The sequence below is a fragment of the Pinus tabuliformis genome, chromosome 2_1 (genome assembly GCF_031772625.1).
Source record: "Pinus tabuliformis cultivar Carrire ecotype Pingquan chromosome 2_1, CPIR1, whole genome shotgun sequence".
NCBI classification, from domain to species: Eukaryota; Viridiplantae; Streptophyta; class Pinopsida; order Pinales; family Pinaceae; genus Pinus; species Pinus tabuliformis.
Genome location: NC_142299.1, coordinates 280848180 through 280920268, shown reverse-complemented (window position 1 = coordinate 280920268; position 72089 = coordinate 280848180).

Sequence of the window (72089 nt, the reverse complement as noted above, 5' to 3'; positions counted from 1 at the left end):
TCATTCATGTGTTTTGCTTTGACATCCCTTTTGTGCCATGTTGGCAGTATGTGCACCATGCATGTTTTTGTGTCATATTGATAGGAGTCTTTTGATTGAGAGTTCTAGTTGTGGAACATCTCTTAAATCCACTCCTGCGTGAGGGCATTCTTCCTTGTATGATCGAGACATCATGTCTTGTGTACATCACCATTATTGATAGCACTTAATGTAGCGGCCTACACCATCTTGACACCGGGGCCCGGAGACGTAATCCCTTCTAGATGAACTCCGTTATCAATGACTTTTGTTTTCATGTGTTGTTGTTCCTCTTCTTTTCAGCATGTAGATGTATTCATTAATGTTATTTTAAAATGCAATTTTAACACATCATGAAAGTAAAAGGTCTTGGAAGGGTCCTTCTTCACACCCGGACCTGGATCAAGTGGTATCAGAGTGGTCTTTACGTTGATGTGAATTGCAGTGTGAACAATGACAGAGGATGAAAGAGAAATGTACGAGACCATGCTTAACATTTCCAAGAAGGTGGAAATTATGTATAAAACTCTACAGAAAGAAACAAGGGAAAAGGAGCGATTGCAACTTTAGTTGCAAGCCACGGAAGAGGCCATGGAAGAACTGAAGCAAGACAGACATAATCTTCAAATAGAGAATGGTGAATTGAAGATGTGTCTACATGAAGAGAAAGAGGAGAAGCAGAGTTTGCTACTACAACTGCAAGCAAAGGACGAGGCCTTGGAAAAGCTGCAGCGAGACCCATGTGAGGTAAAAAGTAGTTCTCCATCTTCACGTATATTTCCTGATGATGATTTCGATGTGTTTGAAAATCATACCACAGGAATTGGCTCCAAACTATTGAAGAGAATGGGATATGAAGGAAAAGGATTAGGCATTAATGGCCAAGGCATTGTCAATCCCATCAAAGTAGAGGAATTACCCCGTCAGGTAGGACTTGGGTATGTCAGGAAAGAAGTTTGGGAAGGCGCTGAGACAGTTAGCGATCCATCAACAACGAATGATGAGCAACCCTCATCAGTTCTTTCCAAATCTAAAGAGAAGGTAAAAGATGTTTATTTCCTTTCGATTTCATCTTCTCATAGTATGATGTCTGTTGGAGATTTGGAAATCCCCATTACAGGGACGGACATGAGGCTCCTTACAAAGACGAGGCACGAGGAGATAGAACTTGGTGCTATGAACTAAGGCATAACTCAAACTTTGGAGGTTGTGCATGAACCTTGATTTGCAGGCTCAAGGTACACTAAAGGAGAGTGATCAAAGGTGTCAGAGTCATCCAGTACATCGTCGAGGAAAGAGAATAATGGGAAAACATCCCCATCATCCCATGACAGTTTCCATTGCAGGGAGAGGGCTGAGGCAAGCTCTCATCGCCATACTGACATCAAAGATAGCAAAGGAAGGTATAATTAGTTTCGATCTTCGAATGTTCATTATGATCATGTTGTTAATGATGAACGAAGATTAAGGCATCGGAAAACATGCACCTTTTGTGGTTTACCTAACCATACCTTTTCTAAGTGTTGGAAAAGAATGACATCACTCATGAGGCGTGAAAGACCCTCTCAACAGCATGAAAAGAAATAGGTTAAGTAGATATGGAGTAGGAAAGCCTACTGCAGTCATTTTGACATAAATGGCCATCAAAAGAGCCACTTGCTGGCTCCATCTAGAGTAGCGCCTTAAAGACAAAGCATCAATATGTGAACCAGGAAGAGTAGTTGTTCGACAAGCAAAACCACCTCAGGGAGGTAACCCATTCACATTGATAAGTGAAAAATGGTTTTTTTGACATGATGTCGTTTCATGTTCATTATTTTGTAAATTATTTGTTGCATTTTAAAGTGTAAAAGTGATGATGTTTTTCCATCACTTGGTCAGCAATGATGATGTCTAGTCATGTTTTGAGTCGTATGTTACACTCTAAAAGTGATGTTATGTTTCCATCGCTTGTCAAAACAATAATGTTTGGCCTTATGAATGTAAATCATGTGTTGCAGTGATGATGTTTTTTCCATCACTTTTTGAAGCAACCATGATAGGTTGGCCTTATTGTAATATCTGGGGCATTATGTCCATGTTGTTGTAAACTTTATGACCGAGTATGAGTTATAAACTCGTGGCAAGTATGGGACGTTTGGGTCTTTGGTTTGGTCATGTTGTTCAAAGCATGTAATTTGCAAACAATGTACTATAGGTTGCAGAAGTAGCAGGTGTCAGCTCGTCGCTTAAGGCTCCGAATAATAAAGGTGAAGGAGATGGAAGTGAGACCTCTTTAGGACGCTTGTGATGTAGATAGGTTATAGAGAGAAAGTGCAGATTATTTTTCATGCTTTTGGAGGAACAAAAGCTCCTCAATGGGGAGGATTGATCTAGGTGGATCCAGAGACACAAGACAAAGATGGCTCAAAAATCAAAGTGTTTGGATTATGCTCAAACCAGAACTAGATCGAAGACCTCGTCATCTTGATCGTGGTGGTGTGAACGGTTCGTCAAACCGAGCTCGTATCAAAAGATAGAACTCTTCAAAGTTTGACATAACAGGAGAAAGTGGGGCCCACATTGTGGCACATGGCACCCTAGTAAGTAGGTGGGACCCACATGGCAGCCCATCAACCATTGACACTTGGCATTTTCTCATTTGTCTCCTAAAACTGGCATAAGAGACAAAAATCATGGGAAATGGTTAAATAAATAACCATATAATGAAATGTTTCAATAACAATTAAAATAACTATATCAAACCATCCAAACGCATGGTTTCAAGATCGGCGGCAACAATCCTGGCCAAACCCTTTGAACAACCTTATTGCAACAATAAACATTTCTATATGGGATCGAGATCGGCCACAATAACCTCTGGCGAACCCTCCTCCACATAACCCGCATATATGCCATAAACATTATATATATATATATATATATATATATATATATATATATATATATATATATATATATATATATATATATATATATATATATATATATATATATAATGGGATCAACGGCCACAACCTCTGTCGAACCCTCCACAACTATCGCACCCATATATATATCTATATATATATATATATATATATATATATATATATATATATATATATATATATTAACGAAGCTTTGTATTAAGGGGAGGGCGTGGGCCATCGGCGGTGGACCCGAATCACACCCCGAAGCCATATATCATATTGCCAAAATCCATGGAATCGTATTGATAAATACGATCAACGCCAAGTTAATCACCGACACACCTATATATTATAACGAAGCTCTGTATTAAGGGGAGGGTGTAGGTCATCGGTGGTGGATCCCGCCCACACCCTGAAGCCATATATCATATTGCCGAAATCCTTGGAATCACACTGATAAATGCGATCAGCGCCAAGTTAATCGCCGACACACCCCGATCGCCTATATGCATCACCCGAAACCTGTAAATGCGCTGATATTTTCAATGACGATCGCCGACATATATATCGGTGATACTCCGAGGATCATGCAATATATATGCTGACGACCTTGCCAATCGTCGATACCAACTGCCAACCGCTGATATTTGGGAAATGTGTCGATTCTTATGCACTGTTAAGGTGTTAAATGCAGGGTTTAAGGGGTAGGCCACCCTATTTCAAATATATTATGGTTAAAAGGTTTATAAATGGAAGAGGTAGGATTTGATCCCCTGACCTCTCCTTAACCATATTTCTCCTTTTGCGATCACGTTAGCTACTTTCGTTGGGAAATCCACCGATGACTTTCTTTATAAATTCAGAGTTTTTACCTCTACACATAGTTTGAGGAGGAGAGAGATTGCAAGCATGGATTTCGAGGTAGAATGCAGGAACAGATTTCGAGGAAGTGGATCTGTTAGCCTCCTGTTGCAATAGGTGTTCATATTTCATGATTGACATTTTACATGCCAAATATGTCATACTTTGCATGCTTCAATATTCCATATTTCCAGAAGAGACCAAAGAAGAAGCCATGAAGTGTGCTAGTCCAAATGCCACTGCTGAATTCCAATTTTGATGACTTAACCATTTTTAAAGAATGTTCTATAAAAGGGAGGGCAAAACAGCTTAACCTTGGTCTCCCTAGTTTCAATTTCCTGTTTTAAAATATAGAGAATGATATCTGTCCAAACAGCTTAATCTTAGCAGATTTGTAGATAGGTAGAGAATCAAAGGAGCCCAACTGCTTAATCTGGGTCCTTGGCAGAAATAAGTGTAGGCTTAGATAGGAGAACACAAAGAAGAAAAAATTGTAAAGCTGGGTCTACAAGTCTAAGTGCACCCAATCCAAAAAGAAGAAAGAATGCTAGGAGAGTAGGCTGGGTAGGTAGTTTTTGAGATTGCAGAATGTTCATGCATGATCAATTTTGTATTTCTAAAGTGTTATATCTTTTCAGATCATAGTCATGATGCAGTTTTTCATCTGGAGGAACTCAAACTGGACATAACTAACTCCCCCTTCCTCTTATTCCCCAAATCACTCACTAACTTCCTAGGAGAGATCAAGATATGCTTGAGCCTCTTAGTTTCATCATCTTCTATAACATTGGCCTTGATGAAGATCTTCCTCGCTCAAGGATTTCCATTCTTCTGTTACAAAGTTCTATTCCCCCAAAATAGCCCAACGTTCCTTACCTTAGCGCTTTCTCATCATCTCCATATTGACTACTAATTCTATTATCTAACTCCCTAGATTCTTCCCCTTCCCCTACTAAAACTACGTATAAAAATCCCCAAAAAATATATTAAATATCCCCTCCCTGGCACTATAGCCCTATTCTCCTAAGTCTTGGAGAAAGCAGTCCATCTGGGGCCATTTTTAACCCATCCGTGTCCTAGCAGGAGTTAGTGTGACAACTGGTCATGCTAACAACCTTTTCCCCTAACCCTAAACCTACAAAACCCACTTCTTCACCCTTATCCTAAAGTTTTGTTCATATACATTCAACCCCCACTCGTTTAAAACCCCCAAAACCCACAAAACCAAAGTTTTTACCCTCCCCACCGCGCTATATCAAAATCCGAATATTCACGCGCCCGTCCATTATTCCCCCGCCGATTCACCTGTTCCGTCCACCGTCGGATCGAGCCCTCCCCATCCGACAGCTCTCGGCAATTTCGGAGGCGCCCCGCTGCTCGGCCGTTAGCTTCCGATGGCGAGGTGGTTTCTCTGCCGTACCAAAGACACCTGTCTGCCTTCTATTGCATCGGAAGGGCTCTGACGGATACCGCTCCTGTACAGAAAGCGGTCCGATGAAACCGCTTTCCGCCTTCTGTGCGCGTGCCCCATGTCACTTGTCCTGTTCTACGTGTATGCCTCGTCACCGCGCCATGTCGTCTGCACAGCCTCGGCCTCTTGTCGAGTCACCCTTGCCACGTCACTACCACCGTGTCACTACCACGTCACACGCCGTACATGCTGGCGTCATCCTGTTGACGTCATCATGCTGACGTAATCTGCCATACTAGGTCCCACCCGCTGACGTCATGCTGACGTCATCATCAATTTTTGGAGCGAAAGGAGAAAATCGTGCTTAGGAATCCCGGATTCAAATTCCAAGGCAGTTTTTCATGCACGCGGGAAAAGGGCCGAAATGGAAAACCCCTCATTAAGCAGCCCCCAGCACGCCCAAAAGGCGCCGAATGACCCGTTTTTCTTCGCGAGGCATGCAACAAGGATCAAAAGACAGTTCTAAGGGAATCAGAGGGCCGAACAGCAGCCATTAAATTTTGATTTGACCCATAGCAAAGGAGGGAACTGGCCCGATTCATTTTTCAAAGAGTATCAGAGGAAAGATGAAGCGACAAAGAGTATCAGTTAAATTTTTTAATAGAAATCTTCAATTCCCAAAGCAGGATAGCATTGAATGGCCTCCAACAAAGTCAAATCAGATGGTATAAGCCCATCCCAGCTCTCAAATCACAATTAAAGCACTTAAAGCCACTGAACTACAATGGAGTAGAAGTCCATGCACAGTTATTGAAGAGGCACTGCACCAAGCCAGCGAGGACAATGCATTTAATTCAGTTTTGATACGGCTGCCCTCAGTGCAGCCCATAGATATTTTCTTGCATTTATTCCTGATAGGTTTAGGTTAAAGTAATCTTTTACTTTCAGACCTGTTTAGTTCACAGCTGTAATAATCAATTTTGGAGAATTTTTCCTATATATACCACCCTCTACATTGTTTCAAGGGTTGGTCGATTGATAACTTTTCATTAGAGACTCGCACTTTATGTCTGATACTTTTTCTTTAATCAAAGATTGCTGAAGAGATTGGAGGAATGATTGTCTGATGTGTTGTTAATGGTCTCTGGAGACTGAATGATGGAATTATTGTGCTGCAACATGAATCAATAAGTGCCTCTTACCTCTGTTTTCATTTTTCACCCTCTAAATAACAGAAAGAATGATTAGCTTAGAATTTGTTTAATTGCACTCTAGGTTCAATTTCTGTTGTTTCTTTATATTTTCATCTGAAATGAATTGGACATGAATATGAATTCCCCTTGGCTCATATTTACCCTAATTCACATGTGTTTGACAGTTATCTAGGGATTCTTTACTGCCCTTAGATAGAGATCATCCACCCTTCTCTGTTAAGCTGGCTGAGAGATTCTTAATTGCCTCTCCTCCCTTAGCATTCTTTCCATCCTTTAAAGTTGAAAAATTGTTCCATGTGTAGCTACCTTGCTCCTTATTCCTCCCATGACCAAGAAAACGCACCAGCAGTCTTACTCCTTGACTCCATGCCCAATGGTTTGAAACTTACCAGAATATGCATTGCCTCTTTACCTGAAAACATTAATCTTCTCACCAAAACACAAACAAAACCCCTGAATTCAATAGCTAGCCTAAAATCATCATCAACAAAGCTAAATCAGAAAGAGAGAGCCCTCTCTGGATGTAGGTGGGCTAGAACCTGCAGTTCAAAGTTGGTTTGTGGTTACCTTGGCCGTATCCCTTTACTCCAACCTGAGGGACAACCTGAGTGATAACAGGATTAATTAATATTTTAATGTAGGGACCATGAATTTTGCAGTAGGGCAGAATTTTAACTTTGTTAGAAATTGACAAGTTTTATATGGTTCTTACACCTCTCATTGCCACGAACACAATGGTGCTGTTTGTGTCTTCATCAGAGGTCTAGATTTTCAAGTCATTTCTAGAATGTACGTGGAACCATGATTTCAGCGAAAATAGGGAGCTGAACCATGAGCCATGAAAATTTCCCAACGAGGTAAAATTTTGACATTTCAGAATATAGTCAATTTTATATTTGTTTTTCATGGTTTTTCGCAGGGATCAGAATGGCAAGATCAGTTTCGCCATCTAAGTTGCAGATTTACAGTCCATCCATGGAGTAGAATCTTTGAGGAGTCTCGGGGGAATCTAGAAGATTCCTTGAGACCAGAATTCTCAACTTCTCAGAATTTAGATTTGGATAGTCGATTCAGCACTACTTGACGCCACAAAGCTGATGGTGGCTTCAGATTTCTTATTCTCTCATTTCTTCTTCTAGTCACTTTTCTAGGTGCCAGTGTAGATGTCCACATTCATGTGCTAGCAGCCATTTTCATGAGATCGATGCCTTGAGAGCAATGGTCCAAGCATCTTCAGCAGTGTGACATCCACTTCTTTAGATGGCCCTTGGTTGTGAGGTATATGATGTGTTCATGTACTTCTTCTTTCTGCATTATGTTGTATAGATCCATGATTGATGCGGATGCAGCATCTTGTTTATTTCATGTTGTCATGATTCCTTGCTTCATGTTATGCGTAATCTTTCATATGATGTACTTGCTGTCATAACTCTTTATGTTATGCTTTGAGATCCCTTGTTGTATGTTGCTAGGATACTCTTGTTGTCATCATGCATGTGTTTTGCTTTGACATCCCTTTTGTGCCATGTTGGCGGGATGTGCACCATGCATGTTTTTGTGTCATATTGATAGGAGTCATTTGATTGAGAGTTCTAGTTGTGGAACATCTCTAGAGCCACTCCCGTGTGAGGGCATTCTTCCTTGTATGATCGAGACATCATCTCTTGTGTACATCACCATTAATGACAACACTTAATGCAGTGGCCTACACCATCTTGACACCGGGGCCAGGAGACGTAGTCCCTTTTGGACGAACTTCGTTATCAACGACTTTTGTTTTCATGTGTTGATGATTGATATGTTCCTCTTCTTTACAACGTTTAGATGTATTCATTAATGTTATTTTAAAATGCAATTTTAACACATCACGAAAGTAAAAGGTCTTGGAAGGGTACTTCTTCACACCTAGACCTAGATCAAGTGGTATCAGAGCGGTCTTTACGTTGATGTGAATTGCAGTGTGAACAATGGTAGAGGAAGAAAGAGCAATGTATGAGACCATGCTTAACATTTCCAAGAAGGTGGAAATTATGTATAAAACTCTATAGAAAGAAACAGGGAAAAAGGAGCGATTGCAACTTCAGTTGCAAGCCATAGAAGAGGCCATGGAAGAACTAAAGCAAGACATACATAATCTTCAAACAGAGAATGGTGAATTGAAGATGCGTCTACATGAAGAGAAAGAGGAGAAGCAAAGTTTGCTACTATAGCTGCAAGCAAAGGACGAGGCCTTGGAAAAGCTATAGAGAGACCCATGTGAGGTAAAAAGTAGTTCTCCATCTTCATGTATGTTTCCTGATGATGATTTCGCTGTGTTTGAAAATCATACCATGGGAATTGGGTCCAAATTGCTGAGGAGAATGGGATATTAAGGAAAAGGCTTGGGCATTAATGGCCAAGGCATTGTCAATCCCATTAAAGTAGAGGAATTACCCCGTCATGCAGGACTTGGGTGTGTCAGGAAAGAAGTTGGAGAATGTGCTGAGACGGTTAGTGATCCATAAATAATGAATGATGAGAAGCCCTCATCAGTTCTTTCCAAATCGAAAGAGAAGCTAAAAGATGTTGATTTCGTTTTGATTTCATCTCGTTATAGTATGATGTATGTTGGAGATTTGGATGTCCCTATTACAGCGACAAACATGAGGCTCCTTACAAAGATGAGGCACGAGGAGAAAGAACTTGGTGCTACGAACCAAGGTATAACTCAACCTTTGGAGGTTGTGCACGAACCTTGATTTGCAGGCTCGAGGTACACTAAAGGAGAGTGCTCAAAGGTGTTAGAGCCATCCAAGACATCATCGAGGAAAGAGAATGATGGGAAAACATCCCCATCATCCTATGGCAGTTTCCATTGCAGGGAGAGAGCTGAGGCAAGCTCTCATCGCCATACTGACATCAAAGATAGCAAAGGAAGGTATAATCACTTTCGATTTTCGAATGTTCATTATGATCATGTTGTTAATGATGAATGAAGATTAAGGCAACAGAAAACATGCACCTTTTGTGGTTTACCTAACCATACCTTTTCTAAGTGTTGGAAAAGAATGACAGCACTCATGAGGCGTGAAAGACCCTCTCAACAGCATGAAAAGAAACAAGTTAAGCAGATATGGAGGAAGAAAGCCTACTGCGGTCATTGTGATAGAAATGGCCATCAAAGAGCCACTTGATGGAAGCTCCATCCAGAGCAGCGCCTTAAAGATAAAGCGTTGGTGCGTGAACCAGGAAGAGCAGTTGTTCGACAAGAAAAACCACCTCAGGGAGGTGACCCATTCACATTGATAAGTGAAAAATGGTTTTTTTGACATGATGTCGTTTCATGGTCATTCTTCTGTAAATCATTTGTTGCATTTTAAAGTGTAAAAGTGATGATGTTTTTCCATCACTTGGTTAGCAACAATGATGTATAGTCATGTTTTGAGTCGTATGTTACGCTCTGAAAGTGATGTTATGTTTCCATTGCTTGTCAAAACAATAATGTTTGGCCTCATGAATGTAAATCATGTGTTGCAGTGATGATGTGTTTTCCATCACTTTTTGAAGCAACCATGATAGGTTGGCCTTGTTGTCATAGCTGGGGTATTACATCCATCTTGTTGTAAACTTGATGACCGAATATGAGTTATAAACTTGTGGCAAATATGGGACGTTTGGGTCTTTGGTTTGGTCATGTCATTCAAAGCATGTAATTTTCAAACAATGTACTATAGGTTGCAGAAGTAGTACGTGTTGGCTCATCGCTTAAGGCTTTGAAGAACAACGGTGAAGGAGATGGAAGCGAGACTTCTTCAGGATGCTTGTGATGTAGAGCAGGTACAGAGAGAAAGTGCAAATTATTTTTCATGCTTTAGTGGGGAGGATTGATCCAGGTGGCTCCAGATACACATAGGACAAAGATGGCTCAAAAATCAAAGTGTTTCTATTATGCTCGAACTAAGACTAGATCAAAGACCTTGTCGTCTTGATCATGGTGGTGCAAACAGTTCGTCAAACCGAGCTCGTATGCGAAAGATAGATCTCTTCAAAGTTTGACATAACAGGAGAAAGTGGGGCCCACAGTGTGGCACATGGCATCCCAGTAAGCAGGTGGGACCCACATGGCAGCCGATCAGCCATTGACACTTGGCATTTTCTCATTTGTCTCCTAAAACTGGCATAAGAGACAAAAATTGTGGGAAATGGTTAAATAAATAACCATATAACGAAATGTTTCAATAGTTATTAAAATAACTATATCAAACCATCCAAACACATGGTTTCAGGATCGGCATAAACAAACCCAACCGAACCCTTTGAACAAGCTTATCGCAACAATAAACATTTCTATATGGGATCGGGATCAGCAGCAATAACCTTCGTTGAACCCTCCTCCACATAACCACATATATGCCATAAACATTTTATATATATAATGGGATTGGCGGCCACGACCTCCACCGAACCCTCCACAACTATCACACCCATATATATATATATATATATATATATATATAATAACAAAGCTTTGTATTAAGGAGCGGGTGTGGGCCATCGGTCGTGGACCTGGCCCACACCCCGAAGCCATATATCATATCATCGAAATCCCTGGAATCGCGCCGATAAATGCGATTAGCACTAAGTTAATCGTTACACACCTCGATCGCCAATATGCATTGCCCCGACACCTGTAAACGCGCTGATATTCTCAGCACCGATCACCAAAATATATATCAGCAATACTCTGAGGAACGCGTTGATATATATGCCGACGACCCCGCCAATCGCCGATACGAGCTGCCAACTGCCGATATTGGGGAAATGCATCCATTCTTATGTGATAATAAGGTGTTAAATGCGTCGTTTAAGGGCAAGCCACACTATTTCAAATATATTATGGTTAAAAGACTTATATATGGAAGAGATGGGATTTGATCACCCAACCTCTCCTTAATCATATGCCTCCTTTTTCCATTGTGCCAACTAATTTCGTTGGGAAATCCGTCATTGAGTTTCTTTATAAACTCAAAGTTTTTACCTCTACACATAGTTTGAGGAAGAGAGAGACTACAGGCATGGATTTCGAGGCAGAATTGTTATAGAAATTTTTGGGCACTACAACCCCAAGCATGAAATGTCCATAAACCAAGGGCTCCTAAGTCCCTAAAAGTGTTGTTCTAATCCCTAAAGGAACAAGGTCAACATATTACAGCTTCTCCCAGAAGTTCTCCATGAAAAACTGCTCGGAATTGGTCAAAACAGGATCATTTCAGCTGCTCCACTGGCCAAGTGCGTTGCATCTCACCTAAGTACACTATGTGGGTGCGTTGCATTTAAAAAATCCCTTCTATGGGGTGCAATGGGCGAGAAATGACAAATGGCAGTGTCATTCCGTGAGGTGGAGAGGCAATGGAAGCTTCCAGAAACTTCTCCTGTGACACTTGCCTCTCTAAATTCGACCAAGGATGAGTAAGAGATCATCAATCGCCAAGTGGAAGCAAGAACTATTAGAGGGAAGACACTAATCAAATCATAAGCTGACTCATCTCCATTACAGATATCTATATATGGATCCCTCATCCCAGAGATCTAGAGGCTAGAATTTTGCATATTGTAAGGAATTGCTGTTGGTTTCTTGAGACAAACATCAGATTGTTGGGTGATCTAAGCTTTGTATGAGGTGAAGAGGGGCTTCCTTGCTGAGAGGTTGATGCTGGGTCAGAACAACTGGTTGTAACTCCTCTTGGCTCTTTCTTGTTTATCAATAAAAGCTATTCAAGTTTTCCTCCATACTCTGGTGTCATTGATGCTTGCTACATTTGTATGGTCAATTTACATCTGATCCTAGATTGTTTATGATTATAGATCCATGTCTTTGTATAGTGCTATGCTACTGTGATCTTACAGGTACTTTGTGAAGCTGGGCGAGCAAGGGAACAAGTAACGAAAGACTATCAAGGAAGAGAGGAATCAAATCAGGAGATTAGCGCAAGACAGAGGTTGGTCTTTTTGTTCCTCTCTATCTATAATTCATAAAGGAAAAAAGAAAGTAGCTTTACTCTGTTTGTTTCTAAGGCAGCTGTCACACCTTAGTGGGATAAGCAGTTATGAGTAGACACTTTTCCCTGTAACAAAATGGCGACTCCACTGGGGACGAATTAGTTTGTTTGTTTATCTTCCTTGTTGTCTATTTCATAAACTTATAGGTAGCATTCGAACTGCATTTGCCATAGCAAATGCAAAGTAGATAAATGCTTCTTCAGTCCATCTATGGGATCTGTTTATGATTTAAACAACTGATTCACAAACTCTCTGATTGCCCTTGTGATAGCTTTTAGATCCTCCTTAGATCTACCCCTGATTGTTGCATTACTGACTACCTTTTGTTCGGCCAAAACCCATGAACTGAACTGCAAACTATGACTCGAAATCCAAGCAAAGTCTCGTTTCTGGCCCAATGCAGGTACTGTTCAGAGAATCTGAAATTCAGCGCACTTCCCGAGTGTAGAAGGTGCACTGCATTTCAAATTCCCTATGTTACAGGTGCGCTGATTAGGCTAGGATTTGTGCAGTTTTGATTTCTGTGATTCATTCTTTCCAATTCTATTCCTAAATTTTGCTGCCTGTGATCAGTATATGTCTGTTTGAAACCCCTTTTCCTTGCTGTTATTCCGCCTCCTTTGTACAAAGGAACTGCAAATGTTTTTGTGTGTTTGTTGAGTCATTTTCAGTTCTCCTTTGCAAAAGTAGCATAATTGTACTGTCGTCCTTTGATTTGAAACTGTCGCAAGTGTCGATTTCGATCATAGGAAAGAGTTTGATTACTGTTGATAGTCGATTATCCTGTTACTATTGTTTTTGGTCTGAATTTATAATTTTTCTAGTGTCAAAATAAGTATTCATTTCAAAATCGTAAGGTGTTGTGATCGTCTCCATTTTGATTTCAAAAATAAACTTGTTGATATTTGTCGCTTGGAAAGAAATTCAGATTTGTGCATCAACTTTCTTCTTATCATTCATATACTAAGAGAGTCGAAAACAAATACATGCATGTGAATTTGCATCTAGACAGTATGATTGGTTTGATTTAGGAAAGTGCATTTAGAGTGTGCTCTTTGCTCTTTGTGAAAGGATTCTGTCTTTCTTTCCTTAGTAGCTAGGATTTTCATTGCACAAAGAAGATAAAAAGATTGTTTATCATCTTAGATTGAATTTTAGGAATTACATCTACATCTCGCGGTGAACCTGAAAGGCAAAATTCATAAACAATATCAACTATAAAATAAATTCAATGAATCTAACAACGCTTTGGAACCTAACGCACAACATTTAGAAGTCTAGGCTAGAGACATATTCCAGCGTCGTAAAGCCTGGTAACTGTTGTTCTCACTGATGGTTGGGTGATTCCTCCACTTTGAGACGATAAGAGACAGTACGGACTTGTGCTTCCACGTATAGGCTCTAGTGCCTCCTTCCTTCTCCTATTGTGTCATATTTGTAAATCCTTCAATCCTATCCCAAGTTGTTCTTAAGGGGGGATGTTAGGATATTCCGACACATAGGATATAGTTAAGTTCAACTTGGTCTAGTGTAGAGTTAGGTATAGAGTTAGGTAAAGTGTGTTTCTTTACCGTTGTACATTTTGTAACTTACAATCCGACGGTCACGATATGTAGTGATCCGACGGTTCACTCTCTCCTCGGTATTACCGACACTTGATCCGTGGCTTGACACCTGATTGGTCCATGAGTTCTATTTAAAGCGCATGGAGGGTCATTGTTCGGGTAATCCGTGCATGAGAGAAGCTTATGTAAATTTTCATTCTTTGATTAATAAATTTCCTGTAGTAGCCATGTTGGCGCAGGCCGTGGACTGTTTCCCTCTTTGAGGGTTTTAACCACGTCAACAATACTGTTGTATTGATCTGTGATCTGGTTGTGAGCGGTGTCCTTTTGGTGTTATTTCTGAGGAACTTACCCCGTAAATTCCTACATGGTATCAGAGCTATTTAAGGGCCGCGTCCGTTGGTGATCCAAATCTGAAGCCGGTAGAACTGCATGCGGCTGTCGTTTCCTAGATCTGCTTTTTCTGACTGCTTTCGGGCCGAGAGGACTGCTTTGTTGCGTTCGGAGCATCTGTTCCAGTGAGGAACCCCTTTTGTTTCACGTGAAAAGGTTTCCGGTAGCCCTAGCTGCGTCATTTTTCAGATCGGGAGGTATACAGTGTTTTTGCAGTTTACTGTTATTTTCTCTCTGCTTATTTCGGTTTTGGTTTATATAGCACTTTTTTTTAACCGGATCTATACCTTTCATCTCTGCGTATGCTCTTTGCCCTGCGACTCTGTGCGATCTGGGCAAATCAGAAACAGAAAGGAAGGATTTTTCTCATGCGTATGCTCTTTTCCCTGCACCTTAGTGTGATCTCGGAAAATCAGAAACATTGAGAAAAATATTTAGTTTTTCGGCTAAAGCTAACTTTGAGATTTTTTTAAAAATATCTAGTTTTTTGGCTAAAGCTAACTTCGAGCCGCAAGGTTCGTTTTTCTTTGCATATTCGTGTTGGGTTTTGTGTTTTGTGTTTTGTAGGGAAAAAGATCTTTCTCAAGGCAAGCACGCAAACCAAGGCCCCCCCCGCTCTCTCTCTCTCTCTCTCTCTCTCTCTCTCAAATTTTTTGTATAGATCAATTGGTTCAAAGCTATTTTAAGTGAGTAGAGGTCTTGGGTTCAAGTCTCCATTTTGTGGGGGCGGATTTTTTCATTCCTGCACATTCGCGCACTTTCCCGACAACTTCAACAATTTTTTTTTTCAAAAAGCCATAACTTCTTCATCCGGAAGCCTTTTTCAGAGCCGTTTTTTTAAAACAGCCTAATTTTTCGAGATCTATCCATTGTAACACTTACTTTCAGCATCTTCAGCTTCAGTTTTTAAAAAAAATGGAAAGTCCATGCCAAGTCGTTCTTGACAGCACTAACTACTTCCAATGGATAGCCTACATGGAAGATTTACTTAGAAGTAAAGGTCTCTACAGAATAGCCACAGACCAAGAGAAGAAACCAAAAGATGAAGACAAGGCTGAAAAATGGGAAAATAGACAAGATCAAGCACGTGGTTTGATAGGGATGTCTATTTCTCCTGATCTTAGGTTCCATATTGCAGAACTTGAGACTCCTCATGAAGCATTGGAAAAACTCACTAAAGTTTTTGGGATTAAAAATGAAATTAGAGCCCATCAACTTGATGTATTATGTGTTCCAACCTTATCCTGCAACCTTCTATCTGTATATCAGATAACTCATTCAGGTGAAGGTAAAATTGTTGAATTTTCACCTCATGATGTTGTAATCAAGGATCTAAGAGATCCTAAACAGATTCTAGCTACTGGTATTGCTGATGATTCCACAAGGTTGTATAAGTTTCACAACTTTGGGTTATCAAATCTTCCCTCAGTATTTGTTGCTCATAATGATGAAGTGAGAAAACTTTGGCATGAGCGATTTGGTCACTTAAACTATCGCTCCCTTCAGCATCTATGTAAAGAAAATATGGTGACAGGTCTTCCTATGGTATCTTGTAGAGATGGTGTTTGTTCCGGATGTGTACTCGGAAAACATCATCGGGACAGTTTTGACAAACGTGCCTCTTGGCACGCCTCAGCACCTTTACAGCTTGTGCACAGTGATTTATGTGGTCCACTTCATGTTGCTTCATTCTCTGGCTGCAAGTATTTCTTAACTTTCATTGATGATTTCTCCAGACGCACTTGGGTATACTTCTTAAAACTCAAGAGCGAAGTATTTAACACTTTTTTGGCCTTCAAAGCCTTTGTTGAAAAACAATCTGGACATCAAATTCTTAAGCTAAGAACTGATAATGGTGGAGAATATGTTAAAAACACATTCATCAACTTTTGCACCGAAAATGGAATTCAAATGCAACATACTGTTCCATACACTCCACAACAAAATGGTGTAGCTGAAAGAAAAAATCGCACCTTAAAGGAAATGGCTAATTGTATGCTGCAATCTAAAGGACTCAGTCTTAGTTTTTGGGCCGAAGCAATTAATTGTGCAAATAATATAATCAATCGCACTCCTACTAAGGTTCTAGAGAATATCACTCCAGAAGAAGCTTGGAGTTCCATTAAACCAGATGTAAGTCACTTTCGTGTTTTTGGAAGTGAAGCATGGGCCCATATTCCAGATGAAAAGCATAAAGCTTTAGAACCTAAGAGTGAGAAATGTACTTTTGTTGGATATTCTGAAGATGTAAAAGGTTATAGACTTATTCCATTTAAGTCCAAAAATGTTATCATTAGAAGAGATGTAAAATTTGATGAAAATAAATCGGCCTGCGAGCCTAGTCCGGCAGATGTGCCACCTCTTCCTATCTCTTCTACTTTTGAAAACATTTCTTCTTCAGATGATGAAAGTGAGGATGATAATCCTCCCCCACCTTCTCAGGATCCTCAACTTCCAAGATGGGTCCGTGCTACTCGGGATGCAGCAGGTGATCTTGCCGGTGATCCTACAGATCAGCGACGTACACGTTCTCAGTTTGAAAGAGCCTCTTCTTTACTGGCTCAAGCTCCAGTAAATCATGATCCTGACACTTTTGCAGAAGCTTGAGGCCATCCACATTGGGAAGCAGCTATGAATGAAGAATATCATTCATTGTTGGCAAATGATACATGGGATCTTGTTCCTCTACCAAAGGGACGCAAACTTGTTAGATGTAAATGGGTTTACAGAACCAAGTATGGACCAGATGGGAAAGTTGATAAACATAAAGCTCATCTTGTTGCTAAGGGCTTTTCACAGGTTGAAGGCATTGACTACACTGAAACCTTCTCCCCTGTTTCCAAAATGAACTCTATCCGCCTTGTTCTTTCCCTTTCTGCCTCTTTAAAATGGGAAGTCCATCAGATGGATGTTAAATCTGCCTTCTTGCATGGGGACTTGCAGGAAGAAATATATATGGAACAACCCATTGGCTTCATACAAACAGACTCCAACCTTGTTTGTGGACTTAAGAAATCCCTTTATGGTCTCAAGCAAGCTCCTCGGGCTTGGTATGCCAAAATGGATAGCTTTCTTTTAGAATCTGGCTTTTCTAGGTGTTATTCTGACAATACTGTCTACACCAAGAAAGTGGGCAACTCTCTTATCATCCTTGTTCTTTATGTTGATGATCTTATTCTTACTGGTAGTGATCCCAACCTTATAAACCATGTGAAGTCCAGCCTTAAAAAGAAATTTGAAATGACAGACTTAGGACACTTACACTATTTTCTCGGTCTTCAAGTCTTGCAATCCAAGGAGGGTATTTTCCTTTCCCAGTCCAAGTATGCTTGTGATATTCTTCGTCATTTTCACATGGAAGACTGTAAGCCAACCCCTTCTCCCTTTCAGTCTGGAGTCAAACTTTCAGTCTCTTGTACTTCTCCTGAGGTTGATGCTACCTTATACCGTCAACTTGTAGGAAAACTCTTGTATTTAACCCATACTCGTCCTGACCTTTCCTTTGTTGTTGGCCTTGTTGCTCGTTTTATGCAAAACCCCCGTGAAAGTCATTAGAAAGCAGCTAAAAGAATACTTCGTTATGTTCGAGGTATAGTACAGTTTGGGATTCATTACAGTGCCAAAGCAGCTCCTCTATTAGTTGGTTTCACTGATTCTGATTGGGCTGGTGACCCTGATGATCGGAAGTCTACTGCCGGTTATGTCTTCACTCTTGGTTCAGGACCTATTACATGGGCTTGTAATAAACAGGCTGCCATTTCTCTTTCTTCAGCAGAAGCAGAGTATCGTGGTGCCGTGGAAGCTAGTAAGGACGCCTTGTGGCTTCGTCAGATCCTATCAGAGTTTGGCTTTGAGCAGCAGCATCCAACCACACTTTGGTGTGATAATCAAAGTGCCATTCAGCTATGCAAAGATACAGTCCAGCATCAGCGCAGCAAACACATTGAACTACACATGCACTTCATCAGAAAGCTCATTCATGACCATGTTCTTGAAGTGAAATATTGTTCAACAGATGATCAGGTTGCAGACATCTTCACAAAGGCTCTCACAGAGGCGAAGTTCACTAAACTTCGATATATGCTTGGAGTTCAGGAAGTTGTCACTAAGGGGGGATAGGCTCTAGTGCCTCCTTCCTTCTCCTATTGTGTCATATTTGTAAATCCTTCAATCCTATCCCAAGTTGTTCTTAAGGGGGGATGTTAGGATATTCTGACACATAGGATATAGTTAAGTTCAACTTGGTCTAGTGTAGAGTTAGGTATAGAGTTAGGTAAAGTGTGTTTCTTTACCGTTGTACATTTTGTAACTTACAATCCGACGGTCACGATATGTAGTGATCCGACGGTTCACTCTCTCCTCGGTATTACCGACACTTGATCCGTGGCTTGACACCTGATTGGTCCATGAGTTCTATTTAAAGCGCATGGAGGGTCATTGTTCGGGTAATCCGTGCATGAGAGAAGCTTATGTAAATTTTCATTCTTTGATTAATAAATTGCCTGTAGTAGCCATGTTGGCGCAGGCCGTGGACTGTTTCCCTCTTTGAGGGTTTTAACCACGTCAACAATACTGTTGTATTGATCTGTGATATGGTTGTGAGCGGTGTCCTTTTGGTGTTATTTCTGAGGAACTTACCCCGTTATTTCTGATGTTGACTGCCATACTGTAAAAAGTATTCTGCAGTTTTACGACTGGTTTGGTAATCCCTCTACCTAGATTTCCAGAGCAGTCCCTTTCATTCCTTTTCAGACTCTTTAACAGAAAAGGTCCATCTAATCACTTGTCACTTCAGGCTCATTAAAAATTGAAAGAGACTAGAGTCATCTTTTGTTTTTTCTTGACTCTTAAAAACTAGAAAAACAAGTTGTGTCAAAGCGTCTAAAATTTATTTTAAACAGAATATTCATTACCCTTTCCTACGTTGATCTTGGGTTGAGAAAATGGAATCCACTAACCAAGGAATTCCCTTTGGAGGAAATCCTAGTCCCTTCTCCTCTTGGGTAGATGTTGGTGCACCCCATATGGCCACATTGTCGCTTCTAGGACTAACAATTAGCTTGCCTGTATGGCTCTTCTCAACCTCTGTCGTTCAGAACACCGCAATTCCTGAACAATCGAATCAGCAACTAGACGTGTCCAGAGTTACCCACCAACCTTCTACTTCCTCTAATTCTTCCTCTCCTCCTTCCTCTTCGCTTGATGGGGGTGGTAAATCTAAAAGTCAAGTACCTGAGAAGAAGAAGGAAAAGAAGAAGAAAGAGAAGAAGAAGAAGGAGCCAAAAGCGAATGGGAGCAAACGAGCGTCGTCTAGCGAAAATCCACACACTGCACCGACCATGCCTAAATTGCCATGTGTCATTTGCAAAGGAGACCACTATCATAGAGATTTTCCTTGCATCCCTCGGATCTTAAGGGACTGGTCTCCTCGTTTGCACAACCCGGTGTCATCAACCTCTGATGATCATGTTGAAAACACACCACCGACTAGTGAAAGTGAAGCCCTAGGACAAAAAGGAAAATATAGATTTCCTTGTAAATTGTGCGAAGGCGATCATGCCGTCCACCGTTGTCCCTTCTTAGACGAGGCTAAAAGAGTTTTGGACGATCGTCCGGTTTCACTGTTACGACTTCCTCCTGGATATAAAAACTCTTGCCGAGTCCGTCACTAGTTGAAAATCCGGCTGGCCCGCTCAGGTGGTCGGCTGAAGCATCTATCATTGAAGACAAACCATCTGAACCCATACCAGACGAAATTCAAAAGGTCGAGGCGGAAATTGACCCGGTCTTGCCTTCAGAGGTTCCATCTTCAGATGATACAGTCACCGAAGAGAACAAAGATGACACCATCCAAATTCTTTTCGTAAGCACAGACTCTAATGAACATGGGAACGATTTACCCGTTCCTTTACTGTAGGAAGGAAGTTCGTCAGAGTCGTACCCGGCCGTCTATTCAGTCCCACCTCCAAGCAACCTAGTTGTCTCCTTTGATTGGAATCAACTAGGCAGACCCCGTTTACCAGCTAGTATACCATTCTGAATCATTGTTCAAATATATAGAATGGTTATAGCCGGTACCATCATAGATGAAGGGGCTTCTGTGAGTATCCTTTCCTCGACTGCTTGGAAAGCGCTTGGTTCGCCATCACTTTTTCCTGAGATAAGAAATCTAACAGGCTTTGATAAAGGAAACAGTCGACCATTAGGGATCCTTCCCGATGTGCCAATAACATTGAGAAGGAAAACCGTTCAAATGAACGTAATGGTAGTTCAAGGACCCCTGGATTATAATCTACTCCTTGGATGAGACTATATTTATTGCATGGGAGCGATTGTCTCCTCACTCTTTAGAGTAATGTGTTTTCCGCATGAAGGAAGAGTGGTCAAGCTCGTAGACCAACTTTCATTCCCCGGCTCACGCATAGCAAATATTCATATACCATCCCTGAATGGTCTTTTCACGCAAGAAATGTATCAATCTCTAGTCTGCCCGCCTGATGAGCGCGAGTGATTCGGGGGACATGACTGAAACCCAGGGGGCATGCACCTTGGTCTGCTTCGGCAGGAAAGCTTTGGGTATAGGGTAGGTTTCCGTGAGAGAATATGACTAGTCTGTACTCCCGTCCGTGATTGGAAGAGGGGGTTATTCTGGAACAAGATTCTCTTGTCAAAGTTACGTGAGTGAAGTAGCCTCCTCCACTCACCTTTGTCTATTTCGGTAGACATCACCGAAGAAGTGTTTTGTTTGCGCTGTGAATAGAACAATCTTTGGGTAACCTGAAAGAGGTATACCTTTCCTGATAAAACAAATGTTTTGTCGGTTTGAACAAAAGGTGGCCTTGAAACTTTATTTTATACCTGGGGGCATGCAAACCTTTTGGCATGCAAGCGAAGAGCGACTATTTATTTTTTAAATTTGTAGGTCCTCTAACCCTTTAAACTCGTAGGATTGGTTGTTTCCTAACTTGCATAAAGAAAGGATGTGGGGCAAAACTCTAAAAATTGCCGTTTTTAAATGGGACATTCTTATTATACGACTAGATTAATCAAGCAGTTTTAGTGCATAGTTCAAGCTCGTTAAAAAATAAACATAAGCCATGAGCAAATATTTCCCCCCGCGTTTAAGCTCATTAAAAAATGAACTATTCCCCGGTAAATAACCATCGTGAATGTAGTACTTTAGCCGTTAAAGCCTTGGTTGTGTTTGTATCGTCACCTTCACTTTTGCATTGCCCGATCATTCACCTCCATTTGATTGTTTACCCATTTTGAGGAACAGCTGCGCAGAGAGATCTCACTAGCCATCCTTGTAACACTGCCGTGATTGGAAAATTCCAAACCTTACCTGGAATCAGTTGCTACCCATTTTATCACTCGTTCCTCAAAAGACGAGTCTCCTTTAAGCTCTTTTCAACTGACTCGTAAAATATGAAAAGATTGCCGAGCCATTGGCCTCTCCAGCTCGTTAAAGGGATGGAAAGTGTTATCCCTCCTCTAAATTTTAATCTTTTTGGACCTGAGGGATTATTACACAAAAAGATCGAGCGCTTGTTTTGTTCGGCTCGTTAAAAGTATCGAAAATTCATCCCTTCTGTATTGTTTTATACTTTTTCGGACTTAATGGATTAGATGATGAAAAATGAATTTTGGAGTTTCCTTTACGTTCCTTTTCAGACTCTCTAAAATTCAAAAGGACCGAGTTATCTTTGTCGTTAAACTCATTAAAATTTTAATAGAGACAAACTTGTCTATAGACGAGAACGAGTTTCACTATCGCTAGGCTCGTTAAAACATAGCGATGGGTTTTCCCGAAGGGAAAATTATAGAACAAGCATATGTTATCCTCCTCAAGCTTGATAAAAATAAAGAGGTACTGGTCAGCAATGATTGGGGAAAAATTGGGAAGAAAACTTGAAGAAACTTTGTTGGTAGCAAGTCGCTCTTGAACATGACACTTTCACTCCGCATCCAAGTCGGGTTGGGTTGTTTCATTCACCGGTCACATCACCATGGTCCCATCATACCATCCAAATTTGGGGTTAATGCTACCAATCCATCACGTCAGTGTCGCCGATATGTTCAAGAGAAGTCATTTATAGAATTCACTTGTGTCTCACCCACTACAATACATTTATACTCCATTCTTTCATGACCGCCACCCTGAACCTTATATCACCAGATCGTTTTCACCTCCATTAAAATCATTTGCTCCATTCTGTGTCATTGATGTGGGATTCATTAAGGCCCTCCTATGATGGATCACTTCTTGTCGACATCAGCTCATTATCCATCCGGGGTGTGATATACATTCAGGAAAATAAAAACATCAAATGTACATCATTGCTGCACAGATAATCATCCATTCAAAGGGATGATGGCTCTATCAGAATCATCAGTCTACACTCAGACGATTGTCTGTCCTATGTACATGAAAATGAATTTATAAAGCTGAGCATGGGAATGCCCGCCTCAGCTAGATCATGAAAATAATATGAAGATAATGTATTGTATTGTATCTTATTACAGGTCTCCTCCCAGCTTGAAAGAACTTCGGATCCTCATAATAAAGCATTTCACCCGACATCAAAAGATTAACGACCTCATGCTTTAAGGGGCAAATGTTATAGACATTTTTGGGCACTACAACCCCAAGCATGAAATGTCCATAAACCAAGGTCTCCTAAGTCCCTAAAAGTGTTGTTCTAACCCCTAAAGGAACAAGGTCAACAGATTACAGTTTCTCCCAGAAGTTCTCCATGAAAAACTGCTCAGAATTGGTCAAAATAGGATCATTTCAGCTGCTCCACTGGCCAAGTGCGTTGCATCTCACCTAAGTACACTATGTGGGTGCGTTGCATTTCAAAAAGCCCTTATATGGGGTGCGATGGGTGAGAAATGAAAAATGGCAGTGTCATTCTGCGAGGTGGAGAGGCAATGGAAGCTTCTAGAAACTTCTCCTGTGACACTTGCCTCTCTGAATTCGACCAAGGATGAGTAAGAGATCATCAATATCCAAGTGGAAGCAAGAACTATCAGAGGGAAGAAACTAATCAAATCATAAGCTGACTCATCTCCATTACAGATATCTATATATGGATCCCTCATCCCAGAGATCCAGAGGCTGGAATTTTGCATATTGTAAGGAATTGCTGTTGGTTTCTTCAGACAAACATCTGATTGTTGGGTGATCTAAGCTTTGTATGAGGTGAAGAGGGGCTTCCTTGCTGAGAGGTTGATGCTGGGTCAGAACAACTGGTTGTAACTTCTCTTGGATCTTTCTTGTTTATCAATAATAGCTATTCAAGTTTTCCTCCATACTCTGGTGTCATTGATGCTTGCTGCATTTGTATGGTCAATTTACATCTGATCCTAGATTGTTTATGATTATAGATCCATGTCTTTGTATAGTGCTATGCTACTGTGATCTTATAGGTACTTTGTGAAGCTAGGCGTGCAAGGGAACAAGTAGCGAAAGACTATCAAGGAAGAGAGGAATCAAATCAGGAGATTAGCGCAAGATAGAGGTTGGTCTTTTTGTTCCTCTCTATCTATAATTCATAAAGGAAAAACGAAAGTAGCTTTACTCTGTTTGTTTCTAAGGCAGCTGTCACACCTTAGTGGGATAAGCAGTTCTGAGTAGAAACTTTTCCCTGTAACAAGAATGAAGGCACAAATTTCGAGGTAGTGGATTAATTTATATTTTAATGCAGGAACCATGAATTTTGCAGGAGGGCATAATTTTCACTTTGTCAAAAATTGACAAGTTTTATATGGTTTTTACACCTCTCATTGCCACGAACACAATGGTGCTGTTCATTTCCTCATCAGACGTCTACATTTTCTAGTCATTTCCAGAATGCATGTGGAACCATGATTTCAGCGAAAACAGGGAGTGGAACCATGAGCCATGAAATTTTCCCAAGGAGGTAAAATTTTGACATTTCAGAATATAGTGAAGTTTATACTTGTTTTTCATGGTTATTCGTAGGGATCGCAATGGTGAGATCAGATTCTCCATCTGAGTTGCATATTTACAGTCCATCCATGGAATAGAATCTTTGAGGAATCCTGGGAGAATCTAGAAGCTTCCTTGAGCCCAGAATTCTCAACTTCTTAGAATTCGGATTTTGGACAGTTGATTCAGCACTACTCGACGCCACAAAGCTGATGATGGCTTCAGATTTCTTATTCTATCATTTCTTCTTCTAGTCACTTTTCTAAGTGCCAGTGTAGATGTGCACATTCATGTGCTAGCAACCATTTTCATGAGATCGATTCCTTGAGAGCAATGGTCCAAGCAGCTTCAGCAGTGTGACATCCACTTCTTCAGATGGCCCTTGGTTGTGAGGTATATTATGTGTTCATGTACTTCTTCTTTCTGCATTATGTTGTATAGATCCATGATTGATGTGGATGCAGGATCTTGTTTATTTCATGTTGTCATGATTCCTTGCTTCATGTTATGTGGAATCTTTCATATGATGTACTTTCTATCGTAACTATTTATGTTATGCTTTGAGATCCCTTGTTGTATGTTGCTGGGATACTCTTGTTGTCATCATGCATGTGTTTTGCTTTGGCATCCCTTTTGTTCCATGTTGGCGGGATGCGCACCATGCATGTTTTTGTGTCATATTGATAGGAGTCTTTTGATTGAGAGTTCTAATTGTGGAACATCTCTTAGAGCCACTCCTGCGTGAGGGAATTCTTCCTTGTATGATTGAGACATCATCTCTTGTGTACATCACCATTATTGGCAGCACTTAATGCAGCGTCCTACACCATCTTGACACCAAGGCCCAGAGACGTAGTCCCTTCTGGACGAACTCCGCTATCAACGACTTTTGTTTTCATGTGTTGATGATTGATATGTTCCTCTTATTTACATCATGCAACATATTCATTAATGTTATTTTAAAATGCAATTTTAACACATCACAAAAGTAAAAGGTCTTGGAAGGGTCCTTCTTGACACCCAGACCTAGATCAACCACCACCTCGACAGTGAATATTTTATTCATCCAATACAACTCATACAAGTTAAATATCTATGTTTCATGAGTTATCAAGTACCTAGGGTCATAAATGTAACCTTTGAACTCTTTTTCCTAATATTCTTTTGACAAATTTTCCTTGTTCTGTAGATAGCTTTCCCCATTCTTGCCATCTCTTTTTTTCTAAGAAGTGACTATGAAAGTCCTTAATTTCCCTCATAGAATTTGTTTGGGTTTTTCTTGTGCATTGAGGTGTTTGAATGAGTAGAGGATGCTTGCCAGTAGTTTGTGGTGCCTTTAGCAAGCCCTCATTGATTACATTAAGGTGTTGAAACATTTCCTCTGTGTTTCATGGTTTTAGGTTTACACCAAAATGATAAATTGGGGGTCATTTGAAGTAGGAGGGGATTTCAAATTGGGGTTAGGGTTTCCCAAATATCATTATATTTATTAAATTCTATCATGAAAGAGGTAAGAACAAATTCAATTTTAAACTTTGAAAAAAACAAGGTTTGTTGGCCAAAGGGAGTAAGACACTCTTGCGTTTGACTATTTTGACCCATAAGCATGGGAAAGGGTTGGAGTGCACCACCTAACATCTAATAGAGGTCCACATATGTGAGGAAGTTAGTTGGGAGTCGATTATTTTGTATTGAGCACATCATTTCATGATCGCACATGGTTTTGTAATGGTGGCTTAGGAGGACTTTCTTCCTATAATAGGATGGCACTCCTCTCATTTGTACATGGTTGGAAATGGAATAAAACTCTCATTTTCTCACTAGTGGTATGAAATTTTCCCTGTGTCTTAAACATTTAGTCCCAAGTTAGAAATAGAAAGGATTTTGGGCATGCACATTAAATTGAAGGAAGGAGCTAGTGCAACATCAACAAATGCAAATAAGATATGGAGTGTTCCTATGTTGTTTCATTGTGAAAATATTTAAGCTAATTTTTTATTATTGGGGTTGACTATTTCCAGAATTTAATTTTTTACTTCACATTTGAGCTTAGAAATTTTAATTTTTTTTATTTGCATTACTTATGCGGGATCTAATACTATTATAGCCTCTATTTGATTTCTATACAATCCGGCTTCCTAGTTTGATGTTTTCCAAGCATTCACCGGGGAATGTGTAAAAACTTCATAAATACAAGGAAAAAGGGCTTTTGCTTGAGGCTCAAGATAAGACTCCATGCCCAGTGGAGGCATTTAGGTCCTTTTCTTTTCTTTTCCAATCATTTCTTTGAGTTTTTCCTCTAAGTTTTGTCTACTTGTAGCCTAGGACTTGTGTATCTTTACCTTTAGAACTAAGTTTCCTTTTTCCTATTTCAATGAGATAATTTCTTCATATTTTGTTACAAACATATTTTGTTCTCTAGGTCAACCATAAGAGATGGCATAATCTCTAGATTGATTTGTTGTTTGTATGATATTATCTACAAGTTGTCCATTTAAAAGGGATCGATTCCAAATTGGCTTACCTTCTTTTTCTTTGATATAAGGATTTATTGTGTTTGCTCAATTTTTTGAACTTAGATCTTGTCATGCTAATAGTTTTTCTCAAGGTTTATCATTTGAATTTAGCATAAATGAAGTTTTGATTTGGTTTCCTTGCACATAGCTTTTCATCTAACTCTAAGCATAAATAAACTTAAGCACTTCAATTTTCAAACATCTAGTGAGTTTTCATGCATGGAAATGAATGGCAAACATTGCCACTTTCTCTCTAATCAGAGGTTTTATGCTAACATTGCACCATTGTCAAGTGGAAAATCAATTTGTAAGGGGAAAATGATCTAACCTTTCAAATGTATCCACACACCTCTGATTTCTTGAAGGTTGTAATTTTATCTTCATATGCAGATGACATGTTTTCTTCTTTGAATTGCAGCGAAAGCCTCCAAATCCAAATCAGGAGAAGAATATATCAATTAAAGCTCAAAAAAGAGTGAACCCAAATCTGATATAATAAATACACTTGAAAAATCTAGTCGAATCGATAATTCAACGAAGAATTGAATATCATAGAAGGGTATGAAATCTGCTGCGAACTCATAAATATTATGAGTAGAGAAAGAGCAAACATAGTCCCAAAGCTGGCAAGGGAGAATAGCGGTGGGAAAATATATTTTAATAGGTCCATTTAGATTTTAGAGTAGCCACCAAATTATATTTTAATAGGTAGTAAAATATTATAATCAATTTCTATGGTCCCTTAGGTTTTCATTAAGTTTATTTTTATTTGAGCAAAAGGAGGTCATCTCACATAGAAGTTATATATAATGTTGTCGAAGATAAGTAATAATGTTACTCTAGTTAGGGCATCAATAAAAACTATATGACGCCTCTCTAATCTATCTAAGTATGTTCATATAAGGAGGGAAAATGGATATGAGTTTTACACATAAGGGAAATATCTATCAATCTTTAAGGAGGTGAAAAATATGCTTAAATATGTAAATAATGTTATCAATAAACTTAAATATTTATAGGTATCCCATTATTTTTTAGGAAGTTCACTTAGAGATTAAAAATATCCTATTAGAAGCTAGCCATAGCTTAAAAGACCTTCACATGTGTTGTTAAGAGAGACATGGGATAAATTTTGACTAAAGGAAATAAGGGGTACAATAAGATCAATGTATAGCACCTACTCAAATCACAAAGAATATACCAAAACCATCAAGATGACACACTTCTATGAGACAAATTATGAAACACCATAGAGAAACTTAGATTAAAACTTATAGCCAAAGGATTAAGAGTTAGAACAAAGTGTTTAAGTGAACACAATAAAAATAGTACACATTGGACATAATAGGTGTGCTAACTATGAGGGAGTGCTAGGATGTGCTAGGGAGTGCCAAAGCATGCCAAGAAATGCAGGGGATGCTAACACATGCTACATAGTGCCAATGGATTGTTAGGCATGCCAGATGTTATGGCATGTCAAGATGTAAACTTTGTTGCTTAGTTGTTTTACGACCACAGTTGGATGTGAGCCTTGTATTCATAACTTGTTAAGTTGTATGAGTTGATATTCAACACGAGTAGCCTAAGATGAGTTATAGGAAGTTATTATGTGAACAAGGCATAGTCTAATTGTAGTAATTGTAACTTGGTCAAGATGTTGTTATAGTTTGCAAGTTGGTGTTATAGTTGAGGTCGGATTTGGTTGGGTTCCCATGTTGCAAAAAATTTAAGGGTAGTTGTGAGGCATGATAGCTAAGGAGTGCCAGGCATGCTAAGGAATGAAAAGGTGTGCTAACACATGCTAGACAATGTGAATGCATGCCAAGGAGTGTTGGGGAGTGTTAGGGCTAGGCACAACATTATTTTTTCAATGACTTGGTTGGTTTCCCAAGTCACCAAAAAGGTAAGAAAATATATAAGGGAATGAAAACTAGGGAGTGCCAACATGTGCCAGGAAATGCCAATAAGTTCTAACACATGCTAGATAGTTCCAATGCATGTTAGGTATGTTGTTGGGGCCTTTGTTTTGAGTTTTTGCTGGAACACAAGATAATAATAGGTGGTGGGGATGACCGGTTGAGTTGCGGAGCTTATAGCAGAGGGGGGGAAAAAGAACCAAGAGTGGTCCAACAGTTGCGAAAAGGTGGCAGGGGAGAACAAGAGCAGTTGAGCATGTAGAGAGCAAGTCAAAATCGTAGGCTAGTATCCAACACGAGGACAAGTTGGAGGGGTTGTCCAACTATATTCCATGGAAGGAAAGGATCAAGTTTGTTTCGTAGGTCAAAAATATGTGGGAGTTCACCGAGAAAGCCATCAAGAAGCCAACTGATCTAAAGGAGCTGGAAGTGTCTAGGAAGAACACTGCACATGAGATGTGGATGGCTCTTTAGAATTTGTTCCAGATTAAGAACGAGAAACGGGTACTGGTATTGGAAGATAAGTTGAAGTACACCAAGATGATACTGGGTGAAGGAGTGACTTCATATCTGACAAGATTGTCTAAGGTCAATGACGAATTTGTTGTCGTCGATATTAAGAAGAGGAAGGTCATTATAATTAATTTCAACTCGATGCGAATGTAAACCCACTTTGAACACACCATGGGGGATCTGAAGGGCAACATTTAGTGCTCTTGTGCATATGTGGTTAATAAAAAAGGCCCCCTTTCATTTGCATGAAGTGTTCCTAGTACAAATGCATGTTAGAGTCAAGGCCCTAAAAAGATGAAGTCTAAGTACATTAAATGTATTGTCTATAAATAACCTCTATAACAACCTAAAACAAACCTATAATGATGTCATTTACATTGGAAGTGTAAATTACTTGAATTATGTTACAACTTTAATCGATCCCCACAATATAGAGTCCAAAGAAACATGCCAAGATCTGTCAGGTGTTATGGTGTGCTAATGTATATCAAGGAGTATTATGGAGTGTCAGGGAAACACAACGGAGTGTTAGTTTCCAATGCATGGAAATGAATGAATAAGAGTGTGTGATAGGGAGTGCTAGTGAGTTATAGGTGTGCTAAGGAGGGAGTGGAAAGGTATGTTAGGTAGTGCTAAGGAATGCTAGAGTGCTAGGGCGACATGGCAAGATTATGCCAAATGCCAGAGTGTGGCAATGTGTGCCAGGGAGTGTTAGGGAGTGTCCCCTTGGATTTATTTGAGGTCGAGCAGGCCGAAGCCTCTTCGTATGGTTGTTTGGATAGCCCTGAGGTGGTTAAACTGAACTATCCACCATGAAAGGGCACCACCATGAGAGCAATTATGGTTGAGAGCTATGAAAACACCAATTCCTTCTTGCCTACTATTATGGTTCATTATGTGAACCCCTCCTTCCTTGTAAATAGTTAGCATGATAGTTACTCCAACAGATCCCTGTCATTTCACATTTTGCCATAGTTTCAAAATCTAATTTTAAGTGGTTTAATGAGGAAATACCCCATTGGCAATATCAAATGGGAAAACTAGCATTTTTGGGGGTTTCCATAATAGTGGCAGGATGCCTTCTGAGAGGCTCGACGAAACTTGCATCGAGACGTTGAACTTTTCCCATCCAACTATGATGGTCTGCAAACAAAATGCAAACCCATCCTTCCTTCCTTACTTCCAGATGTAGGGTTTCAACCCGTCAAGTGTTATATGGAGGGAGGTTGGAGGCTCGTCAAAGCCATTAAGTGTGTCCTATTTATTTATGAGGGTTTCACCCCGTGTTAAGGTGTGTATCTATGCAAGAGGAGGGTTTCAAACCCATTCAGTGTGTCTAATGTGCCATATGATATTATTCTTTTTCATAGTCTCCACATCAAAGCCAATTTACATCATTGATAAGTATCTCCTTGGCCTATGCATAAGAAAACCATACCATATATGTTAGGGATGAATGTAGTCCTCCTATGTGTGTGTGGATGTTGGTCTAACCTTTTGCGATAAGCAGACATAGAACTTGTCTGATATCTACATTTTACTTGTCTTCCATTAAGGGACATCAATAAGCTGCTATGGCATAAAAGAAGATAAGCACCAACAAGGGGTGCAAACAAGTTCATCCAACATATAACATTAGCCAATTGGGATGATGTTACCACTACTAGTTTATTAGATTCAACCAATAATTCCTTCTTGCTAGCTAAGGTTCGCAGTGCAAACTTCTTCTCATCCTTACAACTATGATGAAAAGAATCTATCAGTGGGACTAGATCATCTTATCTTAAATAAAAAACCTTATCATTTGGTATTTTTCAATAGCTAAAATATATTTTAGATGTATCCGATGACCATTATTTTTCTTCATCGAGGATAAAAAAAGAAGATTCTTTTTATTTAGTTAGAATGGAATTTCGTAAAATTGATCTTTGGGGATATCCCGTAATCAAAAGGAGAAATTCCAAATATATGTGATATAGACAACCTATTTGAGGTGTCCTTGATGAGACTAGTAAGCGCCATCCCATATTAGAGCTGCTAGTAGTGTCCCAAGATTAGCCCTACTATATTATAGCAACTTTTCTCCTCATGAGATAAAAATATGTTGTTGTTGGGTGTTACACATCCAACATGCATAAGTCATGTGCAATCAAGAGGTAGGTGATCTCCTTAGCACACCCACATCGTTCCCAATACCTACCTCTGTTTTTTTGAATGTGTGGAACCAACATTCGCAAAAGAAGGCTAAACAAATGGCATGTGCCCAATAAATTTGTATTTTCTGGGTTCTTTTAAATGAGTAAATTTTAGGGCTTTGGTCCAATAATAATATAGAAAATTCTCATTTCAATCTTAAAAAATATAAAAATATAAAAATTCTCATTTCTAGAACTTTTTGAAATTTGACTTGGTGGACCTCCAACTTGACATTGTTGACCTCAAGTTGGAGAAAGGGAGACTTTGGGTTGGGCACAATATTGTTTTGCTAATGAATTGGTTGGGTTCCCAAGTCGCAAAAAAAGTAAGGTTATATGTGAGGGTGTTAGTGTCAATCAGTTCAGCCTATCACCAATGATCAAATATGTTCTTACAAGGTGTTGTTAGGGTGTCAAGTCAAATTTTTGTCATTTCAGTGAGTCTTCAAATAAAAATTTGGTCATTGGCTAGTGTGTCTAGGGTTATTTCCACTCTCTCAAGAATTTCATATGCCAGTCACTTTCATCACTCAGTTGAGTCTACCATCATGAAAAAATCATTAATATCACTTCAGTCACATCATCATGCTCTCCATTCAGCTCAGTGTCACCATTAGGTCATTAGGGTTAAGGTCACAAAATTAGTCATTTCATGTATAAATCCGGCAAATGAGGAGTAGCAATAGGTAAATTTGTTCAATAACACTTGATTTCAAATGTAATTTATGTTTTTATATGTAATCATGTTCCTAAGTTTCTAAAGTTACAAGAAGAGGTCCTGACGCTACAAAACTCAAAAATAAAGTGAATTGGTGAGGTGGGCCATCCTACCTCATTAATCACTTAGACACCAAAAGAAAATTATAAAATCACATGGAGGAGATCATTCACACTCATTTGCACTTGTCTACCATCCTAACATCGAGCTCCCCCTCTCCTTTGCAAAAAATTGTGATTCCATAGCCCTCACTGGCAAACATTGACTCTCGCTGCGCACAGAGAACCTTTGATGTGTACCTACACAACACGCTGCACATAGGAAGATTTTGACACGCATGGGGCATAGTTTTCGAAAATTGTTGTTTAACCACCAAAACTCATTTTTCAAAGCTCCTCTTCAGTCATTTCATCCTCCAAGCTCTATAGCAAGTAAGTTTAATCATTTGCATGCCATCCTTTGCCTCATATGTCAAAAAAATGATCAAATACTTCTTCTTCTAGGGTTTACATGATTTTCATGGTTTTGATCCTCAAATAATGAGTTTTTGCCCTAAACCCTAGATTCCTTGTCCCTACACCTCTATTTGCAGCTAATACACCAATCTAATCTACCCTAATCTAACCTATCTCTTTCTAGGATAGGTCTGTGTTTTTGCTTTTTCCACCCCATCCCCTCACTCATTTCCCAAAATTCCTTTTTCCCCTACTCACTGACATCATCTCCTACCCTCCTAAATTTCCTTACAAATTTAGGCAACTCCTAAGTCCATCATAGCACCTCATTCCCTCACAGTAGCAAATTTCACTGTTTTTGCTTGCCTTTCACCTAGGGTTTGAAGTATGGATCCTGACTCATCACCATCAGAGAAGAGGAAGTACAACAAGGGGGGGAAAATACTGAGGTTTTGAGCCCTCTAATTGCAATGAAATCACCTGCTCCCCATTTTTCATGAAATGCTTTGAAGATGTCAATTGTTTAGCGTTTTGTTAAAGAGTGCAAGAAGTAGGTTACCATGAGCATCTCATAGGTATATTTCCCCTCACTTTGAAGGAAGACAAGATCACCATTGCAAGCACTGATTTCATGTTTTTAGTGGATGCCATATCTCAAGCTACATGCATACCAAACCATGGTGAAAACTAGTTCAAAGGCATGAACCTAGACCTAGAAGAGTAAAAACCCTACTTGAAATCACAATACAAAAGAGCTCACTCACATGTTTTCCCATTCAGATACTTGTTGGAGAGATATGCACCATTGATGAAGGCTGTCATGAATTTCTTCACATGTGAGGACATATTTTCCAGGCTATATCAATACCACATAAGACTAGTCATGCACTTTACAACTGCCAAGTCTCTAAATTTGTCCAGCTACTTGTATAGGAGCCTAACCAAAATGTCTGAAAGGGTGAAATTGAAAGGAAAAGTGCATTATCCCAGCCTCTTTCACCATAGCCTAATAAAGGTTATAGTACTCCATCAGTTGATAGAGAAGAACGTGACATGGGACACCTTCACTGAGGCAGCCTTGAAAACACATATAACCACTTCACCAAGCCAGCACCAAACCATGTTAGTACATTCCATGGAGGTGAGGTCTTCAAGCAAACATGATGAGGTTTCCATGGAACCTAGGCTTGAGGTGACAAAGACATATCATAGAGGCAAAAGGCTTGTTTTTTCTCCTCAAATTGAGGAAGGGGCCAAGCCTACTACATCGACAGAACAAGGATCACCATCACATCATGAGGCTTCTTTGCATGATGAGGAGCCCATTGAGCATGACTTTGACCTAGTTGATTTGGAGGCACATGATGAGCATAAAACCCTACAACAAGTCATCAAAGAGAAGGATTCTCAGATCATGGAGCTCAAGGACAATTTGGAAAGGGCCAAATTCATCATTTCATTCCTTGAGCAAGAAAACAATCAACTTAAGGAAAAACAACTAGTCATGGGGAAAGAGAAATTCAAAGCCAAGAAACAAGAGATGAAAGGAAAGGACGTGGTCAACCATGAGGACACTGAGAAGAATTAAGGAGAAGTGGAAAGGAAGAGACCAAGGACAATGGGTCTTAGGAAGGCACTTCAGAGGGAAAGAGAACAAAAGCCACCAATGGAAGAATTGACCTTTGAAGATAAGATTTCCATGGAAATAAATGAGGACAAGGATTTTTGGCTTTACAAAGTCAATTGCCACCTTGAGAATCTACTTGAAAAGGCCAACGGGGATAAAATTTGCAAAAGAAAATGGCCATCCATTATTACACAAGGAATTAGTTTGCCAAGGTCAAAATCAAGCAGTTGAAGTAAAAACTCAAGGAAACCCTAATCAGCCAAGAGGAGAAGGGTAAGTTAGATTTGTTTTCTGATGCATCCATGATTGCATAACATACCTCATTAGGCATCTCTAGACAAATTTTGGGAGGATTTGGAGAAAAAATTGTGTTTTGGTGCACACTTGAATTTTTTTGGCAATTCTTTGTCTAGGAGTGCAGCGAGCCCACACTGCGTTTATTCCTCAAGGCTCCAAATGATGGAAAGTCATCATTTTTGGAAAAATTATTACCCCCTCTCAAAACCCATTTTCCCGCTTTCCTAGTCTGGGGCTCAGTTTTTGAAAAAATTGCAAAAATGAGGCCAAAAATCACCTTTTTGCTCGTCTTTTTCCATCAGCGAAAAAATGGGTCCTTTTGAGTGAAAAAAATACTCTAAAGACATCTACACTCTCCCATACTTCTAGAAAAGGCTTCAGATCTAGATTTGGACTTTAGAAAGCCACTCAAAAATGGCCTCCAACAACTCGCTACACACCTGGAAATTTATGAGATTTTTGTAAAATTTTTACTGTGTAATTTTTTGTAATTCCTAGTTTGACTTTGATAAAAGTAAAAAGGGTAAAGTAGATGAAAGTGGGGGGTAAAATTAAATGTAAATAATGGGTGGTTAATCTTTGTAATCTTTTTTGATGTAAATTTGACCTCATTTATGAGAGAGGTTGGAGTCAAAGTTAATTGTAGAAGTTGTTTTTAACTTCCCTAGACATTAGGGTTTGGTTAGAACAACTCATGGAATAGTTCCTAGAGTCATGGATTCAACCCCGAGAGTGGGGAGATGTTTTTTTTGTTTTTATGTATCAGTTTCTCAGTGATAAAATGGGTTGGATTTGAGAGGAGAGAATTATTGTCGCTTGTACATGGACATTTTCTGGAAATCAAAGGACACAATTTGCAGCTATTATCTAGGAATTCATGTACAGTAAGTTTGTGATGTTGCTTTTTATATATTATATCTTTATATGAAATATACTCATCTTCTCTTTCCATTCATCAATTCTTCAATGGTTTTCCTTACAGATTATAAACATAATTCTTTGCATTAAGCTCTGTTTTGATGAAAAAATCATTATGTTTTAGTTTCTTTCTTGCTTAGTGAATTCACATTTCATGCTCATTAAGACCTTTTTCTTCTTCTAAACACTACACTACACCGAAAAACCCTAATAGCCATCAAAAAAGTAATGCTACCTTGCTCCTTTATATATTTTCTGATGTAACCCTTTGATCCTCTGACCTAACAACCTAGTTTTTCTCCCTTATCCAGTAACAAAACCCACCTGAGCCTAGCTATCTAGCCTAAAATCATTTACATTCCAGTCATCTCTTGCCTATGATTTCATAGAGATATTCCTCTATGGTTTGCTAGGGCTAGGTACCAAACTAAAAGCTTAGTCTGTGGTTACCTCCGTCGATCTCCTCATCAACGTGGGACATTATGGAGGATAATAGAGGGCATGACAATTAAGGAGTGCCAAGGTGTTCTAGTGAATGTAAGGTTCCCAAGTCATGGAAAAATGTAATGCTAGTTGTGAGGTCATGACTGCCAAGGTGTGTTAGGGAATTCTAGGGAATGCTAATATGTGCCTGATAGTATGAAGACATGTCAAACAAGCTAAGATGTGCCAAGTGATAAGGCATGCCAAGATATACAAGGGTGTGACAATGCATGCCAGGGAATCTCAAGGCAACAAAAGGGAGGAAAAAGTTAAACTAAAAGGAAATTATCACATAGTAGGGTTAATAAGTAATCAATTTACCTTTTCCATGAGGGGCATGCTAGGCACACCAACACTAGCTGCCAATAGTTTCCAAGTGCCATGTGTCAATGCATTCTATGTGCCAAATATTCCTCCGTTTCTTCTCATCTAGTTTCTAATGATTGATCTCAAATAACTTTAATATTAAACCATGCCAAAGCATACCAAGTCATCTCAACGCATGCCAAACATGCTAAGACTTGCCAAGTGCCAACACGTACCAAGTGCCAATGTGCGTCAGGGAGTGTGATGCATGCTATGAAGTGGCAGAGCATATCGAATAGTGCTAAGGTGTGCTAGAGAGTGCCAATGCATGATAAGGAGTGTTAGGGAGTATTAGGAAAACACAAGGGAGCACTAGGTTAAGATGCATGGAAGTGAATGAATATGAGGGTGTGTCGGGGAGTGTCAATGAGTGCTGGTTTTCATGCCAAGGAGGGAGTGACAAGGTATGCTAAGCAAGGGTAAGGCATGCCAAGGAAAATCACGAAATGTCAAGAAGTGCTAGAGTGTGCTAGGTAGTTTTGGGGTGTGTTAACATGTGCCATATAGTGCCAAGGAATGCTAGGTGCTAAGACATGCTAGGATGTGCCAGAGTATGGCAATATGTGTCAAGGAGTTTCAAGGCAACAAAAGGAATAACCAAGCTAAAATGTAAGGAGATGAACACATAAGAGGGTTAATAAGTTGGTACTTTATATTTTTCAAAAGGGGCATGCTAGGCACACTAATAATATGTTCCAATACATGCCAAGTGACAATGTGTGCCAAGTGCTAATGTTTGTCCATGCAATATTATGCCAAGGTGTTCTAGGGCATGCTAGGGACTATAGGGCATGCCAACACATGATAGGGGAGTGCTATGCTATGCTAGGGCATGCCAACATGTGCCTGGGCATACTACTCATGGCAAGATGTTCTAGGTACAAAGATGTTCCAGGACATGCGAGGTGTTGCAACGAATGTTAGTGTATTTTTCCAAAGTATGTTAAGGTGTGACATGAGTGTTGAGGAGTGCTAGGTCTCTCTCATTAATAGAATTGACAAAGCTTGATTATGTATTAAATAATATAGTTCCTACACACACTAATGGAAATTTATTTAAAGGAAATTTGCTAGATAATAAACCTAATAGAGATGAATCATGTGTTGACTCAATAAAATAAAAATAAAAATGAAATAAAAATATAAAAATAAAAATAAAAATATATAAAATAAATAAAAGTTCAAGCCGACTCTTTGTTCCCTCTTATTCTTCCTCCTCATTAGTATTTATTAAAGTCTTTTGCTCTTCTTGTGTCATCATTCTTCAACCCTGATGATGGATCCCACTTGGGATTTGAAACGTTGGTATAAAGATGTTAAAACTGTGGATTCTCCGATCACTAATTCAAAATACTTCTTAACAAATTGACTGACTATAACCACTATGACCTTGGACACATAATGAAAAAGACTCCACAACAATGGTCTTAAATCGTTATCTTTTGAAAAAAAATATAGTAACAGGTACATAGCGTCATCAAAAACTCATTGGAATGATCAATGACGACGAATATTTTTTGACCATCACCAAAAGTAACCAAAAAGAGCATTGGTGAGGGTCAATAAAAGATCATCACTAGAAGTTTCACCAAAGAGAGAATTAGTGATGGGCCTTTAACGACTCTCACAAAAAGTGTTACCAAAGAGAGAATTAGTGATGGGCCTTTAACGACTCTCACCAAAAGTGTCATTGAAAATGGCTTTGGTGACAAACCTTAAAGGACCATCACTATATACACTTACAACAATGTTTTTTAAAGACCGTTACCATATGCGACTTTGGTGACGAACCTTAAAGGTTCAGCGAAGTGTCATCAAAAAATCATTGGAATGATCAATGATGACGGAATTTTTTTGACCATCACCAAAAGTAACGAGAAAGAGCATTGGTGAGGCTCAATAAAATATTGTCACTAGAAGTGTCACCAAAGAGAGAACTAGTGATGGGCCTTTAATGACCCTCACCAAAAGTGTCACCAAAGAGAGAATTAGTGACGAGCCTTTAACAACCCTCACCAAAAGTGTCATTGAAAATGGCTTTGGTGACAAACCTTAAAGGACCATCACTATATACACTTACAACAACGCTTTTTTAAAGACCATCACCATATGCGACATTGATGATGGACCTTAAAGGCCCATCACAGGCATGAACCTCACCAATGACCTTTTTTCTTGTAGTGCAACTTGAGGTTCACCGGCCTTAAAAATTAGAGCCTATTTATATTGTTCCCATATCTCTTCTAGCCTAGCATTAGGCATAATACCATCTTCTTGGGAAAAAGAGGAGGCAACTATTTCTCTTGACTGAGAAACATCAGTAGATTGTGTAGAAACAACAACTATGACATCTTCAGGGACTGTCCTCTCTTGAGTAATCTGTAGTGAATCCATAGGCAAATTTCCTAGCCTTGAGGACCTGTGCTGGGTGACTTGAATAATTTCTTGTGGAGTTAAATGTTTCTCTTCCTATTTCACAACCATTGAATAAGTAGAAGCCTTCTCAAACAAATCATCAAACTTATCTGGCTCATGGGAAAATTGCATGATGCTCGATGTTGTTGTAATATTTTTTACAATTTGATGAGGGTCATACTGTCTGTTAGGAATAGTGGGGAAACCGAGCTCTTGAATAGCATTAATTTTAATGACTTCATGATTGAAGTTATCCAAGGTATATATACCACACTAGATAGGAAAAACATGCCACATCTTTTTATTCGATTCCTTTAAAAGTTTTGAAATATTGTTTCCTATGGTATGATAGGCTATCTCTCTGGCAAGAAGCTTGTCAAGAATGAATAGAGGTAACACATGAGGGCAAGCTAGACTACCAAAGACTCGAACATAGGTAAATAATTCTTTTGCGAACTAGTTTCCTACTTGGAGCAAGTCAGTTTCAGATTCTAGAGATACTCGTGGGGTCCTTTTATCAAAAATAATCTGGTAGATGGGTAACATGACTCCATGAAAATTTTTGTAGAAATGTGGTAAATATTTTGAATCTCAAATAATATCATGATATATGTGAATAGGGATTGGATCTTCCAAGGTCCACTTCCAACCGATAGAGGAAAAGTCCACGGTGAAGCATAGGGCGTCCATGATATAAGAACTCATGTAAAAGGGAGGAATTACATTCTCAGATACTTTTCACCTGCTTCTAAAAGACAAGATGTGGGTGGCTAGGTTATTTGAGAGTATATTACCCCAATAAAAGATAAAAACCTCTGAATCCCCATCAATAAGTTGTGTCCATTGATCACTAAACCTTTATGTATTAGGGTAAGAAAAAAGTCTACACATCATAGCAACTATCTGGCAATAGGGACTGACAAGGGATTCAATAGCATACTTACCTATTTCCTCCCACTTGTGCTCATTTGGATCCCTCCTCCATCCTCTAATTCAATTTGATGTATGGTCGTGTTCTTTCATGAATTCTTCTACAATTTTCTTATCATATTTACACTATGGATCGGGCAGATGGTAAATTATGCTCAAATCCTCACTAGTAAAGGATTTGATGACAATATGCTTCATTGTCATAATATTCCTGTTGGAAATGCTCAAATTTTCTAAAACCCACCAAACCATGTCTGTATAACGAAGGATGTTAGGTTGTGTTGCAATCTTGTGCAAGAATGAATTAGCCACATCACTGTAGGTAGTGTTTGAGATAGTGGTAGAATCGTCGGAAGTGTCCATTCTTTGCATGACCCTAGGTCCTTCATCTTCAAAGATTTTATACATGGATTCCCAAGAGGACTGTCTGGAGTATTTAGTGCAGACTGTGTCATATATTAACCCTGACATAACATTTTTGTCTTTAGCACTTTCAATTGGAAGAGTGGCATATTACTATTGCACAAAAATTTTCTTCTTTCCTTTCCCTAATTTAGACATTTCTTCACTGTTACGATGGTCAGGACTAGCCTGTAGCAAAAAACATAGGGATGAGCGATAAAATTTTACTCATAGAGGACTTAGCGCAAATAATGAGTCTTTACAACAACAATCTTCTTCTTTAAAGAAAATCTTGATAGAATCAAATTGAAATGAATGAAAGTGTTTATGATTTCGAAAACAATAATTTCACCACTCTCAAACATTAAGTGCGGAAATGTGAATTCACATGGGCTTTCCAAATCAACATATCAGAGGTAAAATATCGGAGAAATGAATAGGAGGGATGTGTTTAAAAGTTACGATAATGGGAACTTTCGATGAATGAAGATTCCGATGAAGTAACAAATATGGAAAAGAGGTGGGAAGTGATATCAGGAGATTCATATAGGAGGTGGCATATCACAAGAATCATATCAGGGATTTGAGGAACAACCTTGCGCTGTGAAAGTTCCGATAGAGAGGTTTTAATGAGAATACCAGAGGTATTAGGGATGAGAGATATTGGGGATATGGGATATCGGAGGTGACGAGTTTCAAAGGCGTGAGATATCGGTTATATAAGATAATGGAAGTATGGAATATCAAAAGTATCATATGATATAAAGGCGTGTAACACTTTTCATAAACATTTATGAAAAAGCCCCTTTGATCTTATTAATAAAAGATTTATTGGGTGGAAGTCATATTATGGAGGAGTTTTATCGTAACTTTCTCAAAGAGAAGTTATGATATAATAAAGATCCGATAGAAGTCTTATGAGGCTTTGACTTTTGTGAGAGAGGGCTTATCGGGGTTAATGTTTATCATAATATTTAAAAGGTGGAGTTACGATAAATGGGTTCCGATAAGGGAAACATTAAAGCCTAACAAATTTATAACAAATTCAAAAAATGTCCTAACTTTATTGAAATTTAAATAATTTTATTAAAATCAAAGAAGGGTCCCCATTATTTATTAATAACTTGATAAAAATAAATGGAGGTTGTTGAATACTACAGCATTTGGTGACATACTGAGTGAAACAATTATCTCTGTAAAAGTAAATGAAATTTTAATAACTAAAAAACAAGACTTAGAAAGATCTAAATATTTGAAATTTAGATTGATTAAGATTACTCCGAAGAAAACATAACTCATTATTTTGTAAAACTTCAAGACTAGCTATTTATAAGAACCTTCATTATTTTTGTGAGTCATTTTATCATTTGTAAAGATAAAATAGATAACTATAGAAGTTTAGCATTAAGATATACTTATTTGTCACTTGTAGAGCCACTACTTCCCGCAAGCATCCATAGCCTTGACAGGGTTGCCATTTAATTGAATAATACCATGATCCAGGTGGATATTGGTGGCCACCTGCCAATTCCACTTGGACCCCTACCATTGTTTCTTTCAATTTTTCAGTTTCCTTAATTGTAGCACAATTTACTATTTTTAGCAGTTTTTCGGGTCATGAAATTCCAGAGCCATTTTGAGGCCATAAATGACGATTTTTTGGGGAAAATTGGGAGCAACATGGGTCCATGGACCGATGTTGTTCATCCAAAAGTTGTGTTCCTTGGATAGATCTTTCTAATGAGGTGTTGTGCACGTCAAACGAAGATCATATGCCAAAGTTACAACCCTGGGAAGTTGATGTACCAATTTACCCAAACGGGGCCCATAGTATAGCGCTTCATCTCCTAGGGTTAGTTTTTTGGATGTTTAGGGTTTTCGATTGTTTTTGAACAATACATAGGCCTTCGAGCCACATTGTAAGAGAGTTCAGAGGCATGTAGCTACCACATCTCTCCTCAGAGATAAGCTACCATCGCCGGAGCTAGTTTATTCCCATTTCTGTTTGTAAGCATATTTCAATATTTTACATTAATGAAATGAAGTATTACTTCTGCTGCATCTCTGTATTTATGGTTATCTCTATAATTTGTTGCATTCCTATTTAAATCTAGATTAGTGGTATTAGTGCAGTCTACTCTTTCTTTGTTTTTCTTTGCATGTCCCCAACGAGGTCGGGATATAAGGAGTTAGGGCTTGACCTGGTCGAACCTTTGAAAGACCAGCATCAAAAATCTAGATGGCCTCCCATGGCAGATGAAAAGAAATATGAGGGGCAGGAGATCCTATCAAAATCTTGCTGAAAGAGGCCCTCGAGTGACAAAGGAGAGCAATGATGGACAAATTTTCCCAAACCCTTCAACTGCTGCCCAGGGGTGACACATCTATTTCTAGCAGTTACTCTGGAAGCTCTACACCCTTTAAGGTACAAGTTATTTTTTACATTCCCATATTTGAGGGTTAGATAGATGCAGACGCTGTAGAGAAATGGTTAAATCTACTAGAAGGGTATTTTTCTGTTCATGATTTTTCTAGACGAGAAAAGATTACTTTCGCTCTTTTCAAAGCCACCCCCCATGTCAAGGACTGCAAGTAGAAGGATGAAAGTACGACCTCACTATTTTCAGCCTCACCCACTTGGAATTCATTCTGACATGCCATTAAGGAGTAGTACTACCTGTTATAGAATTTTTGGGAACTGCAACCCCAAGCATAAATGTCCATAAACCAAGGGATCCTAAGTCCCTAAAGGTGTTGTTCCAACCCCTGAAAGAACAAGGTCAACTGATTACAGCATCTCCCAGAAGTTCTCCATGAAAAACTACTCAGAACTAGTCAAAGCTGGACCATTTCACCTGCTCCATAGGCAAAGTGCATTGCATCCCACCTGAATACACACAGTAGGTGCGATGGATGTCAAAAAACCCTTCTATGGGGTGCGATAGGCAAGAAGGGACAAATGGCAGGGTCAATCCGCAAGGTGGAGGAGCATGGAATCTTCCACAAACCTCTCCTGTGACACTTGCTTCTCTGAATTCGACCAAGGATGAGTAAGAGATCATCAATCTCCAAGTGGAATCAAGAACTATCAGAGAGAAGACACTAATCAAATCTCAAAAGCTGACTCACCTCCCTTGCAGACATCTATATATGGATCCCTCATCCCAGAGATCCAGAGGCTGGAATTTTGTATCTTGTAAGGAAGTGCTATTGGTTTCTTGGTGCAATATCATAGCGTTGGGTGATCTAAGCTTTTCATGAGGTGAAGAAGGGCTTTCTTGCTGAGAGGATGATGTTGGGTCAGAAAAATTGGTTGTAATCCTCTTTGCTCTTTCTTGATTATCAATAAAGCTATTCAAGTTTTCCTCCACATTCTTGTATGATTGATGATTTATTCATTTGTGTGGTCAATGTACATCTGATCCTATATTGTTTACGATAATAGATCTATGTTCTTGGATAGTGTTATGCTGCTTTGATTCTACAGGTACTCTTTGAAGCTGGGTAGACAAGGAAGCAAGTGGCAAAGACCTACCAGAAGAGAGAGGAATCGAGCAAGGAACCAAGCACAAGACATAGGTTGGTCTCCTTATTCTTCTCTTATCTATTTCTCATAAAGGGAAATGAAAGTAGTTTTTAGTGTGTTTGTTTCTAAGGTAGCTACCAGCCTTAGTGGGACTAGCAACTCTGTATAGACACTAGTTTTCCCGATAAAAAAATGGCGACTCCACTGGGGAGCGAATAGATTGTTTGTTCATCTACATTTGTTTACTTTATAAACTTACAGACGGATCTTGAAGTCAAGCCAGCTAGCCTTCGAACTGCATTTTCTATGCAAGTGCAAAGTATATCAATGCTGCTTCAGTCTATCTCTGGGTTTTGTTTATGAATTAAACAATTGATTTATAAGCTCTCTAATTGCCCTCATGGTGGCTCTAGTAACCTCCTTAGATCTACCCCTATGATTGATTTATTGATTACCACTTGCCCGACCTAAATACCTGAACTGAACTGCAAACTGTGACCCAGAATCCAATCAAAGTCTCATCCCTGGTCCAACGTATTGTATGTTCTGTGAATTTCAAATGCATCGCACTTCCCAAGTGTAGTAGGTGCGTTTCATTTCAGTTTCACTGTGTTACAGGTGCGTTGATCAGACAAGGCCTTGTTCCTAAATTTTGGTTTCTGTGTTCACTCTTTTTAGCTCTATTCAGGAGTTTTGCTGCCTGTAGTCAGTACACCTCTGTTGAAACCCCTTTCCTTGCTATTATTCTGCCTCCATTGTGCAAAGAATTGTAAATGTTTTTATGTATTTTTGAGTCATTTTCAGTTCTCCTTTACAAAGAAGTAGCGTAATTGTACTGTCGTTTCTTGATTTGAAAGTGTCGCAAGTGTCGTTTTCAGTCATAGAAGAGAATCTGATTGTTCTTGATAGTCGATTACATTGTTACTCTTGTATTTGATTTGATTTAGTAGTTTTTCAAGTGTCGAAAGCAAGTTTTGAATTCCAAATAACAAAGTGTCGTCATTGTCCTCATTTTGTTTTGAAAAGAAACTTGTTATTAATTGTCGCTTTGAAAAATAATTCAGATTTGCGCTTAGCTTTCTTTTTATCATTCACACATTAAGAAGGCTGAAAAAAAATACATGCATGTGCATTTTCATTTAGACTGTTTGTTGGTTTGATTTAGGACAGTGCGTATAGTGTGTGCTCTCTTCTCTTTGTTGAAAGAACGCCATCTCTCTTTCCTTAGTAGCTAGGATTTTCATTGAAAAAAGAAGATTAAACGACTGTTTATCATCTTAGATTGCATTTTAGGAATTGTACGTCTACATCACGCGGTGAACCTGAAAGGCAAATTTCTTAAGCAAGATCAACCATAAAATAAATTTAATGAATCTAAAAATTCTTTGGAAACTAACGCACAACATCTAGAATTCTAGGCTAGAGACGTATTCCGGCGTCGTAAAGCCTGGTGACTGTTGTTTTCACTGTTGGTTGGGTGATTCCTCCACTTTGAGACGATAAGTGCCAGTATGGACTTGTGCTCCCACGTACCGTCAAGTATATTTTTGGAGACCACAATAGGCTTTATCCTTTATCCATAAGAAGCCGTGTCTGCCGCCCTATTGATCGCAATGCACTGAACACAGAATTCAGGAAGATTGACTACCGTACTGTAAAAAGTATTATGTAGTTTTGTGATTGGTTTGGTAATCCCTCTATCTAGATTTCTAGAGCAGTCCCTTTCATTCCTTTTCAGACTCCTTAATGGAAAAGGTCCATCTGAGCACTTGTCACTTCAGGCTCATTAAATATCGAAGGCGACTAGAGTCATCTTTTGTTTTTTCTCGACTCTTAAAAATTGAAAAAAAAGTTGTGTCAAAGCGTCTAAAATTTATTTTAAACAGAATAATCATCACCTTTCCTACGTTGATCTTAAGTTGAGAAAAATGGAATCCACCAACCAAGGAGTTCCCCTTGGAGGAAATCCTAGTCCCTTCTCCTCTTGGGGAGATGTTGGTGCACCCCATATGGCCACATTGTCTCTTCCAGGATTGACAATCGGCTTGCCCGTATGGCTCTTCTCAACTTCTGTCGTTCAGAACACCGTGATTCCTGAACAATCAAGTCAGCAACTAAACGATATTAGAGTTACCCCCCAACCCTCTACTTTGTCCAATTCTTCCTCTCCTCCTTCCTCTTCGCTTGATGAAGCTGGTAAAGCCCAAAATCAAGTAACTGAGAAGAAGAAAGAGAAGAAGAAGAAGGAGCCAAAGGCGAAAAGGGGCAACCAAGCATCGTCTAGCGAAAATCCACACACTGCACCGACCAGGCCTAAATCGCCATGTGTCATTTGCAAAGGAGACCACTATCATCGAGATTGTCCTTGCATCCCTCGGATCTTAAGGGACTAGTCTCCTCGTTTGCACAATCCGGTGTCATCAACCTCTGACGATCATGTTGAGCATACACCGTCAACTAGTGAAAGTGAAGCCCCTGGACAAAAAGGAAAATATAAATTTCCTTGTAAATTGTGTGAAGGCGATCACGCCGTCCACCATTGTCCCTTCTTAGACGAAGCTAAAAGAGTTTTGGATGACCGTCCAGTTTCACCATTACGGATTCCACCTGGATCCAAGAAACTCTTGCCGAGTCCGTCACTAGTTGAAAATCCAGCTGACACGCCCTTGTGGTTGGCCGAAGCATCTATCATTGAAGATAAACCATCTGAATCCATACCAGACGAAAGTCAAAAGGTTGAGGCGGCAGTTGACCCGGTCTTGCCTTCAGAAGGTCCATCTTCAGATGATACAGTCACCGAAGAGAACAAGAACGACACCGTTCAAATTCTCTTCGTAAGCACAGAATCCGATGAACATGGGGGCAGTCTACCTGTTCCTTTTCCGTAGGAAGGAAGTTCGTCAGAGTCATATCCGGCCGTTTATTCGGTCCCACCTCCAAGTGACCTGGTTGTTTCCTTTGACTGGAATCTACTAGGCAGACCCCGTTTACCGGCTAGTGTACCGTTCCGAATGATTGCTCAAATATGTAGAATGGTCATGGCTGGTACCATCATAGATGAAGGGGCTTCTGTGAGTATCCTTTCCTCAACTACTTGGAAAGCGCTTGGTTTGCCATCGCTTTTGCCTGACATGAGAAATCTAACAGTCTTTGACAAAGGAACCAGTCGACCATTAGGGATACTTCCCGATGTGCCGATAACATTGAGAAGGAAAACTGTTCACATGAACGTAATGGTAGTCCAAGGACCCCTGGATTATAATCTACTCCTTGGACGAGACTATATTTATTGCATGGGAGCCATTGTCTCCTCACTCTTTAGAGTAATGTGTTTTCCACACGAAGGAAGAGTGGTCAAGCTTGTAGACCAACTTTCATTCCCCAGTTCACACATAGAAAATAGTCATATACCAACCCTAAATGGTCTTTTCACACAAGGAATGTCTGATCAATCCCTAGCCCATCCTCCTGATGAGAGCGAGTGATTCAGAGGGCATGACTGAAACCCAGGGGGCATGCACCCTGGCCTGTTTCGACAGGAAAACCTTGGGTATAGGGTGGGTTTCCGTAGAGAGTATATGACCGGCCTGACACACCCATCCATTTTGGAAAATGGGATTAGACCGGAATAAGATGCCTCCGTTGAGGTAGGAATTTCTCGATAAAACAAATGTTTTGTCTGCAAATTGAGGGGTAACCTGAAAAGGTAGGCCTTTCCCGATAAAACAAATATTTTGTCTGCAAATTGAGGGGTAACCTGGAAACTCTACTTCGGTATACCTGGGGGCATGCAAACCTTTTGGTGTGAAAGCAAAGAGCGACCATTTATTTTTTAAATTTATAGGTCCTCTAACCCTTTAAACTCGTAGGATTGGTCGTTTCCTAACTTGCATAAAGAAAGGATGCAGGGAAAAGCTTTGAAATAATGCCGTTTTTATATATGAGACATCCTTATTATGTGGCTGGATTAATCGAGCAGTTTTAACGTGGAATTCAAGCTTGTTAAAAAATAAACATAAGCAATGAGAAAGTGTTTCCCCCAGTGTTTAAGCTCATTAAAAAATGAACCAATTTCCGGTAAATAACCATCGTGAATGCATTACTTCAGCCTTTGAAGCCTTGGTCGTGTTCTCATCATCACCTCCACTCTGTATTGGCCGATCATTCTCCTCCACTTGATTGTTTACCCCTTTTGAGGAACAGTTGCGAAGAGTGATCTTGTTAGCCATCCTTGTGACACTGCCATGATTGGAAAATTCCAAACCTTACCTGGAATCAGCTGCTACCCGAATCTATCACTCATTCCTCAAAAAATGAGTCTCCTTTAAGCTCTTTTCAACTGACTCATAAATATGAAAATATTGCTGAGCCATTGGCCTCTCCAGCTCGTTAATGTGACCGGAAGTGCTATCCCTCCTTTAGATTTTAATCTTTTTGGACCTGAGGGATTATTACACAAAAACATCGAGCGCTTGTTTTGTTCGGCTCATTAAAATTACCGAAAATTCATCCCTTTTGTATTATTTTATACTTTTTTAGACTTAAGGGATTAGATGATGAAAAATGATTTTTGGAGTTTTCTTTACGTCTCTTTTCAGACTCTCTAAAATTGAAAAGGACCGAGTTATCTTTGTCGTTAAGCTCGTTAAAACCCAATAGCGACAAACTTGTCCATAACAGACAAGAAAGAGTTTCACTATTGCTAGGCTCGTTAAAACATAATGATGGGTTTGCCCGAAGGGAAAATTATAGAATAAGCATATGTTATCCTCCTCAAGCTTGACAAAAATAAAGAGGTACTGGTCAGCAATGACTGGGGAAAAATTGGGAAGAAAACTTGAAGAAACTTTGTTGGTAGCAAGTCGCTCTTGAACACGACACTTTCACTCCGCATCCGAGTCGGGTTGGGTTGTTCCATTCACTGGTCACATCACCATGGTTCCATCACACCATCCACATTTGGGGTTAATTCTACCAATCCATCATGTCAGTGTCACCGATATGTTCAAGAGAAGTCGCTCAGAGAATTCACCTGTGTCTCACCCACTATAATACATTTTCGCTCCATTCTTTCATGACTGCCACCCTGAACCGTATATCACCAGATCGTTTTCACCTCCATTAAAATCATTTGCTCCGTTCCATGTCATTGATGTGGGATTCACTGAGGCCCTCCTATGACAGATCGCTTCTTGTTGACATCAACTCATTATCCAAGAAGTCGATCTAGGAACAACCCTTTCAGTACTTTGAAGCTTGCATGCCTCAATGGCAAGTTTCTCACTTCCGGTGATAGGTTTACATCAATGGCCTTCGACCGAAAGATTTTGCGTGGTGTTCGATGCCAAGTCCCTTATTCACACCACGTGAATTGTACTGCAGTACCTTGAGGGTCATTATCATTATCGGTGATTCCTCTCGCGCCTGTTAAAAACTTACATCATTGGCTGGTAATCAGACGATGTCTTTCCAGGTTCGACTCTAGAACATCTCTCACATGGATCAACTTGTACTTTGAGTGAAGATCGAACGATATTGAAGACTCCAGATCTAGTTTCATCCATCTGGGCTGCGATATATATTCAAGAAAATAAAGACATCAAATGTACATCATTGCTGCACAGATAATCATCCAATCTAAGGGATGATGGCTCTACCAGAATCATCAGTCTACACTCAGATGATTGTCTGTCCTATGTACATGAAAATGAATTTATAAAGCTGAGCATGGGAATGCCCACCTTAGCTAGATCATGAAAATAATATGAAGATAATGTATTGTATTGTATCTTATTACAAGTCGCCTTCCAGCTCGAAAAAACTTTGGATCCTCATGATAAAGCATTTCAACTGACATCAAAAGATTAACGACCTCATGCTTTAGGGGGCAACTGTTATAGACATTTTTGGGTACTGCAACCCCAAGCATAAATGTCCATAAACCAAGGGCTCCTAAGTCCCTAAAGGTGTTGTTCCAACCCCTAAAAGAATAAGGTCAACTGATTACAACATCTCCGAGAAGTTCTCCATGAAAAACTACTCAGAACTGGTCAAAACTGGACCATTTCACCTACTCCATACGCAAAGTGCATTGCATACCACCTGAATACACACAGTAGGTGTGATGCATGTCAAAAAAACCTTTCTATGGGGTGCGATAGGCGAGAAGGGACAAATGGCAGGGTCAATCCGCAAGGTGGAGGAGCATGGAATCTTCCAGAAACCTCTCCTGTGACACTTGCCTCTCTGAATTTGACCAGGAATAAGTAAGAGATCATCAATCTCCAAGTGGAATCAAGAACTATCAGAGAGAAGACACTAATCAAATCTCAAAAGCTAACTCACCTCCGTTGCAGACATCTATATATGGATCCCTCATCCTAGAGATCCAGAGGCTGGAATTTTGTATCTTGTAAGGAAGTGTTGTTGGTTTCTTGGTGCAATATCATAGTGTTGGATGATCTAAGCTTTTCATGAGGTGAAGAAGGGCTTTCTTTCTGAGAGGATGATGCTGGGTCAGAACAATTGGTTGTAATCCTCTTTGCTCTTTCTTGATTATCAATAAAGCTATTCAAGTTTTCCTCCACATTCTTGTATGATTGATGATTTATGCATTTGTGTGGTCAATGTACATCTGATCCTATATTGTTTATGATAATAGATCTGTGTTCTTGGATAGTGTTATGCTGCTTTGATTCTATAGGTACTCTTTGAAGCTGGGTAGACAAGGAAGCAAGTGGCACAGACCTACCAAAAGAGAGAGGAATCGAGCAAGGAACCAAGCGCAAGGTAGAGGTTGGTCTCCTTATTCTTCTCTTATCTATTTCTCATAAAGGGAAATGAAAGTAGTTTTTAGTGTGTTTGTTTCTAAGGTAGCTACCAGCCTTAGTGGGACTAGCAGCTCTGTATAGACACTAGTTTTCCCGATAACACTACCCTGTCAGAAGCTATGAGGATAAATACATAAAGTGGACCACATTACGACAGGGAAGGGACCAAGACATGCCAGAGTTTACCAATATTTTTCATACCCTTTGCACAAAGTTGGGTATCAAGGATTCTGAGCTACATTTGGTACTCAAATACCATGGTTGCCTACACAAGTACATCTAGGACGAGATGGAGTTACTATAAATCTCCTTGCTTGGCACGACGTACCGATACGCTGTCAAGATCGAGTAAAAGTTTAAACAGAAGAAGTGAGACTTTGGACTTGAAAATCTGAAGCAAGGGAAAGGCGCCTCCAAACCACTGAACAAAGGAAAAATCCGAGGCGGGGTAGCCCAAGACAACTTGCCAAAGCTGAAAGCAAAGAACAACACTGTGAAGCCAATAAAGGACATGGGAAAGTGGTGTGAGTTCCATAAGAGCTCCACTCACAACAAAAGTGAGTGTCGAGCCAAGCAGTCACTAGTGGTTGAGCTAAAGTCTTTGGAATTAGATGCATGTTTCGACTCTGAGTTAGAACCCAATAAGGGGAATGACAAAGGGAAGCAAATTATCGATGCAAAGCCCAACGCCATCGTTTCCACCACAAAGATCCAGAAGGAGGAACCCGAAGATCCAAAGGAGGAGGAGCGCCTCTTCCACTCCCAGATGTGAGTATAGGGTTCCCTGCTACAGTTCATTATTGGTAGCGGGAGCTAAAAGAACCTCATTTTGGTAGAGTTCATGAAGTGGCTGGGCTTACCTATACACCATCGGGTGCTTTCATCAAGGACGGGATCTTCGCGTGAGCCAGCAGTGTCGCCTTCCATACAACATCAAGCCCTTCACGAATGAGGTATTATGTGATGTTGCTCCCCTTGATGTTTGTGATGTATTATTAGGCCAACCATACTTGTGGAAGTGACATGCTGTGTATGAGTCAAGGACTCGTGTTGTTATTGTTACTTTGGCAAATAAGTTGTACAGGATACCAGAGGGAGCATCGCCTACTGCTATCTCTTTGGTTACTGCAAAACAATGCAATAAGCTCATTTCCAAAACCGGGAAATTTGTTTTCTTGATGATACGCCCTCAAGGAAAGAAGAATATTGTGGCCACGACCTCCAGACAGGGCCCCTCCACACGACAACTATAGATGGACAAGGTCGTGGAGGAGTATGAGGACATCTTCACATCCCCCGTAGGGGTTCCTCTGCACTGTCAGGTCAAGCACTCCATCGATCTAACCCCAGGTACACCACTTCCCAATGGACCAATCTATCAGCGCTCCAATGATGAAATCAAGAGGCAGATTTAGGAGCTACTGTAGAAAGGTAACATCTGACATAGTTCATCACCCTTTGGGATCTCGATTGTGTTGGTATAGAAGAAGGATGGGACTTGGAGACTCTGTATTAACTATTAGGTGTTGAGCAAGATCACCATTAGGAATAGGTACCTGATCCTGTAGATTGATGACCTTCTGGACCAACTAAAGTGGAAAAAATATTTCAGCAAGATCGATTTGAAGGCAGGATATCACCAGGTACCAATCGAACCCTTTGATGTGTGGAAGACTGCCTTCAAAGCCAAGGAGGGCCTTTTATAATGGTTGGTTATGCCTTTCGAGTTGACGAATGCTTCTGAAACCTTCATGAGGCTAATGAATGACATATTCCACCATTTTCCAACTCATTTGTAGTGGTACACTTGGATGACATCCTGATCTTTAGCCAAAGTTGGGAAGAGCACCTCCACCACATCCGACAGATTCTCCAAACACTGCGGCAACACAAGTTATGTGCTAATTTGGAGAAATGCACTTTTGGGATGACCCAAGTTTAGTATCTAGGATACATTATTGATGAACAGGGGGGGGGATGCATGTGGATCCAGCCAAGATCCAAGTCATTCGGGATTGGCCATCTCCAACCACTCTGACAGAGCTCCGCAACTTTCTGGGTCTTGCCAACTCCTACCAAAAGTTCGTGTTGGGATTTTCTCATATCACTTGGACCTTGAGTCAAGTCACTAAGGGAGGAGTGAAAGCAAAATTCTTTTGGTCTGAATCTCAAAAAAAGGAATTCACAGAGTTGAAACATTGCCTCTACTCGGCACCAGTGTTTGCATTACCAAACTTGCAACAACCATTTGATATTGAGACAAATGCCTCTGACTATGCTATTAGGGTAGTCCTTACTCAACACGGACATCCAGTGGCATATCACAGTGAGATACTTTCAGACAAATTCTAGAAGTATTTCACTTATGACAAAGAGATGTATTCCACTGTGTAGGCCTATCGACAATGAAAGAATTATGTTTTGGGGAAGGAAATGGTCATCCACACAGACCACCAGTCCCTGCAGTTCATATAGACCCAAGGGAAGTTACAAAATGATCATCATTAGAAGTGGTCCACATACCCGCAACAGTTCCATTTGAATATCAAGTATAAGAAGGGCAACACCAATAATGTTGTAGATTGCCTCAGGTGACTACTGATCATGGCGTTAACCACTGTGCTCAACTCTTGTGGGAACAAGACTTCTAATTGGCCACTTCTCTACAAAAGTGACCTAGAATTTGGCCACACATACTAGACACTCTTGGAGGGTCAGCATGTTCTCGATTTTCACCTCTAGTATGCACTGTTATGCCACGTGGGTCACCTTTGTGTTCCTTCAAGTGAGTGTGCCAAGATGGTTTGGGAAGCATACTACAGTCGAGCTGCTGGACATTTTGGGGTTGAGAAAATGGTGGAAGTACTACAAAAGTATTTCTATTGGCCAAATCTTCGACAAGATTTCGGGAAGTACATCAGATCCAACATTACTTATGCCATTGCCAAAATGACCATCAAGAAGAAAGGCCTCTATACTCCGTTGCCTACCCCTAGTCAACCTTGGAAATCCATATCCATGGATTACATGTCGAGGCTTCCTTCTACTAAGCATGGAAATGACTATGTTTTTGTGGTCGTCGACAGGTTCTCGAAGATGGCCATTATGGTAGCCTGCAAGAAGAATATCACAGCAAAAGACATTGCTAAAATCTTCTTTGAATGAGTGTGGGTACACTTTGGGCTCCCATAGTGATCATCTTAGATCGGGACAGTAGGTTCCTTAGTACATTTTGGTCGAGTCTCTGGTTGATGTTGGACACCAAAATAACTAAGTCCACAGTCTTCCATCCCCAAACTGATGGCCATACAGAGGTTGTCAACAGGATGATCATACATATTTTGTGAATGTACAACTCAAAGCATCCACACACATGGGATGAGAGTCTCCCCTATGCTCAGCACAGATATAACCAGGCTCTCCATAGCTCGACTGGCCACAACCCTTTTCAGGTGGGCTTGGGATTCTAGCCACTATGTCCCATTTATATGGCCATGCCATTTGCAGCTACTCAGGTAGATTTGGCTCATGTCTAGTCTAAAATAGATAAGGAAAACAACTTCATTGAGCACATCCACTTATTTGCTAGCAGGTCCACGACATTTTGGAGAAATAAAATTCCAAGTACAAGCAGCGACATGATCAACATTGAGTGCCATAAAAGTTTCAGGTGCGCGACAAAGTCTGGTTGCATTTGCAGAAGGATGCCTTACCAGAGCCTATCAGAAACTTAGACCACTTTGATATGGTCCTTACACCATTACCAAGTCTATGGGAGACAATTAATTTTATCTCAACATTCCCCCATTCCTTGTCCTGCACCTAGTGTTCAATGTGGACTGCCTTCGGCCATACTTTCCACCATTACTAGACACATCCAACATTACAGAACAATTCACACCAACAGAGTTAAATCCAGATTGCATGGAACAAGCTAAAACTAATTAGATCATGGACACACAGATCAAGCACACTCACCAACAAAAGGTCCAACTGTATCAAGTTGTCAAAGCAAGCCAACTCCTTCACTAGGAAAAGTGGCTCACTAGGGACTAAGTTCAACAGAAGTTTCCTCATCTCATGGAGGAACTCAACGCAATGGGGACCGTTACTTCCTAAGGGGGAAGGAATGATCCAGGTGGATATTGGTGGCCACCTGCCAATTCCACTTGGACCCCCACCATTGTTTCTTTCAGTTTCATTAATTGTAGAATAGTTTACTATTTTTAGCAGTTTTTTGGGTCTTGAACTTCCAGAGCCATTTTAAGACCCTAAACGATGTTTTTTGGGAAAATTGGGAGTATATGGGTCCATGGACTAATGTTTCTCATCCAAAATTTGTAGTCCTTGGATAGATCTTTCTAATGAGGTATTGTGCGCGTCAAACTGAGATCGTATGCCAAAGTTATGACCCGAGAAGTTGATGTACCAATTTACCCAAACGGGGCTGATTGTTTGGTGCTTCATCTCATAGGGTTAGGTTTTGGATGTTTAGGGTTTTCCATTGTTCCTCAACAATAAATAGGTGTTCGCGCCTCATTGTAAGACAATTCAGAGGCATGTAGCTGACACATCTTTCCTTAGAGATAAGCTACCATCGCCTGAGCTAGTTTATTCCCATTTATGTTTGTAAGCATATTTCAGTATTCACATTAATGAAATGAAGTATTATTTCTAATTCCTCTATGTATTTATGGTTATATTTTTAATTTGTTGCATTCCTATTTAAATCCGGATCATACCAGTATCCCATCCACTTATAGTAATATTTTAGAGGTATTAATTTTCTTTTTGAACTTTATTTTTAGTTGATTGAAAGCAATTGTCCTGGTGTGGTAGCTAGATAATGAAAATGTTATTCACAGGTTATAATAATATTGAACAAGCCGACTCATGATGAGACCTCTTGTCTTATAGTTATGTAGCCATAAGCCATTATCCTAGCTTGGTGACCAGTCGTGATAATGTCAACATCATTAGTTCCCCATGATCATGGTAAGCTGGCTCATAATGAGACCCCTTATCTTTCAAGTTTTAAATATTTTTGAATTGCACTCTAAAAATGTAAAATTAGTGGATAGGGAGGTAAAATTACTCCTTAAGAGTTGTGGATGACAATCAAAATCAAAAGACGTTAGAACTTCAAAATAGTCTTTGTTTTTTAAAAGAAACAGTACATGACAGATCAAAGGATAGGAAGACCTTTTACTATTTCAAGCCATGAAATATTTACAAACTAATGGATATAAATATTTCAAAGATTATAATAGATGCATTTCTAAACTTCAATATTATAATTTCTTTCTAAAACTTCTCTAATTAATAAAACTCCATGTTAATGATTGTTATGGAATCAGCTCACAAAAATATAGAAAAGATAGTTGAACGCCTTAGAATTCAGCCTCTTCGAGGGGTCAACCTCCTTTACATTACACAAATGAACAATTCTTGGATGATACAAATGAAAATGCCTCCTTTCTATATGTATAGGAGTCTAAGGGGTCATAATATAATCAGAGCCGACATAGCAATAATAATGTAAGGGCATAATAATAACAATAGTGAGCTTCTATGGGCCACAATAGCAACAATATGGGCACTACATGGGTACATCAACATAATAAGGGGGTTGTACTAATAAAAATAAGGGGTTACACTAGTAGTATAGGGGCCTAACATGCCCCTCTCCTTCAAAAAGTGTTGTCCTCAACACTTGAGTAGTTATTGATGCTTATGTATAAAATTCTTGTCCTCCCATGTGGAATCTTTAGCGGGTAAGTTCTTCCACTTGATGAGGTACTCTGAAATTGATCGATTTCATAGCTATCAGGTTCTTGTTTCTGTGACTGCTCCAGGTTCCAATATGATTTTTCCTTCCTCTTCAATTTCTGGCAATATTGTTTGAATTGGGATCTTTTGCAACTTTTGAATAAGTGGCCATACTTCTTCATCCTTCTTCCATTCATCCCTTGCTTTGTTTATCCAATCTAGTTCGATAATAGAAATAGCACAAAAGTCTTCCCATTCGGTAAGGTCGCCATTTCTTAAGTGCATATAGTATTGCCAACATTTCCTTCTCATAAATAGCTTGCTTGAGATGTAGCAATAAAAATACCCAATCACCTACATCAAAACATTTTTCACTACGTTGTTGATCTACCTGTTGTTTCATTCGATTTTGCACCAAAGTGGCATTATCCTTTAAAAGTTGGAGAACTTGTTGTTGATGCTTGATGTGATCTTTCACTGCTTGAACCTTTTTCTTCTTGATATGTCCTTCTATCTTTAGAGTTTTAGGAGTGGTAATTTCTTCCAATCCTTTACAAGATATGGTTGGATTCATTTCTTTATGCTTGATGTGATCTTTCACTTATTGAACATTTTTCTTCTTGATATGCCCTTCTATCTTGATAGTTTGAGGAGTGGTAATTCTGACCAATGAATTACAAGATATGGTTGGATTCATTTCCTCTTTCTCGATGTGATCTTTCACTTCTTGCACCTATTTCTTCTTGATATGTCCTTCTATCTTGAGAGTTTGAGGAGTGGTAATTCTTGCCAATGCTTTACAAGATATGGTCTGATTCATCTTCTTTCTCTGGGGTTGGGTCCCAGCGTATATCCTCTTCTTTTGATGTTTCTTGATCTTTTTCTTCCTCCTCTTTATACTCTATGTAAAATAATTTCCTCTCAGCACACTTATGACCTTTAGTGCATTTGCTATCATAATTGTAACAAAGCCCTTTTTCTCTTTTTTCTTCCAATTGTTGTGGTGTAACCCTTGTAGGTTGTGGAAGGCTAGAAGAAACAACACTTCCATCTTTATAGTTGTGAGGGGTAGACTTCCTTGTTGCCTTAATTTTACTTTCCACTATGTAACAAAGCCCTTTTACTCTTTCCAATTGTTGTGGTGTTGCTCTAAAGAAGGTATTGCTCTTAGTATCCTCATAATGTGCTATCATTTCCTCCGTGAAAATTGACCATGTAACAATTTGTTTACGAGAACAGAGCCCTTCATACCATAAAAATTGATCCGGTTATAAATATGAAGATGCAATACATACCTTTTTTAACAATGGTACACCATGTAGATCAAAATATTTCTCCATTTGAAGTATCCAATTAACTGGATCCTTGCCATCAAACTTCCTCATATTGGTTTTTCTTGATTTTAGGAGCTCGATCTTGAAACAACTGTAACTCTGTACTTTCAAATCTTTAAGTTCTGAAATTTCCACCTGTAGTAGCCCTCTGTGTCCTCTTTCCGATGGCACCAGTCTGATCCAAATTGGATTCTCCAAGGAATATTTATGCCAAATCTCCCACAGTGACCTGATTATAGATTGGTTCAGTAGAGCGAACTTGTACGACATGCCCTATGTCACTATTTTGACTTTTGGCTCTAAAAAATATATACAATAAACTACAGTCCGTCCTATTTCTGTACGTTCTTATGAAATTTCAATCCGATGCTCAGAGAGAAAGTTATGTTGATTTTCCCCAGGTCATCTGTTTGGAATGTAACTCAGGAGTCTGCAAAAATACCAACTTCCTCATATCATATCTTCGCAAATATATCGCGAAAATCTCGAAAATTCGGACCCAAGGTTCAATGTGATTTCGTTTCAAATGGGTTTTTTTTTTCGCTTCTAAGACGTCGCAAAAAAAACGTTATAGCGAAAATTCCACAATGACCTATTTCGAGCAGTGAAACCCTAGAATCCAAAGCTCTGATACCAAATGTTATGAAACCAGCTCACAAAAAGATAGAAAAGATAGTTGAACGCCTTAGAATTCAGCCTCTTCGAGGGGGGAACCTCCTTTACATTACACAAATGAACAATTATTAGATGATACAAATGAAAATACCTCCTTTCTATATATATAGGAGTCTAAGGGGTCATAATATAATCTGAGCCGACATAACAATAATAATGTAAGGGCATAATAATAACAATAGTGGGCTTCTATGGTCCACAATAGTAACAACATGGGCACTACATGGGTACATCAACATAATAAGGGGGTTGTACTAATAACAATAAGGGGTTACACTAGTAGTATAGGGGCCTAACAATGGTGATAGGTCCTAATATGAAGTCAAAAGAGTACTACTCAATATAACTAACCTAAATATACCAACATGTACATATGATTCTTTACACATTTACAATAGAATATTCATTTTCAAGAAAATAAATTTTCAAAACTAGCCCATTTACGGGAAGAGCATCTCTCTTTCCCTGTAAATCTTGAAGGATAAAAGTTGATGGGCCTAGTTTTTCAATGATCTGAAATGGGCCAAGCCACAATTTTTGGAATTTTGTGTGTTTAACTTTTTCTTCATGGGCCTTATCCCATTTCAGAACTAAGTCACCAATTTAAAAAATTGTATTACTTATTGAACTTGCATCAAACCAAGACTTGACCATTTTCTGATGTTGAGCATGAGTTTGTTTAGATTTATCTCTTTCTTCCTCTAACTTTAGAATTTGAGACATTATTAATTGTAAAGCAGAGCAAGGTTGTCCCTCTATAGATTGCACTAGGGCCAATGAAGGAAGAGCTAGATTAGGAGGTAAGATAACTTCTTTTCCATACATTAAGTGATAGGGAGAAGTGCCTAAAGAGGATTTATGAGTAATTCTGTAGCCCATAGAGAAAAGGATAGAGCTTTGTACCAGTTCTTTTGATTCTCATATCAACAATTCACTTAATGACTCTTATAAGGTTTTTGTTGGTGGATTATGCCAATCCATTTCCCTAAGGATAGTAATTTGCAGAATATTTGACTTTAAAACCTCTCTTGAGTGCAAATTTAGTAATAGAATTTCTAGAAAAATAAGATGCACCAAACCTGGTAATTATAGATTGATCGATAAAATCGATAACAGTTTCAGAATTGACCGCCTTCAAGAGTATTTCTTCCACCCACTTGGTGAAATAATTCATAGCAGTTGAAATATACTTATCTTGTTTAGAGGAGTGTGGAATGATCTCACCTATGACGTCTAGTCCCCATTTATCAAAAGGTTTCTCAATATTAACTGGCTGCAAAGGCAAGGCTAGCTTTTTTTCCTTCCCTGAAGTTGTTTGGAAGACTTTGCATTTTCTTACATAAGCATGGGCGTCTTTGAATAGAGTTGGCCAATAGTAACCAACATGAAGGATCTTATGAGTAGTAGTATCCCCGCTATAGTGTCCACCAGCTAGTCCATCGTGTAGCTCCTGCAACACTTTTTCTGCTTCAGGTTTCTCTAAACATCTTAGTAAGACAAAATCATAATTCCTTCTAAACAAGAAATTAATGACAAGTTGATAGTGATTAGTTTTAAGCCTCAAATCTCTTTTTCTTTTGTAATTGAGTTCTGCTAGAGCATAACCATTTTTCAAAATAAAAAATTAAATTAGCATGCTAACATTCAATGTCAATAGGATATACCTCTAAAACTTGAACATTGCTACTTGAATCTTCTTTAGCTTATTTATCAAAAGATCTAGTTATAGTAACTGGAAAAAACCTTGGCCTTTGACTATTTTGGTCACCCTTATCTCTAGGTCATATTCTTGCAGGGAAGTAACCCATTTAGCTCTCTTTTCTCCTAATTCTCTCTGAATAAGCAATTGTCTAACCGCTAGGAAACAAACAATTACTTTTGTATGTGATTTCAGGAGAAAAGGTCTAAAGACTTAAAAACCACAAAAATGTGTTTTTCCACTTCTGAATAGTTTAACTCATCTCCTTATAGATTAGAAGTAAAGAAGGAAATGAGAGCTTCAACTTGTTCTTCATTTGGTTGGGTCAAAACTGCTAAACAACACTGTTCATAAGCAAAAGTACATAAAATAAATTATTTAGAAAAATAAAGTGTTGATAATGAAGGAGCATCTATGATGGCTTGATTTATTGATTCAAAAGAATTTCTTTCAGTTTGTCCCCATTTGTAGACTGCCTTATTTTTTATCATGGTCTGTAAAGGCAAGACAATTTGTGAAAAATCAAGGACAAATCATTTGACAAAATTGATCTGGCCAAGAAAGGATTGCATAGATTTTTTGTTGTGAGGCAAGGGGATTTCTGAAATCACCTTAATTCTTTCTGGGTCTATGCAAATTCCTTCCTTGGAAACAATAAAGCCTAGAAGCTTACCTTCACTAAGAGAAAATAATGACTTCTTAGGATTCAAAGAGATTCCAAATTTTCTGCATCTTTCAAAGATTTGTTTTAGGTCATGAAGATGATTATTCCTCTTTTTTGAATAGATTGTAATATCATCTAAATACACAACAACTGATTTATTGATCAAACCTTTGAAAGTGATATCCATGGCTCTTTGGAATGTAGCTCCAACATTTATCAATCCAAAAGGCATCTTTTGATAAGCATATGTTCCCCATTTGGTTCTGAATGTGGTTTTTAGTCTATCTTCGGGATGCACAAGAATCTGGTTATAGCCTAAAAAACCATCTAAAAATGACATCAATTCATAACCTGCAACAAATTGCAAAATTTGTTCCATCAAAGGAAAAGAAAAGTTATCCTTTTCACGTGATTTATTTAATTTCCGAAAATCTATGCAAATTCGAATGTCCCTATTCTTTTTCCTAACTGACATAATATTTGAAACCCACTTGGAATGCATGATCAAGAAGATGATTTTGGCTTTGAGTAACTTATTTAACTCAATCTTAATTTGAGCTTCAAGATTAGGGTGAATCTTCCTAAGTTTTTGTTGAATTGGTTTTACATCTAGCAACATAGGTATAGTGTGTTGAATGATAGATGTGTCATAGGTTTTTAAATCATCATAACTCCTGGAAAATATATCTTTGTATCTCTTCAACAGATGGATGAAAGCAGATATTTCATTTGGTGTAATTCCAAGGCCTAAATTTATGTTTTTGGGTTTATGATTAGACCCTAGATTAACCAATTCGAATCTTAAAGTACTACTCTGAAGTTTACAATTGGTAACCTTCTTGAATCTATCTTTCAAATCATAGAAGTCTTCTAGTTTCATTACATGCTTAGGCAAGAAATTTTCTTTAGAATACTTATTTAACTGCTTATCATGTTCGTCTTCATCAATGATTTGATCAAAGTAAGATCCTTCGGAAGTTAAAAAACTTAGAATGTGATTGTCATCATTGAATACATGCCAATTAGTTATGTTATATGGAATGGAGGGGTGGAAAATCAACTCAATCGAAAATCTATCAGGACTAAAATATTCAGGAGGAATAATCTTTCAAGCAACATTGGCTAGGCGATCAGCACCAACATTCTGTAATCCTAGAATCAAAGTTATATTGAATGCAATGAAATGACTAGTTAAATCGTGGATCAAGGATTGATAATGTTTGAGGTGATTAGAAACAAAATTAATATTGTTTCTCACTTGCTTAATGACAATTTCTGAATCGCCAAAAAATTTGATATACTTGACATCAAGACTAATAGCCTTCTGCAAGCCTTGTACCAATACTTCATATTCAGGAATATTGTTGCTACAATCAAATTCCAATCTGCATGAAAGAATGGTTTTTTCTCCATCTTGGTTTACTAGGATGCATCCAAATCCTAAAGCATCATTAGATTTTGGTCCATCAAAGTAAAGAGTCCAAAAAAATTAATCAAACTTATTTACAACATTATCTCCAATATTGATACATCTTTATGAATCTGTTTGTGAAATTTTTCTATCTAGGATGAAACAGAATCAATAGGAAATGGAGAGTTATTGGCTGGGAAATTGCCAAAGAAAGATTCCAGAGACTACTTTCCCACAATATTGTTTGTGAACACCACTGGTTCATTTTCCTCTTCTAAATCATTCAAAGAGTACTTCATATGCTTTTCTCAGTCAACGCGAATTTGATTAGGTTTTCCATTGTAGGGGAGCCAAAGATGTGACCAATCCGTTGCAAAGTAACCATGTAGTTACTCAGACCAATCCTTGATTAAAATAAGGCCATCATTAAGGGATTTTTACGGTCTAAAATGGGTCTCCTAAGGAAATTTTAAAATAATAGTGGAAATAATAAAATAAGATTAGATTACATCATCAAATTTTAGAGGGAAAAAAGAAAAAACTATTTTTTCAACTTATATTTTCAACTTATCTCCCAATGGGTTTACTCAAATTTCAAGTGGAAACACTCATTGTATGCAAAATTTGATTCTTCGTCCAAGGAGTACCCATGTTGCACAATTGTGATGGACCCTACTACACGACAAATGAGAAATACATGAAAAGCATGATCGTTATCACGTTTTTCACGCATTTCTCATTTTTCATGTAGCAGGGTCGATTAAAAGTATGAAACATGGGTACTCCTTGGATGAGAAATTAAATTTTTCATCCAACGAGTATTCCCGCTCGATATTTGAGTAAAACCTTAGGGAGATAAGTTTAAAATACGAGTTGAAAAAATAGTTTTATTATTTTTTAATCTTTTTACCTTTTTACTCCAAAAATGGTGAATCATCCCCCATGGTTGACATAATCATCTTGAATCCTATTGGCTATTATAAACTTTATTTTGGTTGTACATTTTTCTTAGGAGGCCCATTTTAGACCTCAAAATTCCCCTAATGAAAATTCAGGGATGTTTGTGACCATTATATCGATTATTTGATAAAATTTTGGATTTGAAGATAGTCTAATTAGGACAACATTCATCTCTCCTAAGACTTTGAATTTTGTTTGGTCTAATTGGACAATTTGAACAACATATTTTTGAGGTGTAACATTCAATTTGAGACAAACTGAATAAGGCATGATATTGGATGATGCACCAAAATCTACTAAACAATTATGAACATTCTTGTTAAAGATTTCAAAAGTCAAAAGAAAAGGAGGAGTGTGATAATTTGATCTATCTCCAATCAAAATAGTATCGGAAGAATCAATCTTATCTGTAGGGACATTTTAGGGTTTTCCTTTTCCTTTTGAGGTTTTCGAAGTAACAACAGTTGAAGGTAATGGAGATGCAAGGACACATTTAATTCATTGAGTATTAATTTCTCATGCTGTTATTTTTTATTGGCCTCATATAAGGAAATGTTAGCTTTGATCTTTTTCATGTCTTCTACAATATTATATTCAATGCTATCGAAAACTATCAAAGTTTTATATGATGAGGGAGACTTGGAAGTAGTTGGAGCAGAATCAGAAGATTGAGTAGAAGTCTTTTTTATCGTACCTTTATCTTTAGTAGAAGGAGTGGGGGACTTTTGATTTTTACTTGATGAAGTAGTATCAATAGGTCCCTTGCTTCTAGTACTTACTGGCAAAGCTTATTCTTCTTCTTCATTATTTGAAGTGGTCAAGATGAAGTCCCATAATCCATGAGCTTCAATTGTTTCCTCTTATTGTGTTTCATCAACAGATAAATATGTTTCTTCTTCTTCATCATCTTTACTGGACTCTCTGTTTGGTATATCAGCAGGAGGTTTTGATTTTGATGGATGATTCTTTTTGAAAGGTCAAAAGGACTTCATTGAATATTCAACAACTTGTTTCTTGATTTCAACCATCTTGTTTGACATTGTTTTCAAAACTTTTTGTAATCCTTCCAAATCATAAGGATCTTTAGGAGCCTTCTTCTTGGATTCATCTTTAAAATTCACTTTCTTGGTTTGCTTTCTTCCGTCAATGGCATATTTCTTATCAAGAGCCTAAACTCTCTTTTCCACAAATAAATATTCTTTCATGTTGTCAAGAAGTATTATTTTTTGAGATATATCTATGAACATAGAGATATTTGAAGGAAGAAGAATAATGTACCATTCAATCTGCACATTAGTACAATATCTGGAAGTATCTTGGATTTTATTTAACAACCTATTAAATATTGAGTTAAAATCCTTAATTCTCTCATTTGGGTTGGTTTTGAGGTTTGACAAATCATTGATTAAAGTAGTAGTTGTTAGATCTTCCCCAAATTAAAAAAAAAGCTCTTCAAACATATTCCAATTTGTGATTGATCCAACAGGTAGGGAGAAATACCAAGACCCTGCAGATCCTTCAAATGTGTAAGGGAAAAGTCTGCAAACTACATCTTCTTCTGTAACTCCATTGAGGTTGATGGCCAACATAAAATTGTGAAGGTGTTCCTCTGCAGGTAAACTATCATCTAGATTAAACTTGGGTAATAATATCTCTGGATGTTTAGGAAGAGGATATAATGGTGGTGTCATTTGAACTACCCCTGGGTTGTTCCATGGTCTATTTTCCATTCTAGGAGTACTAGGAATAGAGGAAGTTGCAACTGATGTAGAGGCTATAGGAGATTGGATAGTTGAAGAAGTTTCCCATGTAGTACTATTGATTACAATAACACTAGTTGATTGTGATTAAGGAATGCGAATGGAAGGAATCAAAGGATGATAAGAGGACGGTAAAGGTGAATGAGAAGAAGTGAGATCATTAGAAGGAGTATGAGGTAGAGAAGATGATGTAATTCCACTAGTTGAAGACTGAGTATCTGGAGTATTTTACTTTTTTCAATGAGTGGGTAATGGAAACTCAAAAGGCTTGACTCCAAGTTTCTTACTCTAAGATCTAGTTAAAACTCTAGAAGATTATAGAGATGAAGAAATACTTCCTTTATATAAATCGCTTTGAGAAAGTTTTTCTCCATAGATTGAAATTCCTTCCAATCTCTGAATTAAAGTATGCACTTCAGGGGACTCTACAGGTGATTTTATAGAAGTTTGACTGATTGAGTTTGGAAGTGAGCTAGGAGATTTAATGACTAGTTCAACAACTTCATATCTAGGATTAGCATATTTAGAATGAGATATTGAAGTTGTTGGAGACTTAGAGGGAGTCTGACTCTTAAAATGAATTTTGGATTTGGGATGAGACTTTGTTGCCATTCATAGTCTGATGCCCCTCCTAGTGCCAAAAAAGTTGATTTCCTGAAATGTCAGCATCAACATTGGGGGAAACCACCAACTCGGGACCTTAGAGAATATCCTTTTCTATTTGGAATGATGGCTCTGACTAGAATTATGGGATCAGTTTACCTTTATATGAAATTATAAGAAAAAAATTGAATAAAAGTATAAAGCTCTGATATAACTAAAACTGAAACTAAAGATTAATAAACTTAATATCTATCCCATGAATTTGTTTTTATAGGTGATTATAAAGATTTCATAATTAACGTGACAATGTAGATTATTGTGTAACTATGAAGTTAAAATAGAGAAGGATAACTAATTTAATTAAATAGTTCATTAAATTATCTTATAAATTCGTCACATATATGAGATCTTGTTGTTCATACATATAATTTATGATTCCAATCAAACATATCAATAGTGATAATGCACAATTGCCACAACACATATATAATGAACAAAATTAAATTTCCATTCACCTCTAAACAAAAGAATAGCGCAAGGATAATAGTACCCAATATATCATTGCTCTTCTCGTGAGAATAATGGCGAAGATTCAACTATATATTAAGAAAAAAACTTGAGTTACAATAGTTCAAAATTAAGCCTTCTTTCAAAAATTTAGAGCCCCTTCTCATGACAAATGGAGGGGATTTATAGCTTCATGATAAAATACAATTATAGAAAATAAAGAAACGATTTCAGCCGATTTCAAAAAACGTAGCCAAAATAAACAAGAAGGGACAAATTTAGAATCTGTTGCAACAAATTTTCTAAGCCTAAGAGGAAGGACGTCCTCCGATTCGTTGGTGCAACTCGTAGATATCTACTATGTTCTTTAACTCGGGAGGAGACATTGGTCGTATTCGCATTTGGCTGATGAAGATTGCATCACTTAACACTGGCAGTATTTGTGTGGTGGTATTGGATAACCATCGAAGAATCAACCACTGGATATGTTGTTTGACCAAAAACTGCTAGTGACTCTCTAAGTTGATCTTGGTTAGCTGATCGATAAATTTGGCTCACTTTTTGGAGGTTTCTTGCCACATTTTAGTAAGTTGTTTGATTTCTGGCAATGCACCTTCAAGACCACTTGATATGAGATTGGATTGAAATAAGTTATCACTAATTTCTTCAATGAGATTATTTTAAACATCCCTTGTGTGAAATATTGTTGCTTCCATTTGCTTGAGACAAACTTTCCATTCTCTAAAAGAAATTTCTTTGCATGATTCTTCAAATCTAGGAAGATTGTTTAATCTTCCATTTGCGCTATCTTTCCATGTCAAGAAACTGACAATTTTCTCCTCTATGTCCTCAAAGTAAATCTTGACATCTGATAACTGATCTACCAAGGAACTAGTCATGTTGCATTGATCATGAATAGTTACCAATTTCTGGAAAAATACAATCTGTTTGTGAGCAAGAAGGGTGTTCAACTCTTTTGCCTCCTTAAACTCAGATAATTCAGGATTAATACTCAACTTTTCGATCATGCTCTATAGATCCTGGATCTAAGAGTCTCGGGCTTTTAAATCAATATCATATTGAACTTTGAGGGAGTTAAAAAAGTTCTAGAGTTTTGTGACCTGTCCTTTCAATTGTTCAATGATCTTTTGTTTCTCAACTTCAATACTCTGTTCCAAAAGCACAATCCTTTCTTCTTTCTCCTTTAACAACTATTGCACTTATGTAGCTTTATCCATTGTAGCTGAAGCATAGGCACATGTGAATTTGGTAATCCTACTTAGCTCTTTTGAAGGCGTTGCCAAAGATCCTTTCCACAATACCTCAAAAGATGCATTTCCAGGGACCAAAGCTTGGGATTGATCAATTTTCCTTTTCTTCCTCTCTCTTTTGACCATAGCCTTGTGCTGAGGGCTGTAAAAGATGTCAAGAAGAGGAATTTCTTCAACTCTTAACACAACCTCAGATGAAGGGAAAGCCAATATAATTTCAATATCTTTGTCCTCCAAAGGCTTCTCAGGGGCCTTTGTTGTTATCGGAGTTTGTTCAAGGCTTTTGGAAGTGTCTTGGACCTTCTCTTGTAGAGGAGTTTTAACAAATTGAGGTTCATCGGCCTTAAAATTTAGAGCCTGATTATATTGTTCCCATATCTCTTCTAGCCTAGCATTAGGTATAAGACCCTTAATGAATTACATGTCTTTTGAACTAAAAAATTATTTTAATAATTTTATTTATTTAAATTAAAAAGATATTTTAAGTTAATTGTTTATATAATTGTTATTATAAACTTTGTGATTTAGTTGTGAAGTAAAAAGTTATTTAAGAAAAACTAAAAATAGCTATATTTCAAATTGAAAACTAGTTATTGATAATTAAAAGTTATATTTCAAAATGAAAACTAGTTATTAACTAAAAGTATTTTAAATTTTTTTATTATTATTTATTTAAATTAAAAATTGTCTTAAGTTGGTGATATATAACTAGTCATAAATAACTAAAAGTTATTGGTTTGTTATCTTAAACTTTATGATTTATTTTTAAATAAAAAATTATTTTGGAAATAGCTAAAATAAAAGCTAATTATAAATAATTAAAATTTATATTCTAAATTGTAAATTAATGATAGATAGCTAAAGTTATATATCAAACTAGAACCAAAACCCAAAACTTAAAGAGAAGTTCTGGTTAATTTGTTATGATGTACATAATTATTAATAATACAAAAGTTACGTATCTCTAAAAATATAATAATGATATAATAACATTCTAAGAGAGGTTTATATTTTTGTCAAGTATATATATATATATATATATATATTGAAAAAGAAGAAGGTGGAAATAGATGGTTTTTGTAAAAGTAATTGGGAGATGATTAAAAACAAATATTGTATTTGATATTTGAAAAAAAAAAAAATTGTATACATGATTTTTGAGGCACACATGTAAATTCGATTTGTTTAGTGGATGGTAAAAAAGGTAGTGATTTTTCTTTTTACTATGGATACATTTTCATGAAAATCATATCAATTATTTAATGTAGAACATGATACTTTCTTTTTAGTTATGTAAATATTTTTTATATTCATTTATTTCTAATTTTATTATTTAAATTGTCTTTGAATGAACAAAATCAAGATTGGCGTCTTTGAAAATTCAAATAAGTAGTACATAAAAAAAATCAAGATCAGAAATCTTTGAAAATTGTTACCTTGCCCTAAGGCTCTCTCCCTCTTCCCTCCATTTGAATCGATCACAAGGATGAGATAAAGATAAATGATAATAACTCAATGTCGGGGTTTTAATATATTTTGAAGCAAATCCAAAGCATGTGAGCAACACAATTTACTTGCTATACTAAATAATAAAAATAATTTGTTTAAATATGGTTAGGGATAATAAATCTTTGTGCCTAAAATTTTGTTTTTGAAGGAATTTTTTATTTATAAAGGTATATCTAGCTATATAATAAATAAAAAAGAATTACTTTAAATATTAATAATGAGTGTTATGTAGAATATATATTAATATATAGTATAAAAATGAATAGAAGTTTTAAAGATTGGGAAGAAATTTATAAGATGTGGCTTCATCTATTTAATAAATTGGATGAAAGAGCTTGAATTTGTTTAATTATTATTAAAGTACTATGTTGAAATGGGTAATGAAGGTTGAATTTCTTTAGTTAATATTAAAATATTATCTTAGGATTGATAAGTTAATATTTCATTCTAAGAAGGTTTATAAAATTATTATTTATAATATTTATGAGTGTTGTATTTGATTTAATAGGAAATTTGAGTGTAAATTAATAGATGATAAAAAATTTATTTGAATATTGAAAAGAAAAGAAAAAAAGATGAAATAAAAGAAGAAAATATGCAAGGATTGAGATCATATTTGATTACCTACATTGGAGGTTAAGTGAATAAACAAAAATCTAGTAATAATGATGTGGATTAGTTGGTTAAGTAAGCTGGAGTGATTGAAATTTTGGATTCATGGTGAATATTTGTAGTTTGTTGGTTGAATTTTCCTTAAGGATGTAGCCTCTTGAAGAAGGAAAGAATGGTAATGAAATCCTAACTATGAACATTAGGAAGAGATCATATAATATGAAGTAACATTTGAGACTAATAATAGGCTAATTTTTCCAAGTTACATGTGAAAACTGGTGTGGAAAATCATATTTGACTGAATTAAGGTGGATTATGTACATTGATTGTTTTGAAATTAATGTAAGTCATGTGTATCTTAAAGAGGTTGTATTAAAAAATAACTATAGGAATTTCATTGTCACTAAGATCTTTATGTTTTCACTTCTTAAGAGGCACACCTTTTAGAGTGATGCGTTGCGGAAACTTAACGGAATATTGGAAGGTTGAAGTGTTTTAAGTATTTTTTATATCCCAACGAGATGAGGACCAATCCACAACAAACTTTTCAACTTATTTATGATGAAATTATGGGGTTATTATTACTATGACAACCTACTAGGAATAATGTAATTTGGAAGTGATAATTTAGTGATATAAATGAAAGGAGGTAATGTTTAACAATTATCATGTTTTCTTATCGAAGGGAAAACATTAGTATGATATACAATCCATAAATAATTGGGTGTTTCATGTGGAAAGTATTTAAAATGGATGTGGGATATATTTAAAGTTCCTATAGAATATAATTCAAGATGTTATGACTTTTTTTCGATGATATCCCCTCTTAAATAGGGAAAATAAAATGAGACAACATTGAAATAATAGTGCTAACAACTAACATTCTCGAAAAATAAGTATAAGAAGATAAGGTATTAAAAATTATTAAAAGAAAAAAAAAGAGGAGGGGTTCTAAGATTTCTCCTTAATCTAAATGGTATATGTTTAATGAAGTTATATAAGAAGGAATGACAAGGGAGGAACTTACAAATTTATTATTAATGATAATGAGTGGTAGTTGTGGTGACCATGACCAAATTGGAATAATGAGATAAATAGAGAATAGTATTGGATAGATACTTAAGGGAATGAGTGGAAGTTTCACAAACAAGCGTAAGAAATCAACAAGAAGTAATAAATTGTCCTAGAATATGATGGAAGATTTTGCAATAGGCATTGATAATAGTTAATGAAGTTTAATGATCATGATAATTATGAAGTTAATTAGAGTTGTAGGAATTATGGTAACCTATGATTACATAATCCATGAATGTCTGTAGGATGGGAATAAAGAAGCTAAAAATAGAAATTGGGAATATTTTGCAAGCAGAAACTGGGAAAATGCCTTAGCATTAAGGTATTGTTTTCATGGTAAGTCCAACATTAGTGATAGTTGAGCATGGTGCTAATGTGAATAACAAAAATATGAAATTTTAAGATTTGAGTAGCTAATTAAATTTCATTTAGTTCTTACGGTGCATAACATTAAAGTGTAAAGCGAACTGTGAAAATGTAATAATTCCTAGGCTAAATTATGGGGTCTATCTCAAGTTATTGATGAGTGGATTGAACAACATGATTGGTAAGGGTCATAGTGATAACTTACAAAATTTAAAAGTGTCAAAATTAGAATTTGTGAATGCTTGTAATTGGTGAGAAATGAAAAGTGATAAATTAGGAAAATGTTTCAAGGATAACGATTATTTAACTTATGGAAAAGGAGGTAAACTAGGTATATTAATGAGAAAAAATTGAGCATGAAGCATAAGAACATATGTTGATGGAAATTCTATAATGATACTTCAAGAAGAATATGAACAAATTGACAAAAGAAGTGAGGTCAAGTGGTATTGAGATGAGAACTTGATGAGATAAGTAGGTCTTTTGAGGATGTATAATGATAATTACACAATGATGGATAAATTACTAGGGATCAACAAACCCTCATGCAAGTTGATTAAGCAAGATAACAAACTTAAACAAAGATGACCTAGTGTATGTGTGTCATTAAGTAGAACGATACTAGAATGGATAAGAAAAATATGTATATTGATCATGGAATTTTAACTTGATATTGATGATTTAAATGATTATACAAATGGTAATATATTAACAATGAATTTCACTAAAATTTCCATGGGGAAGGAAGAATATATGACGAGATATTAAGGCTCAAGATGATGAGGCTCATTTGAAATTTAATGATGTACTTAGATGAGTAAACCTACAGTGTAAATGGTAAACTTCCTAATAGAAATAACAAGAAATGATTATGACACAACACTAATAGTACTGATTAGATAACATAGATCCTAGAGGGATGTTTAATAATCTTAATTCATAGTTAATATTCATTGTTTATATACGTAAATAAAATTAATTCATGATAAGAATGTTTAAAGTGTATTGTTGTTCTATATTTGATAATTATTGAGATGATTCCCATTAATGAGGTTTCATGATGTGATGGTATGTGGTAAATGGATATAGTTCTGATGCGAGGTTAATGATGTATATGTGGTGCTTATTTTTTATTTGTTATGAAAATGATGTTGAATGCTCATGATAGATATGATATGAATAGAGATCATGGTGTTATCATGTGATGTATATTGACATTTTGTTCATTTATTATGTGATGTCGTGATATATCTTTGATGCAAATATGTTGTTGTTATAACTTATGAGGGTATTTTATGATGTGAATCATGTGGTAATCACATGCATATTTTATGACATGCAAGACTCATGCAGTTCTTTACTATTTATAATGTTGTGATAACAATGATGTTATGTTATCA